Source organism: Magnolia sinica, chromosome 5 (assembly GCF_029962835.1).
Source record: "Magnolia sinica isolate HGM2019 chromosome 5, MsV1, whole genome shotgun sequence".
In the NCBI taxonomy this organism is placed as follows: domain Eukaryota; kingdom Viridiplantae; phylum Streptophyta; class Magnoliopsida; order Magnoliales; family Magnoliaceae; genus Magnolia; species Magnolia sinica.
Genome location: NC_080577.1, coordinates 4,922,867 through 4,994,348, shown reverse-complemented (window position 1 = coordinate 4,994,348; position 71,482 = coordinate 4,922,867). Strand labels below are relative to the sequence as shown.

General features: G+C 41.3%; 4 protein-coding genes across 11 annotated transcripts; 2 read left to right on the top strand and 2 right to left on the bottom strand.

Moving 5' to 3' along the window:
• Positions 1 to 3,413: 3,413 nt before the first annotated feature.
• LOC131245211 (uncharacterized) lies at positions 3,414 to 17,407 on the bottom strand. Of its 5 annotated transcripts, none has more exons than XM_058244514.1 (4): positions 17,206 to 17,407; positions 7,501 to 10,083; positions 5,160 to 6,154; positions 3,414 to 3,942 (listed from the first exon to the last, which is right to left on the bottom strand). In XM_058244514.1, exons 2-4 carry the CDS (start codon positions 8,762 to 8,764, stop codon positions 3,601 to 3,603), a joined length of 2,601 nt encoding a protein of 866 aa, XP_058100497.1. In that variant the 5' UTR covers positions 8,765 to 10,083; positions 17,206 to 17,407; the 3' UTR covers positions 3,414 to 3,600. The 5 variants fall into 5 exon arrangements, with proteins under 5 accessions (XP_058100497.1, XP_058100499.1, XP_058100496.1 ...); XM_058244516.1 differs by having other exon boundaries at positions 7,501 to 8,952; XM_058244513.1 differs by lacking the exon at positions 17,206 to 17,407 and having other exon boundaries at positions 7,501 to 8,952; positions 9,940 to 10,377.
• A 23,762-nt stretch (positions 17,408 to 41,169) lies between these two features.
• Positions 41,170 to 43,056, top strand: LOC131247189 (probable E3 ubiquitin-protein ligase RHA4A). The gene is made up of 3 exons (XM_058247614.1): positions 41,170 to 41,466; positions 41,784 to 41,869; positions 42,545 to 43,056. The coding sequence occupies exons 1-3, from the start codon at positions 41,251 to 41,253 to the stop codon at positions 42,711 to 42,713; spliced, it is 471 nt and encodes a 156-aa protein (XP_058103597.1). The 5' UTR covers positions 41,170 to 41,250; the 3' UTR covers positions 42,714 to 43,056.
• Positions 43,057 to 48,089: 5,033 nt separating this feature from the next.
• On the top strand, positions 48,090 to 60,908 carry LOC131245210 (PP2A regulatory subunit TAP46). Of its 4 annotated transcripts, none has more exons than XM_058244509.1 (9): positions 48,091 to 48,431; positions 48,594 to 48,716; positions 50,930 to 51,016; positions 51,199 to 51,303; positions 51,658 to 51,819; positions 53,547 to 53,582; positions 53,702 to 53,773; positions 58,002 to 58,318; positions 60,472 to 60,908. In XM_058244509.1, the coding sequence occupies exons 1-9, from the start codon at positions 48,336 to 48,338 to the stop codon at positions 60,710 to 60,712; spliced, it is 1,239 nt and encodes a 412-aa protein (XP_058100492.1). In that variant the 5' UTR covers positions 48,091 to 48,335; the 3' UTR covers positions 60,713 to 60,908. The 4 variants fall into 4 exon arrangements, with proteins under 4 accessions (XP_058100494.1, XP_058100492.1, XP_058100495.1 ...); XM_058244510.1 differs by having other exon boundaries at positions 48,092 to 48,431; positions 58,038 to 58,318; XM_058244511.1 differs by lacking the exon at positions 50,930 to 51,016 and having other exon boundaries at positions 48,090 to 48,431.
• Positions 60,909 to 63,638: 2,730 nt separating this feature from the next.
• On the bottom strand, positions 63,639 to 69,882 carry LOC131245209 (3-oxoacyl-[acyl-carrier-protein] synthase I, chloroplastic-like). Its single transcript, XM_058244508.1, has 8 exons — positions 69,424 to 69,882; positions 67,792 to 68,141; positions 66,832 to 67,263; positions 65,529 to 65,702; positions 64,761 to 64,874; positions 64,386 to 64,487; positions 64,206 to 64,272; positions 63,639 to 63,962 (listed from the first exon to the last, which is right to left on the bottom strand). Exons 1-8 carry the CDS (start codon positions 69,587 to 69,589, stop codon positions 63,895 to 63,897), a joined length of 1,473 nt encoding a protein of 490 aa, XP_058100491.1. The 5' UTR covers positions 69,590 to 69,882; the 3' UTR covers positions 63,639 to 63,894.
• Positions 69,883 to 71,482: the final 1,600 nt, after the last annotated feature.

Genomic DNA, 71,482 nt, shown 5'->3' with positions numbered 1-71,482 from the left:
CTATTATGAGATGGGCAAGGAGAATACGAAAAATGGAGGGCTGAAAAGATGGCCAACGGTTCACAGTCAATTCACGCTCGTTGCCCATCTACATCTAGTATTGGAAATTGTAGATCGGGGAGCATGTTGGTATGGTGGGTCCCACATTGACAGGAAGCGTTCACGCCACGAGCCTCAATGTGGAATCTATGATTTAAAACTCTCACCGATAGTGTGGTGATCCTAACCATCCATTTAATGGACCTCCGGTGAGTGTGAATGCTGGCATTTTTTATCTAACCATTCATTCGGACTCAGATTCCGTAGTGACCTCTCCAGTACCGAGCTCGGTACTGGAAAAGCTCTATGAGCCCACCATGGTGTATTTGTTTTATCCACGCCGTACATCTAATTTGAGAGTACATTTTAGGATATTGGTCCAAAATTGAGACAGATCCAAAGTTCAAGTGGACCACATCACATAAAATTGTAGGAATCGTAGCACCTACCCTAGAAACCTTCCTTGGGCCCACCGTAATTTTTATTTGCCATCAAACCTGCTCATAAAATATAAACCTAGAAGAAGGGGGAAAAAAACCTAGCTTGATCTAAAACTTATGGCCCATGAGAAGTTTTCAACTATAGACATTCAATCCCTGCCTTTTCCTATGGTATGGTCCACTTGAGTTTTAGATTTGCATCGTGTTTGGGATTATACTGGAAAAATGGATGGACGGTGCGGATAAAACATAAATATTATGGTGGGGCTCATAAAGCTTCAACGAGTACCGAGCTCAGTACTGGAGGGGTCATTACCAACCCGAATTCCATTCCTGTGCTGGTGGGTAGGGTTGTCAATGGGCTGGGCTCGGGCCTGGAAACAACAGAATTTTGAATACGTCCAACCCGCCTGCCTGGTCCAAAACAATTGGGCCAAGACTAACCTCAAGCTCGGCCCATTGAGAACCCTACTCATTGGCAACGATGGGCCCATCCAACTATCAAGTCTTTTTTCAGAGCTTGGGTTTAGAATGCGTTGGAATTCAAATTATAGTTACACTGAAATCAATGTGATTTTGAATCTCATCTGTGTTGCATTGACATGCATTAGAATCCAATTTTTTTATTTTAGAGCTTGTATTTGAAAGGTATTGAAATTGTAGGGCATATTCACATGACTTAAAATCGATAAATTAAATTAGCTTTCACATCCTAAATTAATATATGTGTGTGAGATATTTGATAGGATAATTGTAATAAATTCATTAAAATATATACTTAGAGCAAAAAAAAAAGAAGAGAGAGAGAGAGAAAACTTCAAGCTTTAGTGGGCCACAAATGCAATATCACAAACAACCAATTCGTCAATGTTATTTAACCGTCCATTTAGATGTCCAATGTTTGAATGGTTCAAATCATTTTGTTAACGTGAGTTTAGTGTTGCGGCTGATAATTGAATTATTTTGAGACATCATTATTGGGCATGTGTCTAATGAATTGATTGGCTGGATATTAACTTTTGTTACTCTCTTTTTTAAAAGGTAAAAAAGAAATTTCCTTTGAATTACACAAGAATCTTAGCATTTTGTTGGGATTGTAAACTTATAAAGGAGCTATCTCATTTACCACTAATTCCAATGTGACAAAGGGGATATCAAATAAGTTGGATCTTTTCAATGTGACAATTACAGTAATCAGATCATTGGGCTTCAAGAACCGTGAAAAAAACAAGTGCAGCCCAAAAGTACTAGACACCAATTCGAGGCATGATGACCGCTGAATTTCGGTGGGCCCCAGCTAACAAAACAGAACAGCCGACCCCATGGGACGCGGTTTGGCTAGTGACCCCAACACCAACAAGCTAGCTGGTGTCAAAGCTCCATAGGCTCCATCATGATGTATCTGTTTTATACATGATGTGGTTCCATCTTGCCAGCTCATTTTAGGGCATGAGCCCCAAAACGAGGCAGATTCGAATCTCAGGTGGACCACACCACAGGAAAAATGGATGGACAGCGTGGATAAAACAGATACATCATGGTGGGGCTCATAGAGTGTTGAGAAAGAAAATAAAAATAAAAATAAATAAATAACCCACTTCCATCATTAGACTGGCTGAGCAAATTTTCGTGCTGTCTTCTCAATTTTCATGTAGATGGCAATACTATCTGCATTATCTATGCAGTTTTGATGCTGTTTCCGTAAGGCCGTGTTTGGATGTTCAATTAATTCCCCAACATTCAGTTTAAGGAAGAGCAAATGACAAAAATAACGATGTTTCTTAGCACTCATAATTACAAAGTGGCCCCCAAGTTGAAAATCCTGCTTCTTTCAAGTACGATTTGAAACTAATGCAATTGCAATCTAGAGTCCAGACCCTCAAATGAATGCAAGGAAAGGAAATTGCATTTTGGAAATTTCCACTTTTAACTGAACTAACAATTACAATTGGATCGGGTAGTGCCCAAGTGCACCCTAATCACCAGACGTCGCAAAACAGCTCGGATCCAATAGGCTGCTTTGTATGTGTACAATGTGCATCTAAGCGCACATTGTAAGTGTATTGCACTTAGTTGGACTTATAAACCATATTTAGACACACCCAGACGCATTTAAACACATATAGATACATTTAAATGCATTCAACTGCACTTAAGATGGACTTTTGTACCATACGAGCTTGTATCAGAACCAACCTCGCCGGTAAAACCCAATTCCAAATTGAGGATGAATTCGATTTTGGACTCTTAACTGCACTTAACGATGGACTTTTGTACCATACAAAGTTTTTTGAATCAGAACCAACCTCGCCAATAAAACCCAATTCCAATTCGATGATGAATTCGATTTTGAACTCTTAACTGCACTTAAGACGGACTTTTGTACCATACAAAGTTTTTTATTTTTTATTTTATTATTTTATTTTATTTTATTTTTTTGTTTTGTAGTAGAGCCAATCTTGCAGCTTGCTGATGAAACCCAATTCAAATTCGAGGATGAATTCAATTTTTTGAGTCCAATGTTAAGACAAATGGAATGAAATAAGAAAGATAACCGCGGCGCGCTCTTTGGGAACTTCTGAGACTTAATTTCTTCATATTTTCCATGGCAGCATTGGGATATGAAAACGAATTGAATTGTGAGAATCCTGTTATATAAAGAGGAAGCGGCAATTTTGAGCAATGTTTCCTAGTATTCACAGTGCGGAAGTAGTCCTCAAATTGCACTTGCATTACTTTCAGACCCAACTTGGAAGTGTGATGCAATTGCAGTTTTGAGTCCGATGCAAACTGTGAGGAAGATAGTTGTAATTTAGAACTAGAATATTGCAATTCAATTCTATGGTACATCCAAACGCAGCCTAAACACAAGATGGGGGTAAAAATTCCTTGGCAAAATAAGATGTAGAGTTCATGGCAAAGAATCAAAATATATAAAAACAAAAACTGCATTTATAACATATCGGGACTAGCCCTTCTTTACAAACTCAACCGTATAAAATCACTGAAATGAGAGTACATCCAAACAAATCAGTCTACTGTGGTTACCAAATACATTTGACAGAAAAGCCTCCTTTTTGTTATCATGAAAATGGATTATTTTTTTCTTTTTTCAATGTAACTACTTTCTCAAATGTAGAATTCCTTGGGAAGCCAGCGTCCCCTCAAGATCACCAATTATCCGAGCTATCCTGACTTCCAAACCTCTCTGTGTTTCTCGGAAGAGAGTCCCAACACTCTCAGAGAATTGCTGCATATTGAAGCCGGCAGATTCATTGAGCCCTTCAACGCTGCCAAAACCGCATGAGATCCTGGATTGTATCTCCACCAATTTCTGCCCAGTTGCAACCATATATCTTTGTAGTTGGAATGTTTCTTCAAGGAAACACTCCAGCGTCTGCTTCTGCTCCCTTGTCCTTCCATTACCGGAATCTCTATCACTGCCCTCCACATCATTCTCATGCTTGAAAAAGAAAGAAAATAAAGGGCCAACAATTGGAAAAGAAACAAAATTAGCGGGTGATTGGATCATAGTTTGAAAACATGAAAACTCAACTCAATTTTTAACAATTACAATAAAAATTCTATGTATACCAATAAATGTCAAAAACAATTAAAACCATGGGTAAGTAATTAAAAATAGAAACACCAGCATGAAATTGTTGGTAGGCTCTTTGCTTTGGTGCATCACTTCATGGGTGGAGGTTGTGGGCTTGATTCTCACCCTCTGCATTTATTAGGAATAACAATGTGACTTCGTTCGAGTCACCAAGAGTCCTTTCAAGTCTATTCGATGAGTCTTCTCGACTTGGGATCGAGTCAGACCCAGAACTGAGTTTCCAAGAGATGGTTCAAAATCTCTTTAAGTCCACTCGCCTAGGTTTCGAGCCTAGTCAGTGAGTTTTAAAACTATGGTTTGGATTAGGGCTGCAACTTGGGTTTGGGTCAACCCGAACCAGACACAGCCAACCTGAATTCGGGTTGGGTTGTCAAGTTTCTAGGGTTGGGTTCAGGTTGGAAAACATCAACTCGATTTGAATACGGATTGGGTATGGCTTGAGCAAATTCGAGTGGGGTTAGGTCAGGTTGGCGATAATCACATGTATTTGGGTCGGGTTGGGTCGAGTTGAGTACAGAGGACTTTGGGTTGTGTTTGTCGGGCACCTCAGGTTGGAATTCAGGTCAGGTTGCAGGTTTATCATGTCCACTTTTTGGACTCTCCATATCCAATACAATGTCTGGCCAAGCATTTGCCCAGCACAGTAAACTGCAGTTCTTGGGTCCACCTCCTGGTGATCCAAATCGTTCATATTGCAGCAGGCCTTACAAATGTGTGGGAGATGCCTCTAGAAACTCCCTCATCAGAGGATCCGCAGCATCTGGCGGATCCTCTGATTGGTCCCCTAAAATGTGGATCATTGGTTATTATTGCCCAATTTCATTGGATGGCTAGGATCATTCGACACCGGAGATACTGAAGCATGGCCCATCAAATATGAAGCAACCAGATGAAGGGCTCCAATTTCCAAAGGTGGGTCCTGCCCATATCAACGTTGGGCTGGACCAAAATATGCACCTCTCTACTGATCTACCCTGATCCCTCATGAAATTGTAAGTTGAGTTATGAAAAGAAGAGACGTAAAAACTGATACGATTCAAGCAATAGATGTAAAAACTCACCATCCGCTTGCATATATCGTTGGTCTTCTCCTCAAGGGACTGGTATCTTTTCACTTGTTTATTGAGCAAAGACATGATCAGAAGGAAGCCTTTCGTCTGCGGCCCATGCTCATTGATCTTCTGCTTTTCACAGCTTTCCGACGCATCAATTCCATTGTTTTTCAGTGTCTTCTTCTTGACAGCTTGTGCTGCGGCCAGCTTTTCGAGCAGCAGGAGCTGCTGTTTCAGTCTTTTGATCCTGTAAGAAACTCCAAGTGCATGGAGATCCATCTTCCATTGAGTGTCCTTCCTAACCAAACAATTCCTGCCCGTTGCTAGCTCATTGACAACCTCAGCTTCCTCCTGGCCATCATTCCCCAGGCATCCTCCTGGAAGATGGCCCGGATCCATGCCAACCTCCTTTTCTTCTACGATCTCTTCTTCAAGAGCATGGACCGCCAGGCTCATATCTTGCGGTTGGTCTTCAATTAGGTTCTCTCGTCTTTCAAGATCTTCCACAGATTCTCCATAAATTCCCACAATGGCGTGGTCTTTGGATTGATCGGATGGTGGTGTGGAATCAATCCATACAGCCCTTTGTTCTTGCTCTCTCCCCCTTTGTTTCCTCCTTATAATCTTCACTTCAGACCACAAGGTTTCTGGGACAACTGCTGGAGGTTTTGTAGAGTAGTTCGAAGTAGGCCTGCGACTGAATGTCTCTATCAAGGATTTCAATTCCCTTTCCTTGTCTAGTAACATGGCTTCCAGTTTCATATTATCTTCTCTGAACTGCAACAGATTCTCGTCGAGTTCTTCAACATGAGATTGCAGCCGCTTCGATTCTAGTTCCATGCTCAGTAACTGCCAACGGAAAGCTTCTAGCTTCTCGTCTTTGAGCCTCATCTGTTCTATGAATGCATCTATTTCCACAGAATGCTTCTGCTCGAGAACAGATATGTACTTCTCTGTTTCCAGCCGAACCCAATCTTCCAATTGCTTAGCGTCGGCTGTAATTACTTGAAAGGATGAGAGAGAGAGAGAGAGAGAGAGAGAGAGGAGATTCAGAAACATGAAAATAATGAATTGGGTACAGAAGAATTGCATGAGGATGTGTTTGGATGCACTGTTGATTTGAATTGCACTTATTAGTTCAATAAACTGAAAACAACTAAATCGAAAATTGAAATAACATTCTGTATGATTCGATTTGGGGGTAATCTCCAAAGTGCCATTTCATTACTTTCAAGTTTCAAGTAGGACTTGAAAGGAATGAGAGATACTTCTTCAACATGAAAACTACTAAATGCTATCAGTCTCATTATTTCTTCTTGATTGAACTGAATTCTCAAAATTCAGTTATTTTGCACATCCAACACACCATAAACAGCTTCCCCCCCATCATCCATGCGCCCTAAACAGCTTTGAGGCCACAAAAATTTTCGTACCTTCAATTTTTTGGAAAATTTACATGAAAAGATTGTTAAAAATCTCCTGGAAAACAAAAATTATCCAAGAATTTATATCAAATTTATTACATATACTAGGGGCGTGGCACTTGCACCACATGTGAAGAGAGAGGAAGGAAGAAAGGAATCGGGGAGAGAGAATCAGCGCCAGAGTTGGGAAGAGAGAGTCGGTAGCGCACCGGGCTTTTTGCAGGTAAAATATAAGCCACTCATGGGATTTTTCAGATGAAATCTGAGCTGTCCGACGAACACCAGCCACATTTTTAAGTCATTAAAATACCCTTGAACTTCGAATGTCTTACAATGTCCATGATTTTATTTTATTTTTGTGGCACAACTAGCTGCATGTGGGGCTCACGGTAGTGTTTCTATGTCATCCAATCCATCCTAAAGGGTTGCACCATGAAAGTGGGATCCCCCAAAAATCATGTGGGCCACACTAGAGAAAAATATGGACAACCACCCCTTAAAATTCACGTAGTGGCCAACCTAATGGTTGGATGGGTGTGATTTTTGGGGATCCTATTTTGTTGTGGGGCGACCCTGCTGAACAGGTTGGACACATAGACGCACCACAGTGGGCCCCACACATAGCTAGTTGCACAAAAATCTCATCTACAACTAGTTGGGTGTGAGACATCCCCTGCCCCCCACCACATACGCTACACAGGGCATTTGAATTTTAGCAATATCCAGAGGCAATTCTGATAGAAGTTCTGTGTTTGATTTGTCATAAGATGGGTAGGGGCATGTTTGGTTGCACCATATTTCAGGAAATATCATGAAATTTTGCATCAAATTAGACTGATTAATTGTGAAATATCATGATAGTTGGCAAAACCAAATGCACCACGAACAATATTTGATGAAAAGAAGAAAAGAGAATCAGATCGTACCAATTTCTCCATTTCCTTCTGGCGAGTATCGGTGGAAACAGTTGCCTGTTGCATTGTTCATTGCCTTCGGCATAATGCACGCAAGCTCATTCCCATCCTCAGATTTCAAGTAGTCGACAGCATGAGTTTTAGAATTCCCACCATAGTTAGGCTGTAATTCTGTCCTAATGTTTTGTGAACACCCCGCCTCAACTAAATTCAATCCTTTCATCTCCGAAAGCATCTCCGATCTCAAACTCCCTCTGTTGGCCAAATCACTTCTGAGATGCCTATCATGCCTTGATTGGTAACGCGACTTCCATCTTTCAGTCTCGAGCTCGGCCTGCTTCCGCCTTGCCTTAGATATCTTCACCTCCTTCAGCAGCATCTGTTTCTCTGCCGTATCTAGCTTACTCTTCCTCAGCAAAGCTGATAGGATCTTGTCCTTCTGTTCTGAATCCTTCTGCAACTTGATGATCTCGATGGAAAGCTTTTGAACCATCCTGACCGACTCTTCCTTCTGCTCGAAGACGGCATCAAGCTCTTGCTTCATCACTTCAACCTGCTGAAGAGCACGGCTCATCTCAGCTTCCAGCTGGCGTTGGTTAGAAACAAGCTCAATGAAGGCAGTCTTATGCCTCCAGAGCTCAGATGAATGCTCTTGGGACTCTTTCTTCACGGTCTCTCTCAATTCCTCCGCAGCTGCTTCTGCCATTCGTAGCTTCTCTTCCAACTCTCCCCTTTTCTTCTCTTCTTCCTCCAAGGCATTGTCTTTAGACCGTATCAGATTTTCCTCCTTCTCGACTCTCTGATTCAAATTCGATATAGTTTCTTCCCTCCTTTTCTCAAGAATCTGTGAATTATGCAAAAGAGCTTGAATCTGCTGCCGAAGCCTCTTTCTTTCACCAATCCAGCTCTGTTCTTGCGTGGCGAAGATGCCCACGACCTTCTCATTGGCCTTTGCGTCTTCACTTCTCCTTTTCTTCAACTCCACAACCTCCGACTCGGCTTTCTTGAGCTTGTTCAAAAGCTCCGCCCTTCCTTCCATTGATTCTCCCTGCTGAGCTTTCCAAACAAGCAATCCTAGAAGCTGGGCACTGCCTTGAAGCATCAAATCAACGACTGCCGACCATCGACCACCATCGACAACAGGTCCTTCTGCATTCTGAATGAAATGGAGAGCAGCGAACGCACACGAAACACCGAAATACATAGGATAAACACCATCATTTCTCTCTTCGGAAGCAAATTCGCGCCAAACAGAGACCATCTTCTCATCCATCATTCAGCAAATTTCTTCTTCCTCCTCTTCTTCCTCACACAATGACGAAGGAGAGAAGTGATAGAAATTCAAATAGAAAACAAAACCAAGCAAAACCCATCACAGAAATTCATCATACCCACGTGCAGAACCATGATTTTTCGAAATCATGGTGGGTGTTTGGAGGACAGGGAATCATGAAATTCTCCTAACTGCAATAAGAAAATGAATTGACCTGTAGAATTTCAGAAAAGAAAGGAAAAGAAAAAAGAACCCATCTTCACGAAATTGAAAGAAAGCGGCTATTTTATGAGGAAAATCATATCTTCCGGAAAAAAATCAAAGTGAAACAATGACTTCCTTGTCTTTTTGTCTTGGTGGGTGCGTACGTTACCCACCTTTCATGGCCCAGTATCGCCAAAAGCATGCAGCTCACACGTGTGTGTGCAGGATCAATTGCATGACAGATTTCATAATAGAAAAGCTGCAGAAAATCATGGGTGTTTTCATATTTCCCTGGTTTTCAGAGAAGAGAGGAGAGACAGTACAAAAGCTGATCTGTTCGAAAAGGAAAAGAGAAGTCCTTCGCCCACGACACAACAGTGGTTTTTCGCTGTCATACGGCCCGGATTCTTTTGCAAGCGGCCCCACTCCCATTTCTCATAAAACCAGGACATGATCTAGCGTGCGCTCCGGGTGTGAGATCACGCGGTTGGCCTGAGTCACATGGTCAGACCCATTGGACTAAAACCATGATTTAACCGACTCGCAGTCAAAACAAATTTTCGCCAGTGATCTTAACTCCACCACACGCTCCAACCGCCAGATCATGGGCAAAACGTGACTCCCGCCCAGCGGCTAGCTCCCGCCGCAGCGCATTATAGCAGAGCCCATGGGAGATGTCTAACGTGCGCCGGGGAGAACCGTTATAAGGCGGACCAATAAATCCAGAGCGTTGGCATTCTAATCAAAGAAGACCCAGAAAAATTACAGCTTTTTCCATAGTGGAAAAAATTAAAATTAAAAAGTTAAAAAGGAATGAAAAAAAAAAGGCTTGAATTTAAAAACCAAATTTCACAAAGAGGGTAAAAAAAAATAAAAAAAAACCACTAACCAAAAGGCCAAACATACCAAAAACTAATAAAAAGTCATCAACATCATCGTCATCATCCTATATAAAACATTTCAGTAATCTCTACCTTTGAAAAGTCCAACAAAGCTGTCATTTCGACAATCTGGCCCATCTCTCCTCATCATCAACACCCACCAAAAAAAAAAAAAAACAGCTATTCATGAGCCTGTCCCTTCTTCTCTTCTACTTTCCTTCCTTCCTTTGCTGAGACCTGTAAAGCAGGACTTTGTTGAAGAAAAACACTACAAATCTCCAAAAACAACTTCCATTAAATCCAACCCATCATCAGCTTTTTCATTTTTCTTTTTAAATCCTTGTGAGCCATACCCTTGAAACCAGGATCCAATTGAAAGATGGAATTTATGCTAATATCAAAAGCTGGAGAGTTCTTTCAGACTGTGAAATCAGACCCAGATAAAAGCAACCTTTCGCTAGCTTTTTCAGGCACCTAGTTCTCTTTCTGCTGCTTAAAGCAACCAAGGAGTTTATTTGATACTCGGGCAGAGTGTGAATCTTGATACGCAGGCACTTAGAAATTACTCTGTAATTGCACAAGTAGGACAAATCAAAATGTTCGAAATATGATTACATTTTAGATGTATCATGAACCAATAATTACCCTTAGTTGATGATTTGATTACAGGATTGGAAAATATTTATTGGACGGTTAAATTAAAAATATATATATTTTTCAATAAATCTATAAACCAGCGGTTAGGATTTTTCATCAAACCTGATTTTGGGATTGAGATTTAGGGACGGTGGGTTCCACAATTCAGTCGGTTTAATTTGAGTCCATTTATTACATGACTCTCCCCTTATTGATACTCTGGCGGACTTTGACGCTTGATACGCAGGCACTCAGAAAATGTACAGGTGGCATATGTTAGCTAAAATTTTTACGGTCAAAATTATGGAGGCCACTGCTTCTAAGTTGCATGCCATGATCCTAAGTTCTGTTTTTGACACTTGTTAGTGGAATTATGACCGTCGGATTTTTCTGTTTTTAACCGTTCAATAAATGTCCACTAATCCAATAGTTAGATAATTAAACGAGATTTATTTTTAGTTCATGATACATCTAAACTGGAACCCATAGTTTGGATGGTTTCAGTTGAGTTATCTGCATGCCACGTATGCATTTTCCAAGAATATGCGTATCAGCCATCACACTCTGTGAGAGCATCAAAGACTTTCTTAGATCTGAATTAATTAGCGGATTAATCTTCAGAGTGGAACGGATTGGGTGCGGCCCGGCCTTACCCAACACGGTGCGGTCCTGACCGTAGGGCCCAGCTTGATGCTTATGTGGTTTATCCACACCGTCCATACATTTCATTTCATAGGATGATCCCAAAAACCAAGCAGATACAAATCTAAGCTGGACCGTACCACAGGAAATATCATTTATTGAACTTCCACATTTAACAACTTCCTAAGTCACACCGTGATAAGGTCAGTAAAATCTGGATGAAGGAAGAAAAAAGTAAATAACATCTTGATCAAAGTTTTTAATGGCCAATCACTAATGTTTCCTATAATGTGGTCCACATGAAATTTGGATCTACCTTATTTTTTGTCTTATTCACTAAAATGATCGGAAAAAAACAGATGTAATGTGTGAATATATTACACATTCATCAAGGTGGGCCCCACGGTCAGGGCTGCAGTGTGTTGGGAAAACTTTGAATCGGGATCCTCTCTCAGGCAGCTAAACCCAACTTGGTGCAATCTAATTGGACCACTGTATTTAATGCAGCATTTCTGACAATGTCAATAATAACATGAAACAATTACTAAATAAAAAAGCAGAGAATTTCTTTTTACAGAGGTTTGTTGGCCCCACATTCCTCGGCATGCGAAGGTACACGTGGATGGCATCAGAACCATACGTCAGGAGGGACCCACAGTGTAAATGATCTATGCACGGTGAAAAGGACGTGCAGGACTTTTCAACCATTATTTTCATAAACATATTGAGTATCTCATCGTTGACCGTTAGATGGAGTGGATTTTTCGTTTTAAACTTGGTAGGCATCAAAGGGTTTATTAGGTGTTTTAGGCCCTGCAGAGGATGGGACTCGACCGAGACTTGCAGGCATGAATCCAACGCCATTGTAGATTGGCATTTATGTACTTGAATCCAAACCGTTAAAATAGTGGATCCGCAGTAAAGGGCATGGACCCAAAATCAGATCAATTCGCAATCATGACCTCTGGTTAACGGTCGGCTGTCAGTTGATTGGACCATGGATTCTTATCCCACAATTGATTAAATGCGCATCGGTTGGCCCATTTGACCCATTCATAGACCTTGGCTCCGATGCACATGCTCAAACCCTCCAAGCCTACTTTCTCTCGTCTCATTGGTTGTTGGGTTTTTGTAAATTTATTGGACATGTTCATTTTTAAGTTTTATTCTAACATTACCACTCATCCATATCAAGGGCTTCATTTGGGCTATACTCAACCTATGTGTTATGCACTAGTGGCTAATTGGCTAATGCATCAATGAGAGAAAAGAAGAGAGATAAGGTCGAGGGATAGTTAAAAATACCTGTGTGCCTTACCTAAGTATTTAGGAGGATTTCTTCCACTAATGTCGTATGAATGACTTAATATGCATAAAAGCTACACCATTCATGGTAAATTATACCTTGTTTAGCCACGATTTTAAAAGTCAAGTCGATTATGTTGTAATTTATTTCTGGTCATTTAGAAAAAAGCTAATAGTCGGTGACATATGACATTGCATAGGAAATAGAAGGTAGGTAGAAATTTCCTTAAACTATTAGGACCTCTTTTTTCACGAAATCATGGTTGACTTAACTTTAATTTTACATACAAGTAGATGGTTGACAAAGTGATGTGGCTGAGTTATACGGGAATTTAACAGGCGAAGAGAAAAACACGATCAAACAGTTCAAAATACACAAGGTGACTAAGAAATGCAATAGAACTTTATTAACATAAGATGAGCTGTCATAAAAGGAAAACATTAAAAATAATAATAATAATAATAAATAAATAAATAAATAAACTTTTCAACTACTATAATTATTGGAGTAATAAAAGAATCATATAGAAAAACATAATATTTGAGAATTTTATAATTTTTAAAAAAAATTTGTATAAAAAAAATCCAACAATCAACAATCATCTTCAAATTTGATCAAACCAAATCTATCAATTTGCTTTCTCTTAACTTATCTTAAGAGTTGCGATAATACAGTAACAATAATTTTTAACCATAATTTTTTATTATAATTCAAATTTATGTTCAGATGCTAGATTTATTCTTTATCAAATATCACATAGTTCTTTCAAGAGATGTATTCTTATACTCACTCCTAATGACTGATTATGAGTTTTTACTTTTGTTTGGTTGCACTAGTATTTTAAAAAATCTTTTCTAGTGGAAGGCACAATGTAATCCATTTTTAGAGAAATAACCTTACATTATTAATATCTCTTGATTATTTAAAAATTATACAAGTAGCTGAGTAAGTGATTAATCTTTTCAAAAGTCGATCATGTATTCATATTGAACTTGTTTATTTTGACACTTAGAGTCAAAATTGATCAATTTGAATTAAGTTGCTTTATCGATTTTGTCACATCCACACACATTGCATGTGATAGGAAACAAATTGAGCGCCAAAAGATTTATTTTAGATTGACCTGTCTATAATGTTATACTTAAAACTTAATATTTTACATGTGAGCATATACAGCTCACATAAGTCATGAAATATTGTAACTCTTAGCAAACAAAAGCAAATCAGATGAATTGATTGATCGGCACATAAACGCCACACCACGGTAAGTTCTATATAAAACAAATGGCGGACATTCCTTTCTACCTACTTTCTATGATGGGGTCTTCTTTCGTTATGAATGATTCTTGCATCAAAATAGTTGAAATGGGATAGCAAACCTGATGGACGGAGTGAATCTCACGATAATTCTACCCACAACTCTCTATTCATGAAACTCCTGCCCATAACCAAGTGCACTTGGTAAATGTCGGCTTTGAGGGAAATAAAATTGGTGCATTGATGTTTTTTACTTGTGTTTTTCAGAAAATATAAACCTCAGAGAGGCATTTATCCTAAAATCTTAGCTGTAATTACTTGAACATAAATACTTCTAACTTCATTTAAATTTCTTTAAATATTTTTAAAATGCTCGTAGTTGTCCAACATTCCAAATTAATTGGCAAAAATATCCGTTCGGATGGAATATATACTGATTAGGTACAGCTAATGGGTGAGTAAAGTTAAAAATAGTGCCATCTCAATAATAATAATAATAATAAAGTGTCGACTAATCAATGGTCAAAACCGTTCCATCTACAGTGGGCCCATGACTTTGACAGATTCATTTAAGTCCCATGTCTGCCATTTGTACAATTTAAGTGCATTACAACACTTTCCCAGAAAGGCAAATAACTCTAATGAGGGTCCCACCTCGAGGGGATCGTCTCCGTTTCATATGCTAGAAATGGTGGACCAAAACAAAGGTAAAAGAAACGAATGAAGTTGGCGATCGGTCCACGTCTATCCCGGTTCAATGGCCAGCTCATCTCCACTGGACGGCTTGGATCATCTGATGTGATAGATATTACGGTATGGATCGCCCCATCATGAGGTCCATCAGATAAACAGATTGCATCGTCAAAATGTGGGTCCACCGTACCTTTGTCTGGTCAATGTAATGGCTCTGTCGTTTTTTAGGAGAGGTGGTCAAGCGAGTTTAAAACAAGATGATTGTAGATACCAGACATGATCCTGGCCGTTCATTAGGTAGGACTAGCAATGAAAGCATGCTAGCCAAAAAATTCAAGCAGGTCCATTCATTAAGCCGGCCAGGCATGTCAGTACAGCATAGTACGTTAACCGTTGGCTCATTAACTACCCTTTTCTCGTACGAGCGTGACCACCTGATGAGTGGACCCGCTTTTTTTGGGCCCCACATCACGGAGGATGGGTTCCACAGTCTCACATTCAAGACAGTTTGACATTTGATTGGCTGATTGCTGGACATCTAATGGACGGTTAAAGTACAGAATGATTAGCCGTCAGACTTTAACAAACAAATGTTAATTAGGGAAAAATCATCTCATCGATTTGCTTTTAGGGCCATGATTTATGTATGGTTCCTTGAATTTGAATTTGATTTACATGCATGACACGTGCACAACTTTTGAGAACGAGCGTATAAGCCATCATCACACTATGACAGAATATTAAATAACCATAAGATTTGCTACTGAAAATTAGCTAGGATGGGATATTGCTAAGGGCCTGTTTTGGAGCGTGGATTTGAAACCCCTTATTTTCAGAAACCCTATATTTGAAATCCTTGTTTGGCACTTATATTCAAATCCACTTAAATTTAAAAGTAGCTATGCATAGTATATTTATAGGGATTTAATTTAATTATTAAATTAATTTTATTATCTTTAATTAGTGTACATATGTAATATTTGACACAATGGTTATAATAAGCTCGCTGAAATATACACTCTGCCTGAAAATGATGAAATTCCAAGTCTTGGATGAGCCACAAGCACAAGATCACTTCAGAGTGATTAACCAAGGATTTTTAACCATTGATTTAAATAGATAATGTTTGGACGGTACAAATCATCGTAATAAAGTGATTATAGTGATATAATTGATAATCTAATTGTTTTGGAATATCATTAGTGGGGCCATGTGACCAGTAGATTAATAGCCTAGTGCCACACATGTTACACTAGTGCAACTTTTGGAAGGATTTTAGATGAAACTGGCAGTTTGTTTATGGTGCTAAACATATCAGGGAATTTAATCCATGGTGCCAAACGACCCCCAAGTCCATCTGCAGATGGGAGTTTGAAGGGATGGTTAGAGGATTGTATGCAAGACATATGCCATTCATCAAGGCCCACTGTTAACAGGCCAAGGCAAGAAAATGAGCTGATCCACTCATCAGATGGGCCACGCTTTTACCATTGGCTATTCTATTTCAACGATTCTCCCGGCTTTATATTTCAGCCCCAGTACGTTTTCCGTGGTCCCAATTGAAGAACTGTCACATGTTTGTCATAATAGCAGGTGTATCAAGGCGGAAATCAGTATCCTGTCTCACCTACCTGGTCTGTTGGCCAATAATCAAGTGGGCCACCATCATAAAAGATAAACAAAAAAGAAATAACGATCGACAAGCTGCTGATACGATGGATGGAAGATATAACAGAAATTGTTAGATTGAATTGTTTTCGACGTTTGATCATTTAAGTCTTTTCCTTAAGAGGTTGGGCCCTACAGGACCACTACACTGGCCTTTTCAAGCTGATCAGGGCTGGATTACGTGGGGATTGTTTTTTGAATTGATCTGAACGGTTCATGTTCTCAGTACCACCGTATGGAAGCTATAATCTTACAATCATGCTTCATTAATGATGATGGTTTTTTTTTTTTTTTTTTTGTTTAAATCTTGAATTAGAATATGGGCCATTAAATATTCATCTTCATTGACAATCAGCCATTCAACAAATGTTTCTTAAAATAACTTGGGTAGCACGGAACATGAACGGTTCAGATTATAATTTTAAATGCAATACAAAGGTGAAAACCAGACACTTGGCACGGTGCCACCTGACCCTAGTAAAACCCGGACACAGCGGAAGAATCACGACCCAAATTTATCGGATGCGGATTGATACTGGCCCCGCCTGTCCCAGCACAGGCTGCGGCTCTGAGGGCCCCACCATAATGTATGGATTTATCCACACCGTCCATCTATTTTTTCATATCATTTAATGGTAGAAGCCCAAAAATCATACAGATCCATTCCTCAATTTGACCACACAATAGGGATTGAACGGCCACCATTAAAAACTTTTCGAGAGCCGCAGAAGTTCCCCATCAAGCTGATATTTTTGTTTTCCGTCTATGTGACTTTATCATTATCACCGCTGCTTCCAGTGGTGTGGTCCACTTGAGCCTTAGATCCAACTCATTTTTTGCCTAATACCCAAAAATCATATAGCAAAATGGATGTACGGTGTGGATAAAAACCATACATCACGGTGGGCCCAGACCCCCAACCTATGCCAAGCTCAGAACAGGCGGGGTAGTACACAATCCGGGTCCAAAATTCTGGTGGAAACAAGGCTTGGTCCATCCATCCATTCTGAGAGCCATCAGATGAACGGTTCGGATAACTGGACCATTTGCCAAAAATCCACGGACCACAAACTAAAAACGAGAGGATATTAAGCAAATCCTCGGACGAGGATCATGTAACTCATCGAAAGGAAAAGAGGCGCTAAAGACAGACATACCTTTTCTAAAGCGAACCTTATCCGTCCATCAAATGGGCCAGCCTTTTCGCTTGAAAGCCGATTTAGAAACCTCCGCCCGAGCTAAGAAACTTCCAAATTCTGAGGTGGAGGATTGTTGGCTTTTGGAACGTGTAGCTGCGGCGCATGTTAGGAAGACGGCGTAACCACTTTCCCCCCAAATGACAAAGCGCCTCTCATTAGAGGAGAGAAACGCAGTAGCTGCGTCGAGGAAAGTGAGATGAGGAATCTCAACTGCTTGACGATTACGGCTTGAATATGAATTTACGAAAAGCACCTCGTAAAAGCTTTAGAATGGCCACACGCCATTCATTACACGTGCGGCGCATATTTAAGTGATCCAAGCTTTCCATGAGATGGCCCACAGTTTTTAGAATATCTTATCAAAATCGGATTGGCGGAGTATGTGAAATAGATTGGAATGTCTAAATGATTTTATTTTCTGGCCGTCCATTTTTGTTTTGTATATCGTGGGCAACATTAGTAGTAAACCTATCTGATTTTTGGGTGAGATGATCTGGACGGTTCTTGTCACATAATGGAAAGATCCGATCTTACACACATATGCTGTCGTGTGCACGAGAAGGGTTTGCCGATGCGTGTGCAGCAACAAACTCTATCAATTCCAGTGGATTCTGGGAATGGCCTTTTCGCAATTCTGGATAAGGACGTGGGTATAACTGAGAGGCCCAAGTCGGATTGGACGGGTGAGCTTCTTCCCTCTCCGGGATGGGAAACGCACTCGGTCTATTACGCGTTGAAAGTGCACTCGCATCACACGTGTAATGAAGTCACACGTGCACCAGATTGGACCTGCTTGTCAAGCTATCTGTATTGTTTGGGTTCCGTGAATCTAAGATGATGGAAACGTGATTGCAAAGTGGGCCACACATGCACTCATATTTTGAACCATTGGATTTTATTTATTTTTCTTAGGTGTGGCCCATCCACTGATTACATAGACCTGTTTTCCTAGACATGGTATTCATATCGTTGGTGTTTGTCAAACATGCGGCTCAGATCTCTAACACGCTTTCCATATTCCCACGTTTGAGGATAATGCACATTTAAAGTGCACTCGAGCGAATGAGACTAGCCATCCACGTTACTTCCCACGCTAACACGTTATTCGAGACGTTGAAAACGCAACGGTTAATGCGAAAGCAGGTGAGAGGCATGTTGGATTCCTCCCTTGTGGCCAACGTGATGTCTGTGCGCCATCCGCTCCCTCCATCAGCTACGCGTGCTAGGTAGTTTTGGGACGCTGATTTCCAGGAAGTTCCTGCGCAAGGATGCTACGCAGGGATATGATATGAAAAATCCAACCCGTTCGTCCGTTTTTTCAAATCATTCTGGAGATGATGCCAAAAATCAGGTGGATCCTAAACTAAAGGTAGAGTTGTACACGAGTTGAACCGTGTGACCCAGCTTGAACTCGGCTTGGCTCAGTCCTTGAGCCTGACTGGCTAGCCCGGCCCGATTTGGTCAGGAGTTTGGGCCAGTTTGTAGCATTCGAGATGAAGTTGAGCTTGAGCAGCATTTTCTTATACAACGGCAACAATTTACATGTATTTCATCAAAACACTTGGTAGGCAATATAAAAATTAAGATACAGTAGTATTTGTTTCATATTCGTACATTCCTTGCCACCTGTCGGCACTTTATTGATCATTTCATCAAACACTTGGTGAGCAATATCAATATTAAAATAATTGAATGACTGAACTAGTTCTATCCAGGTGTGATTCGATCTGAGTTCGGCTCGGGCAAGCTAGAACTAGTTTAAAAAATTGGCTCGAATCCGAGTTGAACGAGCTAACCTAGCTAACTCATTTAGTGTACAACTCTAACTAAAGGCATCCATGCCTGAAGGAAAGCTGGAGAAAGAGTTTTCCACCGTTGAAACCTTCATAAAGCTCTATCTTGATGTTTATATGCCATCCAAACTGTTTATAAGTTAATTCTCATTGAGATGAAGTGAGAACACAAAACCACTAGCCTTATACTAAACTTTCATGGCCATACAAATGTTTAAAGGGTGGTCAATGAATCTCCACTGTTTCCTCTTGTGCGGCCCACTTGAGTTTTGGATCCAACTAATTCTTGCTCTAATACTTAAAATGATCCATGAAAACGGATGGACCGAGTGAATTTTTAAGAAACATCATGGTAGGCCCCATGTAGCATACCATGAGGAGGAACTTCGTCCCAAAGGAGAAATTGACCACTGTATGTGCCACCTTTTACCCAGCGTCTTACAACGCGCTTTAAAACTTTACTTTCTCGAAGTTAACCATTCCATATGTATACTAGTTGTTGATGAAAATATTGCTACGGATTATAACCGTAGCCATAGGTATTTTGCCACAGTGAATACAAGGGTATTTTCGTCTGCAAATAGTGTGTCCGTACTGTTTACTTTGGGAAAGTAAAGTTTGGGAGCGCGTTGAAAAGACGCCGGGTAAAAGGTGGCGTTTACAGTGGTCAATTTCTCGTTCCAAAGAGTTTCGCAGGAAATCCCCGTCCGTCGTTCTGGGTAGATCCAAAACTCGCGGGCCATCGTACCACAGGAAACGGTGGGGATGAGGATATCCACCTTTGAAATCTTCTCGAGACCCACCGATGTTTCGGATCAGGATGATTTTTGTGCTTTCCCTTCATCCTGGTGGGACTCACCTTGTGAACGGGTTGGATGGCATATAAATACCATGGTTGGCCCTACTAAGGTTTCAACGGTGGGTGTTCCCAACTCACTGTTTTCCGTTGTGATGCAGCCCGCTTGAGTGTAGGATACGCTTGACTTTTGGGCTTACGTTCTAACATGTTCTGACTCAAACGGATGGACGGAGTTTAAGTAAAAAAAAAAAAAGTCACTGTGGACCCCACAGAGCTTTTGGTTGCACGGGCTCCCTACCACAACAACTGTTGCAGAAAATTCGCGTCCTTTTTTCTACTACAACGACAAATGTTGGTTGTGGTCACCTAATTACAGATGTCAATGGATGGGACTGAGCCGGACTGGGCCCAACATGATGAACCATTCGCCTCGACCCAAGCGTAGACCAACGACTGATTGGACCCAAATCTGGCCCGAGCCTAGTCACCCACTTTTGTGGAAGACCATGGCTTTTCAGAGTCATGAGCTAATTAAATAGGCCCTGGCCCATCCTACTCCTGCACAGGGATGATCCACAAGCCTTTTTCCTTGGGCCGAAGCACACTGGCCCATTATCAGCACAATTCAGCATGGCCCACTTTCACCCCTATGATGAGGTTACACCAAATTGAGATTTATGGAGATAGTTAGAAGATTCCTTAGTATGGTGTCAATGAAATGTAAGTTCAAAAACCCCTATTTTGCAACCATGGATTCGTTTCAAACCGTACATCTCCAATCTGTTTGTTTTTAAGGTTAAGATTAGGGGTGTCTTTTTAGTGGACAGTTTAATTTTAATTCAAGGATTTAAGTCCTGGTCACTCAGGCCAACTCATCTGGTCTCAAATCAAATCTAAAACTCAGGGGATGAACAATATTGAATTGTCCAGCTGAAGAACCATGGTTTAATTTCGACAGTTGAATATAAACAGGTCAGGCCCAAGATCCGTTATAAGCCATTTCTGGCTAATAATACACCCTGAGCCATAACTAAAGCCCAAGTAATAGATGGGTGAGTCTGAAACCAAGCATTTGGGCTTCACTGGAAGAGCTTTTCTAAGTCCACACACATATACAAGGCATGCCGTATACACACCATCACAGGTTCTTGAATGCTGATGGAAGCTAGGTCTAAATTGCAGATGTCCTGCGGTAGCCAAATTCCTTGTTGGGTAAGCTCCGACTCCCATTAAAGGTACAACGATTGAGTCACTATCTCATAAAGTGATTCGGTGGAGATGCTGACTACCCACACATGAAAAGAAAAACCCTTTAGAGTTGCTATTCTCTCTTAAGATTAAATTTAGTCTATTCAACAGGTGGGCCATAATATTAGAAATATTTCAATGTTAACATATGCATTTGCTTCCTTAAATGTGGCTGGGTTGACAAATGGACTCCTCTCATTCTTAGGCAGAGCTTTACACGGTCGTAGTCGTATATGTCATGCTCGCACACTTGTGGTGTATTAAAGCTCCCATGGAAAAATACACTTGCAACAGAGGGGGCCCAATAATCTGGAATGTCGATGCACTTATCATGTCAAAGTTCTTTGATATACATTTGTTGATGCAAAAATCTGATTATCCCTCTTTTTGGCCTTCGTGTACCTGCACAGGAAGAAGACAAGGGAGACCCTGGCTAGAGCAGGGGACCCTCCGATGCCAAAGTCAGGCCAAGAATCTGTGTCTTATTGTATTGAAGGAGTTCGGGAGAGAGTTTTTACGTACCTTTCATCCTTAGAGTCTCTCCTATTTATAGGAGAAGGAGGATCCTGCCGTATGATGATTTTTTCTCGATGTTTTGGAGATTTGATTTATATGATGTTTTGTTTACGGATACTTCCCGATCCCGAGATTTCTGGAACCGGGAATCTTTTTACAAGATTCTCGGGACGGTGTTTAAGATTACACCGTCTTTCCTTTGCTTGGCTTGGTCTCAATAAATTCGTAATCTCAACTGGCTTACATAGGAGACTTTTTGCCTTCTATCGAACGAAACTGAGTCGGTTCAAGACCGATGTTTTTCTTCTATCCAATAGCCGATACTACAACCAACCATACATAAGTCATTTTCGTAATCAGTCGGGTGGCTTTCTGATTTGGGACCTCTAATAGGTCTCTTTAGACATTGTTGCCTCGTTAATCGAGTCAACTTGATGTGTCTTATACTTGCCTAAGGCTCTCGACTCTCAACTTCGATCGGGATTCATTTCCTACAAATCTGAACAAGTCTCTCCTTTGGCTTTATCTTGCTCGATCCGAACTATTGGCTCGGATCCTTCGGTCGGTTTTAGTAAAGTTGGTCCATTCCATAACCAAGTCTCCAGACTTGTCATATTTTTTCCCCAATAGTAAGCCCCCTACTCCTTGTGTCCGTTATATCGGCACTAAGGAGTACTGTATTGCAGGCCGAGGTTATGATGAGGTATTTATTGCTTCTTGTGTCGTTCTTGACGTGCGACGGATCGTTACTCGAGGTCGCACGAGCAGAGAGCCATCAAGTCGTTTCGTCCGCTTATGAGTGCCAGACACGTGGCGAAGACGTTACTTGCGTCAGTCGGTGTGCGCCATACGTCGGGCGGGGGAGTCGAAATAGGCGTCGATTTGACTCCTCCTTAAATGCTGCTGCCACGTGGCTCGGCCATAAAAGGAGGAGCGGGATCGACTTTCGCACTTTCGTCTGCCCAGTTCATTTCCTTCTCCCATTCTCCCTTATTTCTTCTTAGCTGTGTTTTGCGGTCTGTCATTCTTCTCCGTCCTTACTTTCTTCCTTCCTCCTCAACTGTGTGCTTATCGTCTTTCCGGTGAGTCTTATCTTTCTCCCTTTTCTTTTCAACGCTCAGTGACTATGCATCATTCAAGTCCCTAGGAGGGGATTTCTGGTGATGAGGGCGAAACGGAGCATTTTTGGAATGTTTCGGAATTGTCTTCCTTATTGGCGGAGATGGCGATGAGTGCCAATGAGACTTTCCAGCTCACTACTAGGTTGTCCAGTGGAACGCCCTGCTCCGGAGGGCCCCTCTGTCTTGAGACATGCCCCGAGCAGGCCCACCCCCTTTTTCCCTGGGGATGACTTAGAGGAAGAGGAGGAAGAATTAGGAACCTCTGAGTCGGCTCTTCTCAGGAGACCGATGAGGACCGAGTTTGGGGGAACCACTGAGTCGGTCCCCCTATGGAGATTGACTCGATTTGATGAGTCGACAGCTGAAGAAGGAGAGGCTGCCGAGAGTGAGGAGGTCGGAGATGAAGAAAAGGGGTCGGTTTCCTCAGTTTTGACTGAGACGGATTTAAATAGGATCCGAATAGGGTATCATGTCCCTAACTCAGTAATTTTTCAACTTTCGCTTCTGAATGAATTGCCCAACCATCCCCCTCTTGGGATAGTTGCAATTTTTCAAGTCGCCATGCAATGTGGTTTGCGTCTACCCTTACAACCTATTGTTCGAGATTTTCTTTCCCGGCTCAGAATTGCTCCCGGGCAGATATTCCCAAATGGGTGGAGGAACTTGTTTGGATGTGCAGTGTTGTGGGCTGAGGTAAAGCATCCTCCACTGACCATGGACGAGTTCCTCTATCTATACCAAGTTCACCCGAACACTTCGCAGCCCGGCTGGTATTTTTTGAATGCTTAGCGGAACAAGGGTAGTTCTTTGATAACTGACCCTCCTACCACTAACAAGTACTGGAGAGAGAGGTGGTTCTAGGCATGCGGTCGCTGAAAAACTGCCGAGCATGGGTTATTCGAATCCCTCCTTCCCCAGGTGTTCTCTAAAGCAGGTGACTCGACACGCCTTTTCCCTCGTCTTGTTTTGTTAAACTCCTCTTGAGTCTAACTGAACGTCTTCTGCAGATATCTCCAAGAAAAAATCGAAGCTAGCAGCCAACGTTTTAGCTCGGATCAGAGACCTGTGGACGTTGAGCCCGGAAGACAGGTCTTGGAAGTCCCTCTTACAGCCGGAGCGTCTTCTTCTCTCGGGCCTAGACTCGTCCGTGACAGATAACTTTGAATTATTCAGGCACATCCTTCTTGAATTTTTCTGACTCTGCATTTTATCCGACACAGAAATGGCCAAAGCTCGACCCCTCTTGAGGCCGTCGAAGTTAAAGGCTCCTCCCAGGTCAGTCCTTCTGTCAGAGCCTCGGCCCCTGAAGAAGGCTAAGACTGCTCCCTCGGTTGCGGAACCCTTTGCCCTAGTCGCCACTACCTCGGCCGTCCCGCCTGTCGTCGATCTTTCTGACCCCGAAGAGAGGGCGGAGGACGTTCTTGTCGAGTCCCGAGCGACTCTTGAGCCAGGACTTGTTACCGAACGAGTCTCGGGGCGAAGAGAGGAGCAGAGAGGGGAGAGTTCAAGGGAGGAGTCGGCTCCGCAGGAGCAATCATCCTTCTGTCGGGCCGTAGCGGATATGGTGCCTTGGGCTGTTTCTGCCAGGAGCGAAAGGGAATTCGCTTCTATCTTCGAAGCTCCTGGGAGTCGGATACTCTCCCATACTGCAAAGGTCTTGCTTCAGGTGGGATTTTAAATTTTATCCTCTAGCTCCTTGTCTCTTTTGGCTTTAATCGGACTTAGTTATTTTTTTCTTCTTTTTTATTGTGCAGCTTGCTCCTTACCTATTGAGAGCCAGCGTAGACCTAACCGAGGCTGAGAAGGCTCAGAAAAATGTGACGGATGTCGAAGCGGCTTAGAGACGGACAACAGAGGCAGAGGCTCAACTTGAGATTGCCTCAACTAGGGTCGGCAATTTGACTGACGAGTTGAGCTTGGCTCGGAAGGCGACTGAAGACGTTAGAGCTGAATGTACTCGGATGGCTTAGCTGCTGAAAGGGGCTATTGATGAGAGTCGGCAACTCTATCTGGTTCGTGATGCCTCCGAGGAGAAGCTAACCCGGCTGAAGGCCGATACAAAAGCAGCGCTCGAGGTGGCCAAGAAAGACACGGGAGAGAAGGCTGTAAAAGGCTTCCTTGAGTCTCGGAGTTCGAAGACGAAAGAGATCGCCTATACGCGAGCGGGTACTAAGCTTGCATCTAAGTGGTGAAGCAATTTTTTTCCGACCTTGATCTCTCAAAATTTGAGGAAGGGCTCCCGAGGATCCGGCGACTGAAGCGTCCAAGCCTGACGATGTTGCGGGTGGTACCGGGGCCGAGCCTGAAGCGGCTCAAGCTTCAGAGGTCATTCCGAATGACCCTTGAGAGCCGCAGAGCTCGGTTTTTGGTACCATCATCGGCTCCGCTTGGAGCTCGATTTTTGGTACCATCATCGGCTCCATTTTTAGCACTAACACTAGCTCCGCTGGGAACTCAATTTTTGGTATCATCATCGGCTCCATTTTTAGTACTAACACCAGCTCCGCTGGGAACTCAGTTTTTGGTATCATCATCGGCTCCATTTGTGGTACTAACACCAGCTCTGGGGAAGCTCGAGAATAGCGTTAACTGAAGAAGACATTTGCACGTTGTGGCCGATCTTTCTTTTGCCCATTTCTAGTCTAACAATGTATTATCGAAACAAGATGTAACTCGATGTAACATACTGATAAATGAATATGATCAATTTCATTTTATTCATTTTTGACTAAGTTTACATGCCTGTTTTTTCCGAGTCTCTTTCATTGCTTTGCCGTGTGGACTTTAGGGGTAATAGATTTTTAGATGCTTGGCATTCCACGGGTGAGGTAATAGTCGTCCGGTTAGGTCTTCTAACTGATACGTCCCTGGTCGAATGGTGGCTGAGACGATATAGGGCCCTTTCCAGTTAGGTCTCAGTGTTCCTGAGCCAACTTCCTTAGTATTGAGGAACGTCTTTCGGAGAACCATGTCTCCCACTCGAAAACGTTTGACCTTGACTCGGGCATTATAGAATCGAGTAACCTGCTGTTGCCGAGCTCTCATACGTTGCCGAGCTCTTTCTCTTTGATCATCCACAAGATCGAGTCTGAGTGCTAGGAGTTGTTCATTATCCTCTTCGTTAAACGAACTGACTCGGGCTGAAGGCAACCCGATCTCGACCGGAGTAACGGCTTCCGAGCCATAAGTAAGGGAGAAAGGAGTTTCGTCAGTGGCAGTTCGTGTTGTAGTTCGATATACTCACAATATTTTCGGGAGTTCTTCAGCCCACGCTCCTTTGGCTCAGTCAAGCTTGGTCCGGAGATGGTGTTTAATGATCTTGTTGACTGCTTCAACCTGCCCGTTCATCTGAGGATGGTGGAGCGATGAGTACACGTTTCTGATCCCGATGTTGCCACACATTTCACGAAAGCTATTCTTGTCGAACTGCTTTCCATTGTCGGTAACAATGGTCCGGGGTATTCCGAACCAACAGACAATGTTCTTCCACACGAAATCAATGATCTTCTATTCGATTATTTTCGCCAGTGGCTCAGCCTCGGCCCATTTCGTGAAGTAATCCATGGTCACGACAACGAACTTGGTCTGGCCTCTTTCCACTGGGAGTGGCCCTATAATGTCGATTCCCCATTATGCGAAGGACCAAGGACCAGTCATAGGTGTCAGCGCTTCTGAAGGTTGTCTCGGAAAAACTGTGAATCTCTGACATCTGTCGCATTTTTGAACGAGCTTACGAGTGTCGTGTTGGATAGTTGGCCAGTAGTATCCCTGATGCAATACCTTATGCACGAGTGACCGTCCTCCTGAATGGTTTCCGCAGATCCCTTCGTGGATTTCTCGTAGTACATAGTTCACTTTATCGGGGTTTAAACATCGCAGCAGTAGAGCATAATAACCTTTCTTGTATAACGTCTCGTTGAGTATGGTATAACGGGAGGCTCGGACCTTTAATCGTCGGGCCTCAGCGCGGTCTTCAAGCAACTCACCCTTATTGAGATATCAGACGATCGGATCAATCTAAGAAGGTTTCGAGTTGATCGTATGTATGATCGAGCTAACTGGTTCATCGATACTGGCCTTAGCGACATACTCGATCGGAACACACCTGGGTATATCATCTTCGTCGGCGGAGGCGAGTTTTGCTAACAGGTCGGCTTTGACATTCTCTGTCCGAGGGATTTGAGTGACGATACAACGTTGAAAGCCTTTAATCAATTTTTTAGCTTTCTCCATATACGCTTTTAATTGTTCTTTCCGTGTTTGATATGCACCGATAACTTGGTTAACAACTAGCTGAGAATCACTGAAAATATTTAGATGCCTGACACCTAAGTTGGCCACAAGTCGAAGGCCAAGCAACAACGCTTCATATTCTGCTGTATTGTTTAAAGCTTGAAATCCAAGTCTTAAGGCATATTACATGTAGGTTTGATCTGGAGTTTTCAGAACTATTCCTGCCCCGCTTGCCTTAGAGTTGGAGGAGCCGTCGACATACAGCTTCCAAGGTATTGGGTCGGGCAATGACGCGGGAAAAGCAGTAGTTAATTTTTCGACAAGCTCGGTTGTATGCTCAATCATCGGGTTGGTTTGTGGTGTTACTTCAGCAATGAAGTCGGCCACGACTTGCCCTTTGATTGCTACTCTCGGCTTATATTGAATGTCGAATTTGCTGAGTTTGATCGCCTATTTCGTAAGTCGGCCGGATGCATCCGGTTTCTGTAGAACTTGACGCAGTGGGAGATCGGTCATAACGACGATGGTATGGGCTTGGAAATATGGTCGAAGTCGGCGTGAGGAAACTACTAGAACTGGGGTCACCTTTTCCAAGAGTGGGTATCTCATCTCCACCGGTAACAGTACTTTGTTGACGTAGTAAACCAGCAGCTGCTTTCCTTCGTGCTCACGTATCAGGGCCGAGCTAACTGCTGCCTTGGACACCGCTAGGTACAGCAGCAGAGTTTCTCCTGACTCGGGTTTCGATAAGATTGGTGGAGATCCGAGATAAGACTTTAACTGCTGAAACGCTGCTTCGCACTCTTCCATCTAATCCAACGTTTGTCATCCCTTTAACTGTCTGAAGAACGGGAGACATTTATCCGTGGCTCTGGACAGGAAACGATTAAGTGCTGCTACCCGTCCAGTCAGTCTTTGTATATCTTTAATCATTTTTGGAGACTCCATGTCAAGCAGGGCATTTATCTTTTTCGAATTTGCTTATATTCCTCGCTGACTGACCAAGAAACTGAGGAACTTTCCCGAGCTTATGCCAAAGGCGCACTTGCTCAGGTTCAGTTTCATTCGGAACTTACGTAAGGTAAGGAACATTTCTTCTAGGTTGGCTATGTGGTCGGCCGCGTGTACACTTTTGACGAGCATGTCGTTAACGTACAGTTCCAGGTTCGGCCGATCAGCTAAGCAAAGATTTTGTTCACCAATCTCTGATAAGTCGCACAAGCATTTTTCAAACCAAATGGCATCACACGGTAACAATAAAGGCCTTTGTCAGTGACAAAGGTTGTTTTAGATTTATCGGACTGATGCATTACAATTTGATTATACGCTGAATACGCATCCATAAAGTTAAGAAGTTCATGCCTCGCAGTACTATCTACCAACTGGTCTATCCTCAGAAGAGGAAAACTATCCTTCGGGCAGGCTTTATTTAGGTCGGTATAGTCAATACAGACTCGCCACTTCTCATTAGCTTTTTTCACAAATACGACATTAGCTACCCATTCCGGGTAGTATATCGCTTCTATGAATTTTGCCTTGAGGAGCTTGCTAACCTATTCTTCAATGACAGCGTACCTTTCGGGGCCGAGTGGTCGTCGCTTTCTGTCGAATTGGTCGGTAGGTCGGATCGATATTGAGTCGGTGAGTGATCACTGACGGGTCAATTCCCTGCATATCTTCATGGCTCCACGCAAATACGTCAGCATATCGTCAGAGCATGGCTATCAAATTATCTTTCAAAGGAGATCGCAAAGACGAGCCAACTTGCATTGTTTTGGACTCGTCTGTCTCAACCAAAGGCACCGAGACAAGATCTTCAACTGACTGCCCTCGTTCGTGCGTCTCGACCCGGGGGTCTAGCGACTCGATCATCGATACTTTGGCTGGTGCTTTCTCGGTGGGTATTTTTATAGCTATCATGTAGCAACATCTCGCGTCCTGCTGATCTCCTTTGATGACTCCTACTCCTGATTCAGTCAGAAATTTCATGGAGAGGTGGTATGTAAATACCACGGCCTGGAGGAGACTCAGAGAGGGTCGACCAAGTATAGCGTTGTACACGAACGATTGGTCGACTATCAGGAAATCAACCATTGTTGTCGCTTGGTATGGAGGATTTTCGGCTATGAGCGGCAGTGAAATGATCCCCTCTGGGAGTATCTGTCCCCCCGAGAATCCGACCAACGGGGTACGAACCGGTCGTAACGCTGATCGCTCAACACCCATCCTGTCGAACGCCTGAGTGAACAACATGTCGGCCGATGACCCTATGTCGACGAGTATGTGGAACACCCTTTGGTTTGCAATGGTCAGAGTAACGGCCGATGCATCGTCATGTGGATGATGGATCCTTCAGGCATCTTCATCAGTGAACGAGATACAGTACTTTTCCTTCTTCTTTTCTTTTGAAGGCCGAGATATGATAAGAATGTCGGACTCAGGTTGGCTGAGGCTTTTGGCGTGGTTTTTCCGGGCATTATTTAAGTCGCCTCCGTACAGGGGTCCTCTGACTATCGTCCGGATTTCTTCCGCAGATCGGTTGTCGCTCGGTCGTTCTTCCGTTGCTCCCGTTCTCTCGACATGTTCTTTGAGCCGGCCTTCTCGGATAAGCCTTTTGATCCCCTCCTTCAAGTGATAGCAATCACTTGTACTATGCCCATGATTGCGATGGTAGTGACAGTACTTGTCCTTATTTCGTCGATTCGGATTACTCCGAAACTTATTTGACCAACTTACGAATCCTTCACTTTTGATTTCCATCAACACCTGTTCTCGAGGTTTGTTAAGCGGGGTGTATGTAGAAAACATTCGGTCGGGTCGCTTGCCTGACTTGCGTTCGTCGCGCGCTCGGTCGTCCTTACGCTTTTTCCCTCCGACCGAGTCAATCTCCTTTTTGGCGGACTCTTTGGCTATAGTTTTTGCATTATAGACGGCCTCGCGCAAGTTCCGTGTTTCTTCAGTGTTTGCGTATTTGTCTGACCGAGTAATGAACTCCGCCAAAGTTTCGGGTGGATTCTTCTCTAAGGACGCCAGGAACGACTTATCCCTTACACCTTGCATGATGGAGTTGAGTGTTGTCTCCTCTAAATGTTTCTGAACTTGGAGCGATTCGAAGTTGAATCGTTTGATATAATCTTTCAACAACTCTCCCTCCTTTTGGACTATGTTGTTCAGATGCGCTAGAGGTTTCAACTTCTTTTTCCCGCCAATAAAATTAGTAAGGAAGGTATCACTAAGTTCTGTGAAGGTTCGAATGGACTTCGGTTTCAACTGTTTGAACCAAAGTCGGGCTACGTCGGCTAAGGTGAGGGAGAAGGTCCGGTACATCACGGCGTCCGAGGCGTTATGTAGTTCCATGTACGTCCGGAAGCATTCGATGTGCTCAGTTAGGTCGGTTTTACCCGTGAAAGGCATAATTTGCTAAAGACGGAACCGTTCCGGTAGTCGAGCCTGCATTACTTCATCCACAAACGGGGACGCTTTTGTTTCGGGTCGATTCTGACACAAATCCCGACCCTGCTTCATGTCTTCAATCTTCTCCCGTACCTCCCTCCTGAAATCTTGAAGGTCTGCTTTCCAAGGTTCGTTGCTGTCGGCTATTCCCTCGACCGGAGGCCGACTGCGCCTTCGTCGATCGATTTCATATCGGAGGTCAATGGGGGGCAGCATGGCAGTAACGGAATGAGCGGGGGCCGGCTCGGACGGACCTTGGGGCTAACTTCTCTGAAGGATTATCGGTTGCGGAGCGTCAGACTCGGGATCAGCAACTTGCTGCGGGGTGTTAGTCGTCTGAACACTCGGCAGAACTTGCTGCTGGTGTATCTGTTCCAACAGCTGTTTCATGACGTTGATGTCGGATCTGAGTTCCTAGACTTCTTTATCCAGTCGCCCATTACCTCGGTTCCGCTGAGTGTTCCTCGCCCCAGCAGAGGTCGCTGGTCGAGCAGCAAAATTCTGACCTTGATTCCCTCGAACAGCGTTTGCATCCGATGGCTCAACGACGGCAGCTTCATTCGGATCTTCTGGGACCGTTCTTCTAGTAACCACCATTAAAGCACGTTTTTCAACCTTTAGATAGAGCGTAGAAAATGACTTTTTATATCGGTTCCCACATACGGCACCAAACTGTTGATGCAAAAAATCTGGTTGTCTCTCTTTTTGGCCGTCGAGTACCTGCACAAGAAAAAAACAAAGGAGACCCTGGCTAGAGTAGGGGACCCTCCAATGCCAAAGTTAGGCCAAAAATCTGGGTATTATTGTATTGAGGGAGTTCGAGAGAGAGTTTTTGCGTACCTTTCATCCTTGGAGTCTCTCCTATTTATAGGAGAAGGAGGATCCCGCCGTATGGGGATTCTTTCTCGATAATTTGGAGATTTGATTTAAATGGTGTTTTGTTTACGGATACTTTCAGATTCTGAGATTTCCAGCACCGGGGATCCTTTTATAAGATTCTCGGGACGGTTTTTAAGATTACACCGTCTCTCATTTGCTTGGCTCGGCCTCAATAGATTCGTAATCTCGGTTGGCTTACATAGGAGACTTTTTGCCTATTGTCGGACAAAACTGAATCGGTTCAGGACCGATGTTTTTCTTCTATCCAATAACCGATACTACAACCAACTATACATAGGTCGTTTTCATAATTGGTCAGGTGGCTTTCTGATTTGAGACCTTTAATAGGTCTCTTTAGACATTGCTGCCTCGTTAACCGAGTCAACTTGATGTGTCTTATACTTGCCTAAGGTTCTCGACTCTCAACTTCGGTCGGGATTCATTTCCTACAAATCCGAACAAGTCTCTCTTTTGGTTTTATCTTGCTCGATCCGAACTATTGGATCTGATCCTCTAGTCGGTTTTAGTAGAGTTGGTCCATTTCATAACCGAGTCTTCGGACTTGTCATATTTTTTCCCTAACAACATTAATACTACATTCTCTAACAACTCGAGCTTTTAGATCAAGTGGTTGTCTTGCACATACATTCGACAAAAGTCCCAGCTAAAAAAATATACGAACTGGATGGTTGTAACCCTTCGAGCACGGACCATGTTTTTACCGCCTTCTAAATTTCATGGTATTGATCATATCGTCTCTGCATAATATTTTCACCATGGCATGCTCCCGTGGACTGTCAACATCTACTCATATCCTTGCGTACCCCAAACGACACGTCCCCATTTTAGAAGGACTGTCCAATTTTTGATACCCATTTAGAAATTGGGCGAGGTTTGGGTTCGCCATTTTGAGAAATCAAGTGAAGTTTGGGCTAGGCTAGGTGCACCATCTTACACCCAATTAAAATTGGTTCAGGTCGGGTCGGGTTTGATTAATTTTAGTAGTTGGATTATATATAGGGGTGCACATTTAACCGGTAGAACCGTAGAACCGGACCGGAACCGACCAAACGGTCCGGTTTGGTCCGGTTCTAGAGTGCAACGGTTTCGGTTCCGGTTCCAAAAATCAAAGAACCGGTGACAATGGTTCGGTTCTCGGTTTGGGGGTATGTAGAACCGAACCGAACCGTGAACCGATCCGTAGAACCAAACCGTGGATCTGATCCGTAGAACCGAACCGTGGAACCGAACCTTGAACCGAACCGATATATTTTTACATATCTTATAATTATTTTCTTTAGAATAATTATTTTCATAAATGTATTTTTGAACACCTTATACAACATCTAAACCATTAATCAAATGGACCACAACATGGATGGACATGGGCTTGCAATTGGGTTGGATTATAAAAAGCCAAGAACCGTGGAACCGATCCGCCGGTTCGGTTCTAGGGTGCCAACGGTTCGGTTCCGATTCCAAATTTCCTAGAACCGTTAGGAACGATTCGGTTCCAGTTTTACCCCAAAACCGGACCAAACCGAACCGTGTGCACCCCTAATTATATATACCAATCCTTCTACTATTGAATAATGGGATGAGGTTTGCTAAGTCGTGTACACGTGAGAAAGGACATTTAAACAATGCAACTGTTGAAATGGCACACATATATGTAATCTAATCCATCTATTAGGTGGGCCTGACCACTTGTAAAGCCTTATTCAATGTGGACCCAACCCAAATCCTACTTGAAACCAGTCTAAAGACCCGATGGGTACCTGAAAGGACCCGAGCCTAGCAAGACCCATCCGATCATCCCATGTCTGGAATCTTTAGGACCCGACCTGAATCAGATCTCTTGACCGTATTATCGGAAAATCGACCCAGTGGTGTAAATGAATGGACGGTTCAGATCTATTATTGGACGGGAGTAGAGTCACTTGAATAATTCGTGAGACTTTAACAGTCTTAATCAAGTATGCCTTGTTTTCCGCGAAAAACACAAAGAATCATTACATCAGAAGATAGGGTGAGCCTTTATCTCTTTCACAGCAAATATCTATTTATTATAAGGGAGAAATACTCCATGGCCCTCAGAGCAACATAAGTTATGGTGCATCTAGTTGCATCGCTTACTTGGACAGTTCAATCAATCGATCTCACCCGTCCATTACATTCATAACACATTTCATGGGCTACCATGCAAAAATCCCACTAATCAGATGATCCAATCCATCCTTGATTTGGTATTATTTTCTTTATCCAACCTTTTCCCAAGCCAAGGATTGGATGGTTAAAATTGCCTTTAAGAGGTGGTTCTTTAGAATCATAAGCAATCAATGGTGGCCCTTAAAAAATGGATGGATCATATTGCTAGGTAAGCCTATTTTGTGTAAATGATCTTGACCATCAATATTTCGGACCACTGATCAAAAGGTTAATATGTATCATATTGGTATGATATTTTCATGGTAGCCGATGAAACACGCGTTGGACCTAATGAACAGTCTAGATCAATGGATGAAACTTTCTAAGTGTCCAAATGCAATTAGGAGCATTATAGGTTATAGTGGTGAGAAAGCACTGGAGATTTTCTCATTGAAAAGAATGCCTGTGTCTGTGTGGGGTATAAGGCATCGATTCTGGATCGAGTGGAGGTTGTTTTTTTAATATTTTTAGAGGGTGAGAAGAAAGAAATTCCTTTCGCTTGGTAATGAAAGGAAAGAGCACTTCTTCAATTGCAACAAATAGAGAGAAAGAAAGATGCACGGCCCATATCTTTCAGCAAAAGTATGAAATCTTATCGATATCTCTCGTGAGAGAAGGATGGCCATTTGAGTGTGAGAGTATACACCTCCATGATCACATGCATCCGAGTGTACCGTAATCACCCTATGATCGCGATGTTTGGGGCCCACCCATTATGTTTATGTTGAATCGAGTCCGTGGAATCCGGCAGCTTCCTCATTTTTACCGTGCATTTCGAGAATCATCCTGATATAAGACTTCGATGGGACACACCGAAGGGAGCAATCTACAATCATGCCTGAAGCATATATATATTCACCTGGTGTTGCCACATGAGTTTTGGTTATCCCTTCATCCTGGTGGATGACTGTTGATGAATGGTTTGGATTGTATTTACACAACACGGTGGACCCCACGTTCCATTTGGGAGTTTCGATGGTGAATATCACCCTATCCAAGCTCCACCATTTATTCCTTTGGTATGGCCCACCTGGGTTATGGGATTTTGGTGTCTAGTCCCAACAGGGGTACTTCATCCAGTGGACGAGTTGGATGATATTCACATATCACGGTGGGCTCCACACAGCTCAAATGTATGGTAATTTACATACAGTCGAACGTATGTGATCATTCCCCCTCTCTGTTACTCATGGCTCGGACCATCGTTCTTAAAATGATGGTAACTCGTCAAACCCTAATATGTCACAGTGGTACGACGATCCAGACCGTCCAAATCACTGATCCCATCTTGGATGTAACTTAACCCAAAAAAAAATTACACTAAGCACATGATGGCAAATCATTTCATCTGGCCGTCGCAATTTTGACCACTCACTATTTTAATCATAACCGTCCATTTGACAGCCACCAGTCACATAGCCAGAATTCTTCAATCGGGATGATGATCTGTAGTGTGGCCACAAGGATGGATTCTGGATAGCCGTAGATGTGCGTCACATGTCAAAAGGATGAGTCAGGCTCATCTTCAAAATGGTGGTGACGTAGCACAGGAGTCCATGTCCCTCTAAAAGATCTACTCTCAATTCAACATGGAGAAGATATAATACCCTTTTGGAGGATATGGGCACATGGAATGCAATAAAAAATATATATATATGAAATAAAATATAAGAAAAGCTAGAAAAAGGACAACTTGCACCATGTAGACCGTCCAAAATAACTAAAAGAATGGAGAGAAAGTGGAGGTGGGCCACAAATCATTTAAATCAAGATAAGCACTAAAACAAAGTGAAAAGGGCAGACAAAGGAATCAACCAATCAGTACAAATCTTAGTTGGATTTTTGGCTTTTGGGCCCTTGTTCCCATCAACAAATTCTACTGTGCTTGATTGTCTCATTTCGACTGTAAATGAGTGTGTGAGCCATTTGCTAGGGTTAGGGCTAGGGCAGACCCAGGTTTTCTACCTAAGCCAAACATAAGCTAAGTAGTTTAAAATTTAGATATACTGGGTTGGAATGGGCCGAACAGAGGCTCAGATGCAAGAAACCGGGTTGGGTCTGGTTCTCACCTTTGGGACCTGATTCAAAATTGAGTCTAGTTGCGTTTGGATCGAGTCATGTGATGAAACCAGTTAAAGTTAGGTTTAGGCCGGGTCCAATTAGTTTTAAGAATACAATTAAATGTATTTAATATAGATTCATGATTCTTGCAACAAAATGAGGTTTTCCAAGTGTATATAAGATAGCCTGCTTGCACACTATGCGTGTGTCCAACACGTGTGTGAAATCTAATCCATCCATCGGGCAGGCCCAACTTATAAATGCTCTTAGTTATACCAAACCCAGCTCAAAACTTGCATCTAAAAACTTGATGGGAGGTACCAACCTGTGAATGCCACCTAGCGCGAGCACGGAAGATGCCCTCACTTCCTTTACTTTTTTCTCGATTGCTTTGGTTTTGTTTAATTTGAATGTGGAGTTGACTTGGATGTAAAATCACATTTTATTTGGAGTCGGCACTAAATAAAATGAAACTTAAAATCCACGGCTCTCTTGAAATCATGTGATTAGTTTACGAACATAGATTCTAAATAAAGGCATCCATCATGGAAAATGAATGGGTTATGCACTCTTTTTTGTCCACATAATATATGGTCTCTATTTGCCAGGCTTTCATGATTTTTTTAAGGAGATTTAACAAACTTTCAACATTATTTCATTTAGCAGTGCTTTGTAGAGTTTAAGACTCCAGGCATGAAAAAAGGAAAAATAAACAACACCTACCCTTACTATGCGGGAAAATAAATAAAAATAAAAAATGAATAAGAGAAAGAGTTGTAGAATAAAATAAAAGAACGTGAGTGTGTACTTTTGACATGTGGATTGGAATGCAAATTAATTTGAGATGTGAGAAGAAAATGAAAAATTTAGACACTTTTTCTATACGAAAGGGATAGTCGGATATCCCTAATTCCAACCATAATCTTAAATTTATTGGCTTATTTAACAAGTCGACTTTTTTGTGATTGACTTTTTGAGTCAAGCAGGGCTTCGGCGTTGATCAAGAATCTTCAAAGTCTTCAGAGAAGAGGACCCACTCCAGACATATCCCTCTTAGCCTCTCTCTATCTCTCCGTAACTTAGTGTTACTGATCTTGGAATGGCAGCGCGTCACTTAATTTATAAACAAAGACTGTCATCTGGTGGTGAGCCGACAATGTACACTTGTTCCCTTCTCGTGAACTCAGCATCTGGAAGAGGGGATTTAGATCTTTGGTAGGTAAAAAGGGTGCTAGGTGGCCGTTAGTTTGTGACAAGCCAATGGTCCACATGGCACCATTTCATTTGTCAAAATAGGATCATTGACACCCATTAACTCCAAAAGTGAAAGTAGGGATGATGACATCACCATCTCCTCACCCCAAGCTAGGGTTTCATTTTGCCAATTTGTTTTGTTTGTTGCATCAAAAAGTGTTGGGAACCCTTAATATGTGATCCGTTTGAATTGCGATGCTTTACGGGTCAGATAGAGATAGATTTTAGGGTGTTAATCAAGGTTTCCATAGTGTTTGGATGATCAGCCATGATTTGATTTGTTAGGTTCCAGATCTACCGATTAGGTCCATCGGTTATTCTTGTGACGTGCTGAGAGTCCTACCCATTTGATCGATCAGATTTTTAATGGCCCCATGAATTGCCCACAAAGCTCAACCAAATTTAAAAAAAAAAAAAAAATAAAAAAAATAGCAGTTTAATATCATTTTGGATGGAGTGTCTACGTAACCTTTTTGAATCCAAGTCCAAGTCTTTGATAACTCGAACCGGACTTGGACCTGAACTTAGCCCGGGTATGGGTATTATACAACCTGACCCGAAGCCGACCTGCTGACAGCCTATTGAAGCACTTGTTGGCATGGATTAAATTCTCAATTAAAAGAAAGCTCCTTAGAGCTAATCCAGAATTGGAAGTGTTTTAAAGCCTGGATTGGAACAGACGGTCATACCGGAGGTCGGAACTAGTGGCCTTTTCCACAATGGGTCACTATAGTGCCCTTTTTCAATTGAAATCGCTGGGGCCACAAAGACTCTCTGGTCCAACAGCTTTTGTTTATTTATTCCTGATTTTTAATTATTTTAATTAATTTAATCATGACATGGTGATCGATCGCAGTTTGCTCCAGTTGGATTGGCAGTTGGACCGGCTTGGACCGGACCACCAACGGAAAATAAGGTCAGCATCCAACCCCAAATTTAAAACATTGCTAGTGGGCTTAAAATCATAGTTATAAAACTTTGGGACCCAGACCGAGTCACTAGGTGGAACAGTGAGTCTTTATACTTTATAAAAAGTGCTTGAAGAGGTTTTGAACACAAGGTATTTTGGGAAGGACAAACTTTTGTTAGGTGGCCCCGCATTATTATTGAATTAGATTTTAAATAATTATTAAACACTAAGGGCCTGTATGGGAGCGTGGATTTGAAACCCCCTGGATCTGGAACCGCTAGATTTGAAATCCTCTTGTTGTGTTTAACACCCTGACTTCAAAATCCCTTGTAATCTAAAAGTACTTATGCATAATATATTTATAAGGGTTTGAATTTAATTATTAAACTAACTTTGATATCTCTAATTAATGTATGCATGTAATGTTTAACACAATGGTTATAATAAGCCTGCTGAAATATATACTTTGCCTGAAACGATGAAATTTCAAGTATTGGATGAGCCACAAGCACAAGATCACATCCGAGTGACTAACCAACGACTTGTATCAATTGATTTACATTGATAATGTTTGGACAACTCAGATCATTGTATTAAAGTAATTATAGTGATGAAATTGATAATCTAATTGTTTTAGGATATCATCAGTGGGCCATATGCCTAATAAATTAATAACATAGTGGCACATATGCTACACATTCAAACTCTTAAAGGATTTTGGATGTAATGCAAGCTTTCAACTTAGATTTGAGACCCCCTCTTTGAGGGGATTTGAAACCCCTGTTACTTCATGGTGCCAAACATACAAGGGATTTGAAATCCCCTCAAACCCCCTCAAATCCATGGTGCCAAACGACCATAGATAACTAAAGACCTAGTAAATTCTTCGAGTCAACCCAACCCAGCTGAAAATAGAGTTGTTTCTTTTGAGTTTTAGAATTACAATTCTAAGACTGTTTGGGTGCCACTTATTTTTTAATTTCAATTAATACATTCTAGATATTATTTTTGGGTGGAGATTAAAATATAATCAACAATCTACAAAAAATGTAATTGCTATTAATGAATGATATTGACTAAAATGAAATGGAAATAATTTTTTATGTGCCACCCAAACATGCCCTTAGATTTTGAACTAGGCCTACAATGCCAACCTTGTGGGCTAGCTAGTCCAATTTCAGCACACCTTAAACATGTATTGCGAAATTCGCTATTTCTCTTTGTCGGTTTCGGTGAGTTGGGTCTGTCATGCGTCCTAGAAAAAGAAATGGAGCAGCAGATGTGATGACTGAGATTGGTTTCTGGTGACCGAACCTTGAAGTTGTACAGAACCGAGTCAATGTTGCACTGTTCTCTTAGCACGATCAATGAGCCCAATAAAAAGAGAATATCATGATGGGGTCAGGCTCATACACTAGCGCATCGTAGTACGATCTGTTATATGGGCCCATGTGGTTGCAATGGGTGCTGGGTCTGACCCACTACACAAGTACAAAACAAGCATGATAGTCCAATAGTCACATAGGAAAAATGGACCTGTGGTAAGCATGGGGAAGATGGCACAGTAGACCTGTCTTGGTGCGGTACACGTTGCCCAGTTATGTGTCAATCGGGATTATCCACTTGGCGGGCCGTACTATGGATCTGATGGGACCAATTGTGGATGGAGGGTTCCCCGAAAAATTGCCCTGTTTGGAATATCCTAACACTTAGATCAGTGTCCTATAGATCGAAGGTTAAGATAAGCACAAAATGGCAGTCTAATGAAAAGGCCAACGTTCGTACGGCCTGGATCTTCCGATTCCACCGCGGCACGCATCAGGTGAAACATTTGGACCTAATTGGACCTGCTTAGGGCATAGGATTTGGGACATTAATTACATTCTGTGGTTGCTTAAAGGCCAAGGGCCTGTTTGGTTTTCCATTTTCCTATGAAATGTGATGTAAATGAGTCGTCATTATTATTTTCAAGCATTTGTTTAAATATAAATTATAAGTTATAGTTCAAGAGTCAAATACACTATTTAAGAAAATAGGTAAAGTAATTTATAATCATTACATATTCATGTTATACAACCATCATTTTTATAAAGATTTACGGATGAAACAAACAACGTAGCAAAATCATTATTACAGTAAAAGGGATATCAACACACTATTACAATAGTAAATAACCATTATGCATCCCCTTCATTTTCAGCTGTAATGGGAAAACCAAAAAGAACCAATGGTTTGTTCCTTTTTACTTTTGAGGCTGATTCCTTTGTGAGTCCTTAAACATGAGTAACTACCATCCTATAAGAGGTGGCTTGTGTGGAATGCTCACCTTGGTGTATGTATTACACTTAATCTATTTAGACAAGATGGGCCTCCTCGCCATGAAAGTTGGATGCCCTAAGAATAAGAAACCAGTGCGTGGGCCCTTACATGATATCATAAGTTAATGCAATCTTATGGAGGGCTAAGATCAAAAGAGATTGGGCAATACAAGTTAAGATGAGGCAAAAAGAAGGAAAAAAAAGAGCTTGATGATGAGTACTATATTTTCATAATAACTATACAACCATTTATTAGAATTATGCATATGATGTCATTGAAAAGTTGTGGCTAATGCCAAAGGTTGATAGCATTAAATGATTATCCATAATAGAGAGGTTTTAGGGTTAGAGTTTTTGCCCTAAACAATTTGTCAAAATAAGATGGTTTTAGGGATTAAATTAGAGCTTAAAGACAAGCTTGCTATAAGATTGGGAGAGATCTAAAATAACTTAGTCATTCTCTAAATTAGCCTAAAGGTTTGTTATTATTTTTAGAAAATTTACTATTGAAATGAAGTTATGTAGCAAGTGCATTCTCAATAATATTCACATATTTGTAATATTTCCTACCTTGGGAATTAAAGTCTTCTGATAAATTTCAGGATTATCTCATAAAAAGAAGATGGTGATTTTTTTCCTCTCCTTTTCAACACACACCCACTATGTTAATGGTCCACCTAATGATTAGATAGGTCAAATCTATCTTATCATTATAGTGAGACTCTATTAACCCCTCATTGGATTGCATACACAAAACAAAATTGGTGGGCCCCACACGCAATGGTTTCTAGGCTTGTTGTACATGTGAATTAATGGTGAATAACTTTTACAGGCAGATGAATTACCTTTTAAACACAGGTGCCACAACGTCAGTGCTCTCTCTCTCTCTCTCTCTCTCTCTCTCTCTCTCTCTCTCTCCATCCAAAATACCACTTGGATGATTCTCTCCATAAAGGCACACAACATCACTCACATACTACCTCTCCATATACCCTCAACTCCCAGACATTTCCTTTCATCTCTCTCTCTCTCTCTCTCTCTCTCTCTCTCTCTCTCTCTCTCTCTCTCCATCCAAAATACCACTTGGATGATTCTCTCCATAAAGGCACACAACATCACTCACATACTACCTCTCCATATACCCTCAACTCCCAGACATTTCCTTTCATCTCTCTCTCTCTCTCTCTCTCTCTCAGAAGATAGGAGGTTGATGGGCCTTCCCCAAACAACAAACACCCACCCCTACCCACCTTCACTCCAACTCAAACTCTACCAAGCCTTCATATTCTCAGTTCCCATTCTCTTCACTATAATTCTATTCCTTTTGTTCTATCTCTTCTACCTCAAGAGAAGAGCTTCCAATATCTCATCCCCTCCTCAGTTGTCCCCAACTAGTTTGAATCCACCGGCTGCCCTCCTTCCTTTGGTACTCTCTCTCAAACATGTGTTTTATGATCATGAAACCATCCTTTAATTATGTAATATTGCATCTGAGAATTGGGTTAATCACAAAATGACTTATTATCTTTAGATGTTATAGAAATATATCATTTTCCAGTGCCATCCACAGTGTAATCTTGATAACGCGGTCCTTTTGCGAATGAACGGCAGATGACAGAACGACTAGTCTAGTTTCTAACTTGGCTTTAATTGAGCCGATCATTCTCTTTTAATGGACTTTTTTAATTTTTGGTTGTAATTCTAACTGAATCGGGTGATGTTCTTTTGTGTGATGTTTTGTAGCCTTTTGAGGTGGGGTTGAAGAAAGAGCTCCAAGAGAAGCTTCCTGTAATTGTGTTTGATGAGGATTTAAAGGCAAGAGATTCCCAGTAAGTGGTTTCCATCTGCACACAAATTCCTTGAATTTACATTTCTTTCTCTATCACATGGTAATTTCTTTTATTTACTGAAAATTAAAAAAATTCCTTTGTTCTTAATATATAATCAGGCAATGGGCTGGGTTTGGCCCTGGCCAGGCCCGCCCCATAAGGCCAATATTGGACAACCCTGCAATGAGCCTATCACAAAAAGCCCGAGCCCAGCCCAAAAAATTAATCGAGCCATACATGCCAGGAACAAGCTTATAGGTACAAGCCCAGTCCAGAGCTGCTCAGGGCAGGCCGCCTAGCGCATTGGTACCCCTAGATGGAATGATTAAAACACCAACAAAGATTGGATGAATTATTCAACAAGAGAAGCTAAATAAATATTGTAAGATTGTAGGATGGATTTGAATTGTTTCTCCTTTGTTCTTGGTCATCCAATTGCATGGTAATGTTTGAATGGTCACATTTGTGTGATTGGTTTGATAACTGGGATGCCTGCCTTTAGTGGGCCCGTTTAATGGATGATCGTGGTCACCCGAACTCGATAAAATACGACATGTTACCTTAAAATGCCAGCAATGGGTTGTCCATTTATGTAATAAGCACTTGTACGGCCCACTCATCTTCTCTTATAATAGGTTAGATTAGTCCTGATATGGTTACATTTTCTTTCTACAGATGTTGTGTTTGCCTTGGAGATTTTGAGATTAAGGAGCAATTGCACCAGACCCCTTCATGCAAGCACATATTCCATGTGGATTGCATTCATCACTGGCTCGCGGCCCACACGACATGCCCGCTCTGTCGAGCAGCGATTCTTCCTGATAAAACAGAATTGCCAGTCTGATCGGACATGTTCGACTGCGTGTGTGCAGAAAATCCGATCGCCATCAATACAGCTCGTGCAATCATGGCTAGCGCACAATCGCTCCAGTGTTTCGGAGTCAGGAGCGATCGGACCCAATGATAAGATTGACCGGCGATGCTCAACGGTCGACCGGTTCATCTGCACGGGGGGAATTTCATTTGCTGTCCAATTCAAAAAATGTGGGATCTAATAATCTCATTATTATGTTTTGGTTCACATGATAATGTACCATTCATCCATTCCTCAAGGCATACTTAGATTGTTAGTTGAAATGATCATGTGACAAATTGTTAGTTGAAACTCGTGCCGACTCTTTTGACAACCCATCATATGTGATGTGACTCCAAAATCTAAACGGTACACATGAAGCAGTACCTCATGAAACCCGCAGGTAGAGCTGGGCAATTCTAACCCAATCCGGTGGACCCGACCAGATCCAACCCGATCTAATGGCCTGGATTGGTGTGAATCGAGTAGGGCAATCCAGATCCAAAATCTTTTCAGGTTGAGTTTGGATCAATACCAATTCGAACCGAACCGATCCAATCCGGAATTCGATCTGATTGGATCCGATCCGGACCGCTCCGGATCTAGTATGTATAATGTATATTTAGTTATTTACTATTTTACCCGCACCTTCCTCCTCTTCTTCTCCTCTCTTCGGCAATCCCAACGACCGTCTCCTCTCCAAGTAGCCACCAACGTCCTCCTCATCGCTAGCCAAAGATTCCACGAGCAGCTCATAGTAGCTTCCACCCATCACAGCAATACCTTAAACAAAGCAACCAGCACAAAGCTATGCAAGCAAGGCCAGCCAAACTAAAAAAACTTATACCTATATATCACCACAGACACCCAACAATTCTAACACATAATCCGCATCCGTCCTTGATGGCTAGTTCTCAGATTGTGCACCATCTCAGTGTAGCAGAAGAATCCCACCATCATTTGATCGGCGAACCACTACTACAAAACCAAAAGCTTGACACTGCTAGTAGCTTCCTAGCATATCAAAGCCACAATGAAGTAGCCCATGAATACACCATAAGCAACCACTATTATGATAGTACAGGACACACATAAAAAAGGGCTGCAGAATCTCCAGGATCAGCCGCAAACATCCCTCATCCAGCCAATGCACATGGGCTAAAAACAAAGAAACTCAAGCTACTGAGCAGAGGAAAGAGGAGTGGAATCAAGCCCCACCTCATACTATACCTGCCGCAAAACCTGGGGATCCTGATGCAGGAGCTCCAAGGGGGGTTAAGTTCTGCTACTACAACAAAGCCCCACTGCCAATAGAACTACCAACTGCCCCTTCATCAACCCCTCCCATAGTTGGCCAAATAAGCTACCCAAGCCCACCTAAGTGCATGAGGCCCGAGACAAAAAGCAGAGCCCACAAAAGACATGATCAAGGGGAATGAGAAGCCGACACCAACCAAAGCTATCCCAAGGAGCCTAAGCACTCTTTGAGCAATTGCACTCATAAGCAACTGTGCTTATTGTATATAAACAAGGTCAAATTATGAAACTGGCTAATCCGATCCGAACCGTGCCCAATCCAATCCGACTCGGTTTTCTTGACCAAGTCGGACTCGTATCAGATCAGGCAATGTATATTTCGGATCGGTCCGAGTAAGGTGACCCGGACTCGGTCCCGGATCAGATCGAGTTTGGGTCAGGCCATTAAGATTTCGGATTGGACCAAGTAGGACTTAATCCGATTTGACTGGGTTTGATGCCCAACTCTACCCTCAAGCCCAATTTTAACTTTGATCAAAAACTTTGGTGGGCCATAAAAAATGAAAACAGTTTTCTCTCTTAATTTGCATTTCTATTTGCTATGGCCTACCAAAATTTTAGATCAAGGTGAAATTTTGTCCCTTAAGGTTTCATGGGATTCTGCATCACATGAACCGTTCAAATTAGACGCCCATGACACATGTGTAAAGGTGCGCATGTGCATAGATGTGCAAGTGAGCATGACTTATATATATATATATATATATATATATATATATATGATCTATACGGTCGAGCTCATGGGAACTCCCTGTGAGGTCGAGCTGTGTGGGCCCCACCATGATGTGTGTCGAACATCAACACTGTGCATTTGATGGGTCCCCTTTAAATTATGGGATATCCCAAAAATCAGCCATATAAAGAACTCCGGTGGGCCATACCATCTAAAATCATGTGAAGACATGCCTAAAACATATAAAGCACTTGATGGGGCCCACCTGAAATTTGCATGCATCTAAAACTTGGTCTAACCCCTCATCTAAGTGGGACACACATAATGGATGGGCTGGATTTGTGAACCACATCTCGGTGGGCCCAAAAAATGATTATGAATGTTTTAATGGAGGGTAACCCCCCTGAACTTTTGTATGTGGTGTGGCCCACAAAAGTCATGGACTGACTTGATTTTTAAGACCTAGGCCCACTATGGAATGGTGCATCTAACTGATGGGGTAGATGTTTGACATATATCATGGTGGGGCCCACACAACCTGACCTCATGGGGAGTTCCCATGAACTTGACCATATAGAACCTTTTCCCATATGCACACACACACACACGTGTGTGCATGTGTATATATACATATACATGTGCACATGAATACATACACGGGTTTTGCTAATGCGATCCATGTAGCAATGTTCCCTAATTTCTTAAATGGCATGCAGGACCTTCTATTGATAAGGACAGTTCATTCAATAATATAAACAGGAGCAAGCCAGGAGCAAAAATTATGCATATGGGATGATGATAACACTTTGAATGAGGTCAATTTATTACAACCATCCATTACTTACATGCCATAGATCACGTAGTTAGGATAATCAAACCAAAGTACTATATTGGAATTATAAGTAAATAGAGAGTGAAATCTATCTAACAAGATGATAACTGGAATTATTTTATTTTTCTACTAAATCTTAGTAGTTCATTTTCCATGACATTTGACTAGATGCCTAGGATCTTTTTGATTGTTATGATTTTTACCACGTGGCTTATTCCTAATTGTATGAATGAATGAACATATCATATCAGTGATGGTTATCCCATGTGTTAATTAAGAGCTTCCTGACGTTGCAACATTCCCATAAAGGTTTGGGATGTCAACAAAACCTATGCATGTGTAATGTCACATGGGATGTTCTATCATTCATCCATACAATAGCACACCATGATGCAAAAACGAGGGGTGTACACGAACTGAGTTAGCTCGCTCGACTTGACTTGAAAAAGCTCGATTCAGCTCGGTTAGAAGTTGAGTTTGAGCTGATATTTTGTGTTAAAAAAAAATAATTTAAACCGAGTTGGAGCTTGCTTGAGTTGGACTCGATTTGGATTAAACCCCAACTCGAATCAAACAAGTTTAGTGACCTGGTTACTTTGATATTGGTGTTGCTCACAAAGTGTTTGATGAAATGACTCAACGAAGTGTCGGCTAGTAGCGATGAAAGTATGTATACGAAGCAAATACCATATTCCCTTGACTTAGATGTTGCCCATGAGGTGTTGGATGAAATACTTGTAAACAATTACTGCTGTTTCACCTACACTGAGAATTTGAAAGTGCTTGTAAGATGTTTGTGAAAATGCCTTGGGAGGCTCAATTTTAACTCGAACTTGGCTTGACCTTGCCCGAGCTGCTGACTGAACGGGCTGAGATGGCCAGTCAGGCTCAAGGACCAAGTCCAGCCGAGTTCGAGCTGCGGCCAAGTAGTGGCCGAACCGAGTCGAGCTCAGGCCAGCTCGACCCAGTGTACACCCCTGGTAAAAACCACACCAATCGTATGTGTTAGGATGATCAACAGCTTGGAAAAAGGACGGTCAAGATTGAGGAAAGAAACAAAATGGGTCCAACCGTCATCTGGAAACATCTATTTGATGGATATCGTTGTCCATTGCTTATGATTCCAACTTAGTAATTTGGAATAGTTTCAAATAAATCCAGTAGCAGTTGGTTTGATTCTCACCGGGCTAGCGGTCATTTAAATCGAACCAATTCAAAAGGTTAGGATCATTCAATGCACGTGATTCTTACACAATGGCCTGCTCCCAATGGTACTTTTGTGATGAGCCGTACAGATTGATAATTGGGTCCCATATGTCATTGAAAATCTCCAGGATGTTAACATCCCCTTATTTGATCAGAACCATCCATCCGTTTAAATCTGCGACGTATGGCCATCGTGCGAAAATCCCAGTTTCTGGCAACCCTGTGAGCCCAACCACACCTGCCAAAGGGATGGTTAAAATAAGAAGGCCAACTGTTCACAATCAGTAAGAAAAAAATCATTACATTGGACGATCAAGATTGTTAAATCAGTAATTTTATTTTTATTTTTTGTATCGTGGACTATCCCCAAGTGGATCAAACTAAATGAACGGTTCTGATTACCGATCGTGGACCCCAAGGTAACACGAGCTACAAAAACATCTAGTCCCGCAGACTACAAAATCCGTCGCAAAAGTCTAACGTGCGCCGTTATGCGGACCTTTTCAAATTTCGTCGGATGCAATGTGATAGGCGGCCAGCCTCCTTGTGCTAGTTAGAACCATCTAAAACACGTCGGTGGATCTTCAAACGTACACATGGAATAGTTGTAGTGGACCGTTCAAGTCGCTGATCCAACCGTGGATGGAGCCTGACAGAAAAATTGCACTAAGAAGATAATATTAACCATCTGATTATTTACCTTCGACTATCGGCCACTCGCAATTTTACTTTTAACCATCCATTTGATATCCATTAATGGTATGATTAGGATTGCTTGATCTGTGTGATTCTAAAGACATGATCTATCCACCGTGGGACCCACAATTTAGATGGTCTGGACAGCTGTAAATGAGTCCCACCCGTGAAGAAGATGATTCACCCTGTAGTTTCTTAAACGGTGTAAAACTAACATAGTAGTCCAATAATGATAGATCCGTCTCCATCATAGTATGATAGATCCATCCTTCGACAGTCTATGTAGGGGAATAAATTGTGGATATGGACCGTTTACTAATTTTAATCTATCATTGATGGGCAATTTATTAAAGTTTAGCCAAAAGATACATTACCAAACGTCCGATTGGTGGACGTCAAACGTACAGTAAAACAAAAGGCATTAACGGTTGAAATTCAGGAGACATGCACGAGATAAATGGATGGATATAATTGTCCTATCAGTATTATATTATTTCTAAACCATCAAATATCGTAAGGCAAAGACCCCTAGGTGGACGGTCCTGATCCACTATATACCCTTCCCTGCCACGTGGACGGTGGAAGGTGAGTCTATGATCATGAACCTAAATGCCTAATAGAGAGCCAGACGCGGCATCGTCGTTTGTTTTTCTAAAGCTTTTCGAGAATTTCTCATTTCTCGTCTCATATCTATATATATCCTTTGCAGCGGGTAATCCCAGCTGTTGGCTATTTCTATTTTTACCCTCTGTTTTTTATTGTATTGCGATTCTACCCTTTTACAGACGATCGATCTCTCAAATCCACTAGAATTCGTTCGTGTTCGTCCGATTTTTCGATTTCTAGGGTTTTGTTTCTGTGTTTTTTCATCTGTCGCTCGTTCGTCTCGATGGGGGAGTGGAAGATAGAGGATATGCCCCTTCCTGCTCTCTTCGAGCAGGCCCGCAAGATCCATTCCATGGCGTCTGAATCCACCATTGATCAGGTATCCTGTTGATGAAGGGATGCTGACCGAACGATTATCTTCCTTTTTATTATTATTATTTTATTTTTTATGTGTTTGTTTGTTTTAAAGAATTCACTCGATTTTTTTTTTTTTTTTTTGAACTGATGATTTTGTGATTTTTACATTCCTGGATATTTGCAGGAGACGTTGAAGAAGGCGTGCGAAGCGTTATGTCAGTGCGATGAAATGATAAGCAAGCTAGGGCTTTTCTCCACCAACGAATCGAAGGATGATGTCAGCACCACCAATCTCAAATACTTGCTGGTAATTCACACAAAACGATGCCTTTAAAAAAAAAAAAAAAAAAAATTAAATTTTTATCTTTTCAAGTTCGTGATCTTGTCTTCTATGAATGCTATGCATTTCGGGTAGTTGATTAATGTTCTGGAATCATGTTTCCGAGCGTTCTGTCATGAAAATACCCTACAGATTCAAGGAATTAGGTTTCAGAGCTATAGTCTTTTAATGAATCAAAATAGCTGATGATTCATTAAAACCAATATTGCACATGATTCTTAGTGGAGTTGGTGGTTGTCGGTTGTGCACACAATTTGTTTGTGGTTTGTTTGAATAGACAACTTGTTGTGGGTGGCTGTGTTTGGCTGCAATGACCAAAAATAGATACAAATCAGCCAATAGCTGGAGGTGGCCTTCTAGTTGCCTCACCTACAAAAGTAAGGGAAAAAAAAAGGCACGACACACTACTAAGATTCACCAAAATCCCACCTCCAATCTCCCAAAAAAATTGAAAAGTGAGAGGCCACTGAATTCCTGTCTTAGTAGCAACCACTTGATGATCATAGATGTGATTTTCTCCTAAAGGTTACACCAATAAGGCTGCAAATTTGGTTTGGGTCAACCTGAACCTGACTGATCCAAACCGAGTTTGGGTCCTGTTGTCAAGGTCCTTGGGTTGGGTTACAGTTGGAAACTACAACCTGATTTGAAATTGGGTTGGGCTTGGGTTGACCAAATTGGCATTGGGTTGGGGATAATCACATGTATTTGGGTCAGTTTGGATTGGTTTTGGGTGGAGCATAGAGGAATTCAGGTCAGTCAGGTTGTGGCTTCGGTCCTCTTGAGGTTAGGTCTTTCTCAGGTTGACCTCAACCCGACTCAATCCGCCCAAGTTGCACCCCTATATACGGAGCACCACTTTAGCATCAAGATCCTATCGTTCCTCTCCCTCCAAGTCCCCCACAAAACCTTGAAGAATACGAGGTCCCAGATAGTGTTAATCCGACCTTTGAAAGGCCCATGGAATAGGGTCCAGAGTCCAGACTACTGTTGCATTGTATATGGGTGATTGATTTTGGCAAGGGTGCACCCATTTCATATGAAAATTAATGAATTAGACAACTAGAAAGGCTTTCGCCATACTGGGAGTTGATGGCTGAGAGCTGGCTTAAAACTCAAAAATTGAGGACAGTAATGCCTATTGAGATTTTTTTTTTCCCCCTACTATGGCAGTGTGTGATGGATGATACATTGGCACTTCTAAATTACTTAAGAAACTCATCCTTGGCACACAAGTAAGTCAAATTAGGGGTGACAATGGGCCAGGCTACGCCCTGGCCCGACCCAACACAAGAACCAAGGCCCAATCCTTGCCCAAATCCAGCATGGGCCTAGCATAGCAGGCCCAACCCGACCTGACCTGCAGCGAAAATTAATAAAATCTTTGTTTCCCCCTTGAATTTTCCTAATTTATCCGTTTATGAAGCAGGCCATGTATGCACAAAAAATAAACATTTTGGAGGAATGAAACCAATGGTCCACATTCAAGATAGATGATTGCCTAAGGAACATATTTGTAGGATATAACATGTATATAAAAATCAGGTGGGGCCGGTTTGGGCCAGGTCAGGCTAAAATGACTTCAGCCCAAGCCTGACCCAAAAAGTGATTGGGCCATGCATGCGAGGCCTAAGCTCCTCCCATGGGCCAAGCTAGTAGGTCCAAGCTGGGACAAAAGCCAGGTTGGGCCTGTTGGATTGGGCGGGCTACCTGGTTTGGCACCCTTAGGTCAAATTAATCTGTCCAAATTCTGGTTCCCGGTTACTTTTTTTGCAAGGAAAGAATTAGGCTTATTTGATCATCTGACTATCAGTTAGTAAACATTTATTAGGCGGTTAAAATTAAAAATATGCAATGGTCCTTTTTTTAATTGGATCTCATCAGTTCCTGTTTCAAAAAACAAGTGTCCATGAATCAGAGGTTGTGATTTTTCAACCAATTTGATTTTGAGATAATGACTTTAGTGACAGTGATTTCAACGGTCTCTTTGGTTCAATTTGAGCTAATGTATGCTATATGTATGATTTCTGAGTGCCATCAAATGCTGCCTGAGTATCATATAACTCCCCATTAACTATTTGTCTCTCTGTTCCTTCTGGAATAGTTCTGTTTACCTATGTATGGTGAATGACATTTTATGCAGCTGTTCTTGTAATGGGTATGCATCTTTTGTTCTCCAGGTACCGTTTTATCTTGGAGAGTTGACAGAAAAGGTTACACAAGTTGATAGGATACAGGTTCTTAAGATTTCCCAGGACCGACTAAAGGTGAACCTTGTTCTACATATAACTTAGAGCTGTTTATTTAAACTTGGCTTAGATCTGATTGATATTATGTTATTTCTCTTTGTTGTCGTCCTTGTTACAAATTCTCTTCATTACTTTTATTGTTCTGGGTTCTTGATGTTTTTGTGCTAGTTGATGTTGACTGTTATGGCTTTGTACTGTAGGAATTTGTATCATTTTGTGAGGCACTAGAGCTTTTGCCTGAAGAGGAGTTGGAGATTCATTCACAAAAGGGCCCAGATACACCTGCGTCTCGAAGGGCTAACAAGGCAAGTTTTAGTTTATTACCGTGCAGGATTTATTACATGTTTCAAAGTATGCGATTTCTCTTCCTCAGAGGTTTGCGTGTATATCTGTGCACTTGTTGAACATATTTTTATAAAGATAATAATAATCATGGACACTTGAATATCTATCACCACTGCAAAGCTTTTGCACTATGGAAACTGTCATTGTGTCTGTCACAGCCAATCTTTTTTCTCTATAACATGAAAATTTTCAAAACGAATATGCCAACCTAGGAATTTTAGCTGGTAGAAGCATGCAATAGGTTGTGAAAAAGTTTCCATTTTCCTCCATGCTTGGTAATTGGCTAATACACATCTTTATTACATGTATAAAAGATTGCTCGGTTCAGACGCCAGAAAGCTGCAGAATCAAAGCTACAAGAAATTAAAGAAAGGAAAGAGCGGCGAGGTCGTTCATCCAGAGCAGCTGCTTTATCTACTCCTATTGAGGCTGGGGAAGAAGATACTTTGGATGATGATGGTGAAGAGGAACGGGAGGTTAGTGACATTTACTTGTTCTACTGGAAGTTTTAACCGTACTTCAAAATTAAATCTGTGATAAAAATTACTCAAAGCCTGGTGTTTGAATGCTTGGGATTCTGCAATCTGATTTAATTCATATGAATGCTAAGTTGGAAATTAGACTGCCATTAAATTTCTGAAACCCTGAACTTACTATACTGTTTTCGGAACCATATTCTGGATTATTCACGATAGTGAATCCTGGCATCTACTTTTTACTGGAAGTTTGTGCCTTTTGAATTTATTTTATGACTTTAAATGTTATAAAGCACAAAAAATATATATATATGTATGTATTCTTCTAGTTGTAGGAAAAAAGCTTTTTCTTCATTTATGTGTAATTACTTTCGACCTATTTAATCATGAATTCAATATTCCATTTTCCCGCCCTTTGGAAGAATAAAGGTTTAGCAACCAGAAATTGAGTTGTTCTTAGGAGTTAGGTCCTCGGCCGAACCCTCCTCGTGGGCCGCAAATCCATGGGTCCCGCCTCACACGAGCCACCCGCCTCACAAGAGCCGCCCATCCCCAGTGTGCCCCCGCATCTCACAGGCCACCCCACTCAAGCCCGGTGTGAAAATGCCCCTGCATTATAAAGTAGCAGTCATAAAGAGAAAAAAGCATTATTCTAGTCAATGCACACACGAATGGATGGATACACCATATATTATTATCCTTTTTACACTGCTAACTTGTTCTTTCATGTTCCAAGCTAATATGGTTCTCTAATACACCAAAGGCTTGCTGCAGAAATATGCCTGTGTACCTCTTTGAAGGATGTTTAAGTAAGATGTCAGCTACTTATCTGGTTTACAGCTCACTGATCCTTTTACCAGGGGCAATGATGTTTTCAAGGCCATAACTGTGGTCGATAAACTGTCACTTCTTTCATAACGTGTGATGGCGTGATAGGTTTTTATTTCCATTTCTATATAGTCCTGTAATCTATTATTTAGTTCAGTGTAATTGAGTACTGGCACCATTAATTTGACACGTGTTCCTTTCTTTCTAAGACTAATTGTCCCTTTTAGGTTCTAACAACACACATAGAAACTAGTCTCAGATTATGTATTCTTGCACCTAGATAAAAGAAAATATTTACTGTGCCTTCATATCTAGGTTTTGTGATGGGGATCCTTAGCATGTGGTGCTTGTGAGTATGGACCTAGCTTGCACCCTTGAAAGTTGAAAGGGCAAATGACAATCAGAACAGATTGTTAGTCTTCATTTCTGTCCATTAGACATTGCATAATTCCCAAGTGACATAGACTACCTTATTCAAACTGACTTGATGGGCCTTCATGGATTCCTTTGTGCCCAAGTGTCTAACCTGTGTCCTTCAATAGCACATTCTTGTTTCGAACTTGATCCAAATCCAAGTCAAATCATTGAGTTTCTAGACTCACCGAAAGTTTGGAGCTGGTGTATGTATTTCTTTTTTGGAACAATCTATGCTTTTATTTGTTTAGCATCTCAAAAGCTGCTCTGGGCACTAGGAAATATGACCAATTGTTCCATAATTTCTTTGTTTTTTTTGTTTTTCTAAAATATTGGCCCTTGTTCTGCTTATTGTTGTGTTTTCTATTTCTGAAAGTTCATCCTTTTCTTTTCTTTCTTTCTTCTTCTTTCTTCTTCTTCTCTCCAATTTTATTTTTATTTTTATTTTTATTTTTTGGGAATTTACAGTATGCTTTATATTGCAGGCATGGCTCACTACCATCTCTCTGGCTATCTGTAAGGTTGGTTTTGACTGACCATCTTCAGAATTTGGTGTAGATCACAATGGCTGCTTTCTGCAGGCCAATAGAATGTGCAAAACGCTCCTACTGATGTCTTTCTTTACAACCATATGGTACAGGCATTTGATTTGCTAGAAATGCTAAAGAAAGAGGAAGAAATACTTTCAGCTGTAAAAGATCAGCAGTCGCAGGTATTTACTATGTGTGCAATTTATCACATATAATAGGGAATGTGACTGTATATGTAAACATGTGCGCATGTGTATTTTATTGTTGTATTCGTGCGTAGCACTATATGTTTTTCTCATATTATTATTATTATTATTTTTATGCATGTATGTGTGTGTGTAAGGAGGGACTAACGCCTATGTTGCATTTCTCTAAAAAATCATCTCTCTTCTTCTTTACATTAACCTTCTCTCTCTCTCTCTCTCTCTCTCACGCACATGTATTTCTCTTCTTCTACTTGTTATGCGTGGTATCGGAGGGATTCCTACACTGATTGAAGATCTTTTTGGTGGGGCCCACTGCTGATGTCATTGTCCGGGTGATGTCAGCGGTGTATGGTCAAATGGCCTATGGCATTCCGAAGAGCATGATTTTAGAAGATTTGCTGATTTTTATGAGATTTTTTGGTAAGTTTTTTAAAGGAGCTTTAAGTCAAAATAGAAAAAAAATGGGAAAAAATCGCCGATTCCCCTTTTTTCTGTCTATGGTTTTTCTTGGAATTTTTTGTACTATTTTTTTTCATAGGGGTTTGGTGCGGTTTGGGGTTCCCCATCTATTGGAACAAGTATCATGTTAATTAGGTGAGATTTGAGGAAGCTATGATGTGTTCGTGAGGAAAAATGGCCTCACAGCCCCTTTCCTGAGCATTTTCTTGTTGTTTCTGATGCAATCTCCTCAAATGGTGGCTTAGATGTGTGTCAAGATTGTTGCTGCACTTGTATATGTATAGTTGTGGCCGGTGTTGAGTGGTTCCAAGTTGTTTGGAGTGGTGAGGACTGAGGAGTAGAGTGTGCATAGATGAGAGCTTGCTTGGGTGGTCTTAGCAACCTGGAGTGGTTTTTCAGCAGAATGGAAGGTACATCTTCACATTCAAGTGATACTTCCAGTTCTTTAGTTATTCCAAGGGAAGTTAGTGTACTTGGAATGAGTAATAATCCAGGTTGGCAAATTACCAATGTTAGATGTGATGGTACAAATTATTTGTCATGCTCCTGGTCAACCTGTATGTGTATCGGTGGTTGAAAAAAATTGGGATACATAGATGAGACTATTCCAGCACTTGACAAGTCAGATCCTTCATATGATGATTATGGGATGGTTGTTGCACTCATTGAAGGCTGAAATCGGTGATACTTTTGGGCACTGTGAATCTGCCAAAGAGATGTGATATTCTATTGTAGCAGCTTATTTAGCTTGGGTTTTTCTGTTAACCCGAGAGATCGCTAACTTTCGTCAGGAGTAGAGATCTTTGGGACATTATTATACATCACTTGGGAGGTTTGTGGCTGGAGCAGGGTTATCATAGACCAATCCGTTCATGTTGTACTCAGGAGAAACGAGTTGAGATTGGGGAATAACAAAATTTTGATCTTCTTGCAGGGCATAATTTAGAATATGAAACCATTTGAGCACAAATTCTCAGTCAGGAACCTCTAACCTTCACTTAGGACTGTCTTCTCTTTACTATAGCGAAAAGAAAGTTGCAAAAAAGTTACTATCCCTAGTTCTCATGACTGATCTGCCTTGCTTTGTTCAACTATTGGCAGCCATCGCGGATAGAATAGAGGTGTTGGTGCCAAAGGACATTCGGATGGAAGTGATTGTTTTGGATCTAGTGGTTATGGTTTAGGGTAAGGTGATTTTGGTCATGGTGTAGGCTATGGTGACTCTAGTCGTAGTTATAGAGTTACAAATCATAGTTGTATTGATCTTGGAAGGGGCCAGAGCAATTTATTAAGTTATGAGCATAAGAAGTTAGTTTGATTGTGGACATCTCGGGCATACTAGAGATTCATGTTGGGATCTAGTGGGGCGACTGTCAAGTGAGGAACTCGTGGCTACAACTGACTCATTTGACAGTGTTCATGATGAATCCTAGAGTTTGGGATCTCTTAGTGGTCGGTCGTCTGCTAATGAAATTGCTGACTTGCATCATCATTTGGCTCTTCTTGAAGGAACCTCTTCCTCCTCTCAGCAATGTCATTCTGCTCCAAGTATATCAACTTCCGCACATTTAGTCTCTTCCTCAATTGTTAGTCTATCCTGGATCATTGATACCAGAGCTTCAGATCATATAGCCAGTATGACTTTTAACTATTTTTTTTCTTATTCGCCATTATCTTCATCCAACAGTCATGCAACATCACGGATGGCTCCTATACTTATGTTAAAGGGATCGGAACCTTCATTGTCTCACCATCCCTTCACTTGTCTTCTGTTGTCAATGTCCCCAAATTATCTTGCAACTTTTGATCCATTAGTCATCTTACTCGGTCTCTTAATTATTGTGTAACCTTTTCTTCCTTCTCAATGTGTTTTTTAGGACATGATGACTGGACAGAGGATTGGGCCTGGCCTTGGCCATCTCTTATATGTAGACTTTATCTTGTTCGACCTTTGGATGATGTTAGATTGGCTCTCTAGACCTCTAGTTCACCTCAGTTAATTACTGATTGGCTTTTGCATTGGCATTGTTGTCTTGGCCATATGCTGATTGACAGTCGCAAATTGTTACTTCCTTTTCTGTTCAAGTCTAGAAGAGTGAATGAATTATTTTGTGAGACATATCAAGTGGCTAAACATTGCTGATCATTCTATCCAGCTAGTCTTAATGCAAAGTATTCTCTCTTTTGCTCTTATACACTCGGATGTTTGGGCCCTTTCTCCAGTGTCTTCTATGTTTGAATATAAATACTATGCTTCTTTCATAGATGACTACACTCAAGCTATTTGGGTCTATCTTATGAAGATAAAAAATGAAGCTTTCTTCGTCTTTCAAATATTTCGTAAGATGGTTTCCAACCATTCATGGTTATAACAAAATCTTGCATTCTAATAATGGTGGTGAATTTATCTCAATGGCCTTTCAAAACTACTTGAAAATGGTTTAGAATCTGTGACCACATGCCGAAATTGTCTGGGTAACCTACCTGTCAGTAATAGAGGTTATTGAAGGATTTGGGGGTCATGTGGGGTATTTGGAAAGAAATGCCAGGATTTTTGAAGGCGGTCTCCCATGTGCCATCTCTTATATGGGATTTTACTGCTTTGGTTTTCAGTTGGGCTTTGATCCTTCTGGAGTTTGTTGGAGTCTTTTGAGTCGATTATGAAACATTGGGATCACATCATCTGGGGCTTCACTTGGGTGGTTTGGTAGCCCTGGGTTTCTTGTTCTGGGCTTTCTTGCTGGATTTTCTATTGTTTTTGTGCAACGTTTGGTATTTTGCTCATGCAGGGTAGAGTGACAAGGGGGTCACTCTTGCCACTGGTCTCGGGTTGTTCTTGTTTCCTTTTTCTAATGAATATATATATATATATATATATATATATATATATATTTGGCTTCCTCAAAAGCAAAAAAAAGGAAGAGTGTGAACTTAGTTTTGCCCCATCTGTTCTTCTACTGCTATTCTAGACTTCCAAAGTACAGCAATTGTTTGCGTTAATCCATTGCAGGGCATTACATAAAGGGGTGCACTCCAGTGGTAACAGGCAGATGTGGGCCCATGTGATGTATTCACACCATCCAACTGTCTATCAGACGTGTCACCTCAGAAAACTCCTAGTACCCAAAACTTAGCCCAATCCAAAACTAAGGTGGCTCACAGCAAAGGGAATGAGCTGGGAGGGAATGCTATGCTTGAATTTCACAGGGGCCCACCTGAGTCTCCAATTAGCCTGAATCTTGGTCTGACCCTTCATCTGGACCAGATGAAGGTTCTGAATGGCCTTGAATATATATACACAACACAGTGGGCCCCTATGCTAACCAATGGTTGGCGTCCTGTCTCAATATGTTCTGTGTACTGTGGCCCATCTTAGTTTTGGATTGGGGCTGAGCTTTTTGGATATGGGGGCTTTCTGAAGGAATGGGTTGGATTCCACGAAGACTTCACTGGGCCAACATCTTCCTGGTAACACACGAGCACACCCTTTATTTAATTGATGGTACACCCTTTATTTAATTGTTTTAGCCAAACCTTTCTGCTTTGCAGTTCCTTTCAATCAACCTCTAATCAGGCTGGTATTTTGATTTTAGCAATTCTGAAATAACCAGGGTGCATTAGCAGTGGACAAGCATGCCCATGTTCATGCCTCTGCTATAATGTGCTTGCAATTCAATAGTGAGGGCAGACAATAGTGTTTCCCTTGTTTTGAGCAGTTCACCTTTTTCTGTGTTCTCTGTCATAGAGGCCATTGTCTCCAATTCTGACAACTGCATTGCAGGATGGGGACAAGGAATTTGCTCAAGAGGTCCTTGACGAGCGTGCCAAGAAAGCAGAAAGTTGGCATCGGAATGCTGCGTTCCAAGCACAATTTTCAAAACCAGCACAGCCAATCACATGTGCCACTTTTGCCCAAGATGTGATAGAAGGGAGAGCAAAGGCTTCACAAGCACATGAACACAAACACCAACCAATGATATTTGGGCCTGCAAGTGTCATGAATAGAAAATTAACAACTGAAAGGGAAAGGATGGCAGCACAGGTTTTCCAGCCTGGTTACAGGTATGCTTGCTTCAGCTTGTCTGAACATATTAATTATCTGTTGGGTCATTTAATCTAGCCGCTTGTACTTAAAGTTGCATGTTGGTGCCTACGGGAACTGCACAATGTGTGGATATGGCAACCCCTCTACATGCTAGCAAATGTGATCATGCTTTTAAGATTTGGATTAGTTTGATGCCACTTGTCCGATTTGACTTGGAGTTGATAGGACCTGATCTGCTTCGATACCATGACTCACCCCTTGTGGGTGAGTTTGGCCGTTTTAGCCTCAATTTGGGCAAGTCCCTACTCGACTCAGGACCAAATGAGTTTATTCAAGTCACCAAGTCTTTTGAGCATGCATATGACGGAGATCAAGGGGACATTGAACGTGAAGTGTCAAATAAATACCAACTTAGACAATCAAATTTAACCACATTAAGCTCCAATTGCTTCACAATCTATCCAATGAAAACATAAAGGAACGAAGGCAATGTAAAAGAAGTAATTAATGGGAGGGGTTAACCATGTGGAATCAGTGAGTCACACCAGATGAATGCCGAAGGGGATCATCACCAAAAGTTGTCTAGAAGCATTGCAATCCTAGACCATGTTTCCAATATCAGATTCAGGAAAGACGTGAGATTCTCTCAGCCAAAATAATTCATGGCATCAGTGTCTTATATTCTATCTCATACTTAGGGCTTTATAGCTTTTTCTATGCTCCTACTTTACTGATCTGTGAATAAATGTTCCTAAATTATCTCCAACTTGCAATACAAGACAGCTCCAACTACATAGCAATCGCCGTAGCCGGTTGAAAATAAAGCAAGGAAACAAAATTAAAAGAACAATGTTTACATAACTCTCTCTAAACCAATTGTATATAGTAGTGATAAAGCCGTATTGTATATGTGGACAACACAGCCCGGAATTCCCCCAGCAGTTTGTATAGAAGGCATTTAAAAGCTAACGGTTGGACTCGGGTCCCCAAAGTCCAATTCCTGCATGCATTTGAACCATCTGATGGGACTTGAGGACCCCACAGGGCAATCTAACTGCTAAAAATGTCACTGGATTGATCTTGTGGATCCACGAATCAATTGGTTGGCTTTCCCTTCAACTGGCTTTTGGGGCCCATCTTGGCATCTTTTTGCGATGAGCAGGTTTTCCTGCATCAACATGTTCCAATGTGGCACAAAATTGAGAGATTCATGCCATCCATCCATCAGGCCTGCTCAGTCATCACTCATAGAAACAAATGGCAGCCCTTAAAAACTTGGTCAAAATTTTGTCTGTCAGTTTGTTGCCCAGTGTGACTTATTTGGGTAGGAACCACCTGACGGATGCTTGGTTCTTTCACACATCTGCCATGTTGGCACATGATGGCGTGTAGAGGGCCTGCCCTGTACACATACATGGTCTTAAGGGACTTCATATATGTGGTAGGATATGTTTTGCCCAATTTTCAGATGCACATGAAGATGGAAAATAATGCTTCTAAATTATAGAATCTATTGTTTGCACATACCCCTACCTGCCTACCTCACATGCATATCCACGCAGACCACAGTTGCTTGACATTGGGGGTGCATGTTGGCTTGGGTTGGGGTCAGGCAAACCCGACTTCAAACGAAGTTGTAAGCTTAAGCCTGATTTGACTGATTTTCACCCGACCTCATCAACCAGAGTCTTAGCCCGTTTTCATATTGCCCAACCCCAATTTCTGTATTTTGGTAACGAAACTTTCTAGACCATTAATATGATGATTCTACCATTGGATGACCAGAAACTCATACAGATTGGAGGGAGCTTGAGTCATTTTGTGTTGAGCATGCCTAATGCTATTGGGATCAGGTCTGATCGTGATGCAACCCAAACCTTACCAGATCAAATTGGGATACAAAATCCCACCCGAGGGTTGGGTTGAGACCGGCCCAAGTTGAAGCCTTACCTACCATTGATGGGTCTCTATCGGGAAGACTGGGAGATTTCTTATTATTGTTGAAAATAATACATTTGTACAAGACAAAATGCAGGAATGCTCCCCATAGTAGTAACACGTTGTTGGGTTTTCCTGTCATTTTATTATCTGAGAATCTAACCCAATTGCTGAATTGGCTGAATAAAAAGATTGTCTGCCTCACTGTTTGCTTTTTGGATTTGATTCATAGGTTGCCAACCATGAGCATAGAAGAAGCTGGTCTATGCGAAATGGAGATGATGAAGAAATGGCAAGAAAGGAATGTCAAGCTTTATGAAGAAGCTAATTCTTCATGGCACAAGGATACCCAGAAGTCAGCAGCTGATGAAGATGATGATGAAGCTGCTGAAGAGAAGGCAAGGGCATGGGATGACTGGAAGGATGACCATCCTCGTGGGGCAGGCAATAAGAAGCTCACCCCTTGTGGATAATATGGAAGATCACAGATATTGCGTCTTAGAGAGAGCTTAGGGCTTGTTCTATAAACGCTCGGGAAAGTTTTGATATTTTGACTGTGTACTATAGCTGCCATTTGTTCATCTCCTCTATATGTTATATCCTAATAAGAAGACTTCTTTGCATGTGTATATGATGGAGAAACAGGGAATGCAGAAATCTTGGATTGCATTTGAGCAGAAAGTATTTTAAAGCGAAAACAGTGCTGCCTTAAAGTTCCACGGATGATGGATTTCTGTTCTATGCTTTCCTTAGGTATTAGTCAATAATTGAAATGGGGTATGCTCCAGTGGTACCGGTACCACCATGAGCTACAGTGGTACAGGGTAGAAGTGGGGTCCATGTAGTGCATATAAAGGAAATCCAACTTGTTCATCACAGGCGGTGGTGCATGAAATCCCCAGAGACCAAAAATCAGGCTGATCTGCCAATCAGGTGGGCCACACCGTGGGGTACAAGTTGGGAAGAAATACCCACTGATTTTCACTGTGGGTGCGTCATGTTGTGTGTATGGAATCTAGGCCGTTCTGACTCTTCATCTGGCCTGAATGAAACGTCAGGTCAAAAGTAGGGATGTTTTGCAAATCAGGTGGGCTGCTGTGCATCTCAAGGGTGATCATACTCTCTTGTATTGTGGCCCATCTGGGTGTAGGATCGGGCTGATATTTGGCACCTGGTGTAACATGAGGTTACTTGTCAGATGGAAGTGTCCGGTAACTGCATATATAACGTGGGCCCCTTATCTGCCCGGTACTACTGAAGGGCGCCTCAAGTGAAGGTGTAGCATGTTGAATGATACTTTCAACTACAGGAAAACTGCCTTAAAAGTACTATGGACGATGAAATTTTGTTCTAGATTTTCTTCTTCTGTATTAGTCTGCAATGGAAATGCAGCGCAATGGCACTTTGCTTATGCAGTGAATTTTGGGGGTTCACCACCCCAGAGATGTGGCTTTTGAAGGGGGGCCTGTTTGGCCGTACCCAGTCCAGAATGAGAATCAAATGGAATGTATATTTTCTTGCATACAATTTGCGGAGTGGAGCTGTTTGGGAGCATACTGCAAAACGCAAATGAGATGTGTGCATCAACACTCCAATCTACTAAATGCCCCCAGAAATGAGAATGCAATCTTATTCTCTTCTGGGCATCATATAACTACCCTTTGGGAATGGCCACCAATGAGAGAAAAATGGATGGTGTGAATTGTGTGGTTGATATCTAACCTTTTTGGGAAGATAAATTTTCAAAATTCAAAACTACAAAAACGATAGTTACTTTGCATGTGCTAATGTTCAAGCATAGGATCTGGGGTTTATTATCCAAAAATCACCAAATCAGGGGCCTTTTCTTAAAACCTAATAGTGATTGGCATTTACTGGTTGATTGCCACTGGGCTTCGATTCGGTCGATGCATCAGTTCTCGCATGCAGTTAGTTTATTTGTAAAATTGGATTAATTGAGTTTTTGCTCTTTTGATATTTTGGTAGTTGGAAGGGTTTGAATGTTAGTGAATTTGCAACCACAAGTTCAAATAGAAAAATGGATTGGATGTTTCATATAGGTTTTCCACCAAGAGATTGAATGTTCATTAGAATTTTCATATTCCTCATATTCTACCTTAAGGGCCCATTTGATAAATGAGAATTAATGAAAAATGAGAGTAAAAGTCTAGTCATTGATATTTTCTCTCCTTTGATTTGATAGGAAATCACAGATTCCACTAATTATTCTTTTCCACTTCTACAATTCTCAACCATAAAAATCCAAAGTAACATTTATAAGATAAAGCGGAGATTTCCATTTGCAAATCAAACATAACACTTAAAAATGAAATACCTTGGAATCCATTCCTCAATAGTACCTTGTGAATAATGATTATGATTTCTTTGTTTTCCCTTGGATTACCGAATATCAAACATGCCCTATGTATCCTTGTTTGGCTACGAATCCATGCTGTTTCTTACATTTGAGTGCTAGGAAATGGCTGGAAGGCCGGAAATGGATTTCTGTGATGAATTCATTTCATGTAAAGAGCTATTTCATGATTCCTTCATAAAAGCTGGGGAGAAAATTCTTGAAGAATTGGTTCTCGTCTAATGGTCATATTTTTTGAAATATCATAGAAGCAAGCCAAGCCCTAGTTCAATTCATAGACACAATCTCTTCTCAGAGAATCCAGGTCCTGGAAACACATTCTCTCCACCTTTTGAGATTCCAGGAGGCCAAACAACCCCGTATTGATATTTTGCCCCTCAAACCAGCTGTACGTAGCAACCTCACAAATCTGCTGCTTGTTTTCTAAGGCCCCGTTTGGTAGACGCCTAAAAATGAGTTGATCTCATTTTGGGTTAAAGTAATTATGTATTAGAGATCTCGATATCTAATACATAATGAGTTCGTGTTAACGGTGATTATGTATTAGGATCAAGATCTCTAATAGATAATTACTGTTAACTAAAATCAGCTTTTAACTTATTTTTAGGTGTCCGCCAAACAGGGCCTAAGTTTTGATATTGTAGGATTTTTATGATTTCGTTGATTATGGATATATTGATGTTAATGTGGACAGACGCTACTGCATGTGGCGTTCTTCATGTCTGGTTTTTTGACTGCAATACAGATTGACCATGCTGCCATTTCTTGAATTGCTCGCTCGCACTACCATTTGCTTGAATCACCCACCCATCTGCTGGTTGGTATCTCTACACAAAATAAATCTTCAACAGATTCACAAATGCAAAAATCTTAGCTCTGTTTAGCTTGCATTTCTTAGTCTTTTTTTTTTTTTGTCCTACAGATTTTTTTTTCTCATAGATCCTGTGAAAATCTTTCACAATCGATGAACTGCCGAATGCATCCATGATTCCTTCGCTACAGGCATTGCATGCACCATTGAATAATTTGAAGCTTAAAATCCAACCCGCGTGGCGGTCATGCATTTATTTCAATGTTTTAATTGTGCTTTGTTCGTTCACAGAATAGAAGGAAATTGCATAACGATTTTATTTTCTGAAAAAAAAATATGGAAAACACAAATCTTAATCTCAACATGATGATGAGAATCATGAGATGAAAATGGAGAAATGGCCTTCAGGAAAAAACTGGCTGCATCCCAAAAATATTCGACTAGAATAAAAAGGCCTGATCGAGTTTTGCTCAAGGCTTGAAGGGTGCAAACACAACCACTGAATTGTGCCCGCCGAAGCCAAATGAGTTAGAGATAGCTGCCATGAAGAGAAGATTAAATTAATAATGATGATGATAATAAGAATAAAAATAAAACAACAGAAATTTGGTATTGCGGATAGAATAGAAACCCGCAGCATACTGTGTGGATTCGTTGTGGGTGATTATTGTGTTTTGAAGATCTTGGAGTACTTTCCAAACAATAACGGCTGTTGTCAACGATGATAGAAAAGGAGAAAGTGGGTGGAATTGATGAAAAATGGAATCTTGTTTGCACATACCAACATGGACTTCATGCTTCTTCTTCACATTCGGAACCGTGTCGATGCTTACCTGGGGCTCCAAATTCTGCAAAAAAGGAGTAGATAGAAAAAAAAAAAAAAAAATCCTCAGATCATATTCGATGATTAAAAGGGAATAGTATGTAGAATTCAGAGAAGATGTCTGTTAAGAAGCGCAACGAATTGGTTAATGGTCGGGTGTAGCCAGCCAGTATTGATTGCTTTGATGGTTGCAATGGCCTCCAATCCACCAGCAGCCCCAAGTCCATGCCCGATCATTGACTGAAAAAGCAGGCACCCATTAGAAAAAAAATGGTTTATATCAACATCCCACTTGTAAAAAATCTGTCAAATCTAAATCCAACTTCCCACGTTTGAAAACTAAAGAGTGAGAACACCTTTCATCATATAAAACGCTCTATTTCCTTGACTTTGATTTAATTAAAAAAAAAAGATATTTAAATAAGTTGGTGGTATTGCTTTGTGATGTTCTAAAGGAGTAAAAATGGTGCTTCGCTGATTTCAGAGATTGCAATTGGTTGTGTGCAAATCCACCTTGGTTCCGTTCATCTTTATCTCGGATGTGTCCTTGAAGACCTTTTTGATTGCATTAACCTCGGCTAAATCTCCTGCGAGTGTCGAAGTTGCATGAGCGTTCACATAGTTCACCTGCACATTTCGAAAAATCTCATTTCTGTCACGTGAGACCATTTTAAGTCCTAGTGATTACGTTTTAAGTTGGGCCTGAAATGATTCAAGTTGTAATTTGAGGACTAGTCTGTCATTATGAATGAAGTGGGGCTAACTGCCAAAATGAATAATTACAATTCAATCCAATTGGTCATCCAAACAAAGCCCAAAGGAAAGAAATCTAGAATCAGCTGAATAATGAAATTTGCTTGCACAGATATTCCGTTAGGGAATTGAAATGGTACACTTCTGTACTACTTCATTTCTCAAAAACTAATAGAGAACGAGGGATGTGTGGGTGCAGAACACATATGACCTTAAAGTTGGTGAAAGATCCGGGTCGTCCAACATGTGGACCCCTCTTTTGACATACAGTGGCCCCAAAAAATTAAGCAAGGCTGGACATCATGTGGGCATTGATTGCACATGTGCGCCTATGTTAGAGTACCATTCTTCGAGTAGTACATCGTATCACAAAAACACCAAGCTGGTATTCACTAGTCGTGAAAGAGGGAAAATGGGTGTAAGAAAATCAATCAGGATGGATCTAGATATCATTCCCATCGAAATCAGTAAATACTAAGTGCAAGCAAAATGATCATACGGGTATAATATGTGGAGGATAGAGCTCACCTCTTCGGGGGAAACTCCAGCATCGTCCAAGCTCTTGACTATGCAAGAAGAAACTCCAAGGCCGTCGGAACGAGGATCAGTCATGTGATGCGCATCACAGGTTATCGCACCTCCTAAATACTCCACAATTATGTTTGCTCCTCTCTTTCTTGCATGCTCTAGGCTTTCCATTACCTTTTGCCAAAGATCCAAATGTCAGCTATGACTAGGATACTTGCATGGCCAAAACCAGAATTGAAAGTATAGGCATGCACATATTACTATCCGTACTTAACCATGCTGTAATTTACATGAATAATCAATGTATTTGCAACATAAAAATGTGTTTGAGTCATAGTAGAATGCTAATTTCCCTGAACCATCAACACTCGAAAGAGAAGGGGAAAAACAAAGAAAAAAAGAAACACTTGTAAGTAGGTGTATTAGTTCCACACTAAAGGGAGATAATAACTGCACCCTCTGTTCGTTGTAGCATAACGGGTGCGTGGTAAAAGGGGAGGAAGAGATCACCATCTTCTTCTTAAGAATAGCCCTTGAATCCACGAGGAACCTTGAATCCACAAGGTAAGAAAAAATCTCTAAAAGAGAGTATTATCAAGAAATATGAATAAAGTCTCTTTACAAAGCAATTGGTATGACTTATAATCCTAAACGACTTCTTAACTGACTCAAACTCTTTTGAGGACTTCAAGAATTAATGATTTCTTCAAACCCAAAACATTCTAAAAATAGCAAAGAAGACAACTTACTAGAAATAGTAAAATTTGACCTCTAAAACAATTGAGTTTTGCGAAATTGTTTGGGGGCCAATTGCTACTGGCATTGGCCTAGACATAGAAGTTGTTGATAGCTTCCAATGACATATTATATTCACGAAATAGATAACCGGTGCAAAGTTATGACCATCGGAAGCTATAGTGCACTTTTAGGCCATTTCTCCTCTCGTTCAACCCTTCCAGCTCACTTTCATTCAATCGTGGCCATCCATGAAGTCTTCGGGCACCTGTTCTGCATCGCTTCGATACATGTGCCCTTTCTTTCTATTTCGCCATTAGCCTAGAAAAATGAACTGGTAATATGCTATTTCCAAAAGTAGAAAACATGGGTGTTTCTATAAAAAACATGGGAAGATACATCACTTCCCTTTAATAAAATTCAACACTGTTTCTATAGTGATCAGTTAATTAGAAACATGGATGAGCAGTATCATTAGTTCATAGTAAATAATAGAAGCGGAAAAAGAGGAAGCCGGAAGGCATAGATCCTTCAAAAAGCGATAATTGAGTAAAGGCAATAATCTTACCAGCACACCAGAGCCTTCGCCCATGACAAAACCGTCACGGTGTTTATCCCATGGCCTTGAGGCCTTCTCAGGCTCGTCATTCCTCTGCGACAGAGCTCTACATGCTATGAAGCCACCAACCCCAGTTGCCGAGACTGGAGCTTCTGTCCCTCCAGCTACCATGATTTCGGCTTCACCCCTTCTTATGTGGTTTGCAGCTGCATAGAAGCAGTAGTTTGCGGTTGCACATGCCGTGGAAATGGAATAGTTTGGTCCCATCAAGCCCGTGTCTATTGCTAACAGTGCAGAGCCCATGTTGGTGATTGAGTAAGGAATGAAAAATGGAGTGATTTTCTTGTAGCCCTTTCGGACCAGAGCCTCAACTCCGCTGCTGAAAGCGTTTATACCTCCCATGCCTGATCCAACAAGCACCCCTATCCTAGATCTGTCCATCTGTGAAATTCAAAATACGAGACCTGTTTTACCATTCGATCTCTTAAAGCTGTGGGGACTAAAAATTTATATGGGCAAGTGATAAACAGTTTGGATTTTTTTTTTTTCCCCCTCGCAAGCATAGAATGCATTATCCATGGAGGAAATATACAATGTCTGATCAAGCATTTGATTGCCCCATTCAACTATAAAGGTGGGTCTCACCTTTTGGAGAACTAGATTGTTGGGTCCATGTGGCCCTCCATTGGATGATCCTAACCATCTGACAAGACCCCGTTAAGTATGGAGAATTAGTCATAATTATCCACATGTTGATTTATATGGCTAGGATTATCTAATAAGGGAAATATTGTGGCATGTCCATCCCATAATGTGGCTCACCAGATCAAAGGCTTAGGTAACTAGGGGGACTCCACCTCTACTAATTGGTTGGTCATAGCAAAAAAGGTGGCATTTCTTTTGATTGAGATTTATATAATAACCTATCATCTAACCGTTGATAGCTTCTTTCAGTGGGATTGGACTTACATTTTGCAAGACTTCCGGTCCAAGGTTTGCGTCATCAAGGGCTCTTCTGCCAGCCACAAGGCAATACCTCCAGCAGTCATCGAGCCGGCGGTCATTCTTCCCATCAATGTACCCTTTGGAAGAGAAATTGCGAATCTGACCCGCAAATCTGACTGAAAATGTAGAAGCATCAAATGTGTCGATCAAGCTGATTCCACTCTCTCCCTCCAGGAGTTTATCATAAAACGTATTAATATCATTTCCAAACACAGAAACAAGGCCCATTCCAGTGATGACGATCCGCTTCTTGGGATCTTTTTCTCGTTTCGGAGCTGTAACAGTAGGGGATGCCATGGCCCTGAATCTCATAGCTGTTCAAAAAAAAAAAAAAAAAAAAAAAAAAAAAACCCAAATGGGAGTTGATAAACGATCTTTGAGGCATTGCACTGACAATGATCTTGGTGAAATTGTATTGACGGCCAGAGTGCCATACTAGTTTTGATTGAGAGATTTTTGTGAGAAGGCAGCTACCACTGTATAATGTATATTGAAGACAAGGAGATTGCATTTCAAATTAAGATCAAATGAAATAATTAGGAATAATTTTATTTTAAAATTCGAGAAATCACGGAAAAGGAATGATCTTTTTCTGTTTTCGAATTCAATGAATGTTCATATACAGTTCCTAGCATGTTAAGTTAGCATTCTGCAACAATTCCCCTCCAATGAATAACATGTGTAGGACATTGGGGCGTGTAGAAGGCAGGCCACACCAAGAAGATCACATGGTGTGAAAATCAGGCTGATCCATGGACCAGGGGACCACATCAGTATGCTGGATCAGATTATTGGGTGACATTGGTTTTGATCGCATGGCCTATGTGATGAGTGGACTGGCCTGATTTTTGCACCAGCTGATCTTCATGGTGGGGCCCACATCCTGCACATCTCAGGTTTCCTATGCGTAGCGGGTGGGTGCCGCCATGAGAATGATCTCATGTAAAAATGAGGCTGATCCACACATCAGGGGGCCCACATCTGTATTGTTGGCAGTCCATTGATTCTGACAATGTGGACCGCCTGATTTTTACACCAGGTGAGTGGGGCCCACCTTTTGCACCATCCAGATGTCCTCCACAAGTTAATGTTGGAGGGAAAAAAGTGCAGCATCCTAACTTTGCTAGCTATGGCGGTATATGATCATTCCTTATCCAATTCATGCATTTCCAACACTCCAAATATTTTAATTTAATATCTTTGTGGACGCTAGCAAGATTCATACAAAAACAATAACTGCCTGTTTGGCAGACGCCTGAAAATAGGTTAATCTCATTTTAGTTAATCATAATTATGTATAGGAGATCATGATCTCTAATACATAATTATGATTAACTAAAATGCAATTATGTATTAGAGTTAATGAACTCTAATACATAATTTGATTAATTAAAATGAGATTAACTCATTTTCTTGTATCTCCCAAACAGGCTCTAATATAATGAGATGAAATCTGTCATGCATAAGAAAAACCCAAAAATCAAACACAACAAAGACCAATTTTCACAGTTCATGAAAGTCTAGAAGAGCCTTATTTGAAAATTATTAGAGGATTGAACAATACCCGAAAAAACAGAACTCAGAGAGAATACTCACATCTAGAAGGAATGAACCCACTTGGGTTTTTCAAGGCTGAAGAAGCAACCTGCATTTTTTCCAATGGTCTGAGGCCACTGTACTGAAACAAAGAAGCTCCATTGCCACCCAATTCTCTGTTTCCAAATACCATGCTAGATGAACAAGAACCAGCCATCGATACCATCTCTCTCTCTCTCTCTCTCTCAGAAGGTGGTGTGATGTAGGAAAGCAGTGATATAAGAAAGAGATATTCTTTGGGTTTTCAGTGAAAGGAAAGCAGTCATACGAAAGGATGGAGTTCACAAAGACACTTCATTGGTTTCAACTTCAATTGGAAAATCCGCCAACGGCACACGACATATGAACGGTGGCGATGATCCCAACGGATTTTCTTCTCTCCAGAGAGTTCACACCCCTCGCATGCTCTAAAGGCAGTTAAACAACCAAAACGGCCATGCCCTCATACTTTCCATACAACCCTTGAAGGATTTTTTCCCTCAAACCATGCTTTAGGTGGGTCCCATCCGAAGATCACAACCGTCTAAGTGAGTGAGGCCACGTTAAATGTGGACAGACGTTTGCTTCAATCGTCCATTTGAAAGAGTCCGATCGGATGGCTAGGATCATCTGATGGGGAAGATATTGGGGGCATGGCCGGTTTCATGGTGATCTGACCGGATAGAATGAAAATGATGAAAATGATTATTGAGGTGGGCCTATTATGATCCGAACCGTCCATGCAGACATGCGTAGAAACTTTCAAATAGATTGTGCAGGCCAGCGTGACACAATCATGCTAGATATAACGATTAGATGATGCCACGTGGTAGTGAAATCTTAATAAGAAATATGAAAAATTTGTATTACTTTTCTTACTTGTTGAGATTAAAACACGTATTGAATATCTCATTAAACGTTAGAAAGCCAACTAACTACCATGGTGGCTTCATGATTGAAGTAAAGCTTAGACTAAATAGGTCACGCCAAATGATAATTTCAATCAATGCACTATGGCATTATGCATGTTCTCTGGTCGAATATATTTAAGAAGCGGAGTAATGACTATGCTAAATTGACCTAACTTCACGGAACATCATTCATGTTCGTGTGAAGAATAGGAAGATTATTATTAATACATAGCATTAAGAGAAACTTTCATATCCGTAATAGAGATAGAAAGTGCGTACAAGCAATGGCCAATTCGTCAAGAATATCCATCATATGTGATGTGAAGAATATCCATTATATGTGATGTCACTTGATAGATCATGATTGTCTTTGGGTCTAGACCGTTATCTCCGTATCAACAGTGTGAGAAGTTGCTATGGAGATTTCTCTTCATGAAATTGTTCCAAAATTCTATAAAAAAGAGGAAAATTGAAAAGTTGTATGCCCTCATTAACTTAACCCATATTAAATCAAATTTACAACGCAACATTGCTTATCTTTTATCTTAGCGTAAGATAATTAGTCTACACTATTACATTGGACCAACTTTAGCATAGGAGTAGTGTGATCTTGTTCATGTACATTGCTACGCTGGACCAACTTTAGTATATGAGCACTATAATATTGTTCATCTACACCACTATGCTTGACTGACCTAGATTAAGAATAGTGTAATTCCCTATTATCTTTATTTGCTTTTCGGTAGTGTAATTTTCTTCATTGACGCCCAAGTTGCTTGGACCAAGGAAGACTTAGATTCAAGGCCTTGTTATATATGCCACAAAAATTGGATCACCGAGGAATATTATTGTAAGTTGTTATTTTTATTTTAATTCAATATAATTAACTTTTTTATACTCTCACATTACACAAATCGAATTATCTCTAATAACACGAAGAGGAAAGTCATTTCGATTTCAAGGCAAAAAAATCCATTAAAAGGGCAAACACACCCCTTTACAAATCGCCTAATTTCATTTATAAGTGGTTAAATAGATAGTCAAATTACCTCAGTTCTTAATAATAAATAGATGCCCACAATTTACCTTTTTATCTTGATGTTTGGAGTTATAGACATTCGGCTTAGATCAAGTTATAAAAAACTCTAGCATACCCAACACAATATATA

Coding starts and splice junctions, on each gene's coding strand:
- LOC131245211 (XM_058244514.1), bottom strand. CDS start 8,764: ATGATGGATGAGAAGATGGTCTCTGTTTGGCGCGAATTTGCTTCCGAA. Junction 6,155..7,500: donor AGAAGGAAATGGAGAAATTG/GTACGATCTGAT, acceptor CATCCTTTCAAG/TAATTACAGCCGACGCTAAG. Junction 3,943..5,159: donor ACGATATATGCAAGCGGATG/GTGAGTTTTTAC, acceptor TTCTTTTTCAAG/CATGAGAATGATGTGGAGGG.
- LOC131247189 (XM_058247614.1), top strand. CDS start 41,251: ATGGGCCTTCCCCAAACAACAAACACCCACCCCTACCCACCTTCACTC. Junction 41,467..41,783: donor CGGCTGCCCTCCTTCCTTTG/GTACTCTCTCTC, acceptor GATGTTTTGTAG/CCTTTTGAGGTGGGGTTGAA. Junction 41,870..42,544: donor TTAAAGGCAAGAGATTCCCA/GTAAGTGGTTTC, acceptor TTCTTTCTACAG/ATGTTGTGTTTGCCTTGGAG.
- LOC131245210 (XM_058244509.1), top strand. CDS start 48,336: ATGGGGGAGTGGAAGATAGAGGATATGCCCCTTCCTGCTCTCTTCGAG. Junction 48,717..50,929: donor CCAATCTCAAATACTTGCTG/GTAATTCACACA, acceptor TTTGTTCTCCAG/GTACCGTTTTATCTTGGAGA. Junction 51,820..53,546: donor ATGGTGAAGAGGAACGGGAG/GTTAGTGACATT, acceptor TTTATATTGCAG/GCATGGCTCACTACCATCTC.
- LOC131245209 (XM_058244508.1), bottom strand. CDS start 69,589: ATGGTATCGATGGCTGGTTCTTGTTCATCTAGCATGGTATTTGGAAAC. Junction 68,142..69,423: donor TGGGTTCATTCCTTCTAGAT/GTGAGTATTCTC, acceptor TTTTTTGAACAG/CTATGAGATTCAGGGCCATG. Junction 64,488..64,760: donor TAAAGATGAACGGAACCAAG/GTGGATTTGCAC, acceptor CTGCTTTTTCAG/TCAATGATCGGGCATGGACT.